This window comes from Aquarana catesbeiana, linkage group LG07 (genome assembly GCF_042186555.1).
Source record: "Aquarana catesbeiana isolate 2022-GZ linkage group LG07, ASM4218655v1, whole genome shotgun sequence".
Classification (NCBI taxonomy): Eukaryota; Metazoa; Chordata; class Amphibia; order Anura; family Ranidae; genus Aquarana; species Aquarana catesbeiana.
Window position 1 is genome coordinate 162,132,407 of NC_133330.1, and position 65,475 is coordinate 162,197,881.

Below are 65,475 nucleotides of genomic sequence, written 5' to 3' on the forward strand. Positions count from 1 at the left end.
GTATGGTAATGATGAAGAATATAGGATTTTTGACATAGCGTTAAAACCATTTCTCTGAGTTCATTGACAGACACAGCGCTTCCTTATTCAGAACCATAGGGTTATATTGCCCCCTACAGGAGTAGGACACTAGGCAGAAAAAAAGACTTGGCTATGGCCATGGGCAGTCCTAGGTGATATACACCCCTCTCTCTGCTATAGGCCTTCAGTTTGTAATAAGTTGTGTCAGAAGCATTAAAAACCCAATAGAGGGGTGGGTGCTCTGTCTGTCAATGAACTCAGAGAAATGGATTTTACGGTAAGTCAAAATGCTATTTTCTCATTCGTTCATTGACAGACACATTGCTTCCTTATTCAGAACCATAGGGATGTCCCGAAGCAGTGCCAAACATGAGAGGCGGGGCAGCCAACAAAAAAACAGGCCAACCAGACAATCTGGAGCTCAACCTGAACAGCAAAAATCCCCTTCATGAGGAAAAAACCTCTAGACCGCAGCCTGCAGAACCTTGTGGCCAAAAGAGGCATCCGCAGGCCAGCACATCCACTTTGTAAAATTTTGTGAAAGTGTGCACCGACGACCAGGTGGCCGCCTTGCACACTTGCGTCACTGACACTTGATGACGGAAGGCCCAGGAGGCACTCAGCGCTCAAGTAGAGTGCGCCTTCACGGCGCACTCTGACAGAATAGGCCTGAGTCACCGCCTGTCTGATCCATCTAGAAATGGTCACCGAGGAAGCAGACAGCCCCTTCTTTGGCCAGTCCGCGATCACAAACAAGGAGTCTGACCTCTGAAAGGACTCAGTGGCCGCCAAATACACCCTGATCGCCCGAATCACATCTAAGTTGTGTATGGCAAATTCCCTCGGATGTTGTGGCCTGGGATATAGGGAAGGCAACACAATGTCTTCATTTAAATGAAAATCAGAAAAAACTTTTGGAAGGATAAGGACAAAAAACCACCTTGTCCTTATGAATCACCAGGTAGGGCATGCGACAGGTTAGTACCGCCAATTCCGACACCCTGCGAGCAGAGGTGATAGCCACCAAGAAGACCACCTTCTGTGACAGAGTGAGCATTGGAATTTCTCGAATATTTTCAAACGGAGGCTTCTGTAGAACCGAAAGCACCAGATTCAAGTCCATGGTGGCAAGGGAGATTGCACCAGTGGAACCACGTCGCACCCCCTGAATGAATGTACGCACCAGGGAATGCGAAGCCAGGGGGTGTTAAAAGAAAACCCGCCGACACCTGGCCCTTGATGGTACTCAAGGACAAATTATTTTCAATGCCCCTCTGAAGAAAAGTCAAAATCCGAGCCACCGAAAAGGAACGTGGGTGAAACCCCGCTGACTCACACCATGAAATGTACGCTTTCCACGTCCGATGATATACCTTCCTGGAAGTAAACTTCCTAGCTTTGAGTAGTGTCGGAATCACAGACGCAGGTAAGCCTCTATCCTTCAACATCTGGCTTTCAACAGCCAGGCAGTTAAAGCCAGCGATGGTAAAGCAGGGTGGAAGATTGGCCCTTGGGATAGCAGATCCTCCCCGAGAGGCAGCCACCAGGGGGCGTCTGCGACCAGACGCACCAGGTCGGCGTACCAGGACCAACGAGGCCAGTCCAGGGCCACTAGAATGACCAGAATTCCTTTGGCCTCGGTCCTGCGTAAAAGCTGAGGCAGACGCTTGAGAGGAGGAAAGGCGTAGATCAGACGATACTGGCCCCAGTCCACCAGAGGGTCCCGAGACCTGGCGACAAACCTCTGCTCCTTCCCGTTGACCCGGGATGCCATCAGATCTACCTCTGGAGAGCCCCAATGCAGACATATGTATTTAAATACCTCCTGGTGAAGGGACCACTCCCCTTGGTCCAACACTTGTCGACTGAGGTAATCCACCTGCCAGTTTTCCACCCCCGGAATGTGGATGGCGGAGATGGCCAGGACAAAACGCTCTGCCCACCGGAGAATGCCTGCTACTTCCAGGCCTGCTAACACACTCCTTGTTCCTCCCTGGTGGTAGACATAGGCCACCGCCGTGGCATTGTCCGACGATCCGTATTGGGAGCCCCTGAAGTCAATCCGTCCAATGATCCAGAGTCGGATCACCCGGAGTTCCAAGATGTTGACAGGTAGCCTGGATTCCTCCAGCGACCCTGAGCCAAGCTCAGGCCCAGGACTCCACCCCACCCGGACAGACTGGCATCAGTGGTGACCACCGTCCTGTACAGAGGGAGAAAGGATTTTCCCTGCCGAAGAGCCGGGGAATGAAGCCACCAGATGAGGGACCCTTTGGTTTCTTGACTCAGCCGAATCTGACTGTCCAGAGACCCTGAACATTTGTCCCATTTTATGATCTGACGAGACAGATGAAGCAGGGGAAGGCGGGGGATGCTTCTTGCTAGTCTGCCGCCCAAGAGCCACCTCCACCCGGGACACAAAGGACTCCAGGGCCACCGTCAGTGTGTCAACAGATGGCTGGGACCTGCAGCCTCTGATAGGGGGTCAGGTGGGGAAACATGCTCCTGAGACTCCATAGGGGAAGAAGAGACCCCCCCACCAAGAGCGACCACTGCAAAGGGACAACCCTCACACCGGTAGTGATACCAGGACACCCCACAGCCTGCAGCAGAGAGAGGAAGGGACCCCACCAGACTCACCACCCCACCGGCGTAGCGCTTGCTGCCTCAGGTGTAGACCCGCACACACGTGGCGTCCGAGGAAGAGGATAACACAGGAGCCAGCACCGGGTTAAAAGGAGGAGCTTCCGCCTGCTAAAAACGCCATTTGGGCTACACAGTAATGGCCCCCGCCTGAGCACAAAAAACACCAAATCATGGCCGCCGAGCTACACAAACATGGCCGCCAGCAATAAAAAGTCAGCAGGCACTAGGGGGAAAAGACGCCGGCTACGGAAAAATGGTCACAAGATGCGCTACACGAGGCTGACACAGCCCCAGGAAAGCCCCTGAAAGAGAGGATCCGGGCACCGGACCCCCGGGAGCACCCAGTGCCTCCCCCTCCCCCCGGTAAGCACTGTACCTGGCGGCGCGCACCCCCTGTCCACCAGTACTCATCCTCATCCCCCAGGATCCATAATGGCACCACACTACTTAATATAGAGGAGGGAGGGGGAAAGGGGGCTACCAGGGAACCTCCAGGGACCATCCACCCCAGGAAGAGAGGGTGCAAGGGCGGAGGGAAACCGACCAACCCTGGGAGGGGCCCGTGTCCACCACAAACCTGCCAAAGGGGAGAGGGGGGGCATTTACTCACATACCAAGACCAGGCGGCCACTGCTCCAGACAGAACCTCCTCGCTACCGAAGTGGGGGGGCTGTCGGCCATGAGGGACGCTGCCACTCAAGCCGAGACCTGGTCTTATGCGACCTCACGAGACGTTTAACTCGCAGGGCCAGCCCCGTCCAGTGGGGCTATGTCGCGGCCAACCTAGGGAGATCATGCACTCGCTGGCCAGACTGGGGAGATCACTGGATCAAATGTCCAGCCCGTTGCCCAGTCTGGCAGTTGATTGCAGATCTCACCGGAAAAAATCCAGGAAAAAAAAAAACCAACAAACAAAAAAATAACATTTGCCAGGACTAGAGATCCCAGCAGGGAACTAGGTCCTTACTCCTGACTAGGCAGAAAAAACTGAAGGCCTATAGCAGGGGGGGGGGTGTATATCACCTAGGACTGTCTATGGGCGTAGCCAAGTCTTTTTTTCTGCCTAGTGTCCTACTCTTGTAGGGGGCGATATAACCCTATGGTTCTGAATAAGGAAGGGCTGTGTCTGTCAATGAAGGAATGAGAAAGGTCATTTAGCAGGATGGGAACTAGCTCCTTCATAGTGAACTGTCTAATTCCCATCCCTCTATATGACCTGTATGATAATAATGAAGAAAGGTAATTTAGCAGGATAGGAACTAGCTCCTTCATAGTGAACCGTCTAGTTCCCATCCCTCTATATGACCTGTATGGTAATAATGAAGAAAGGTCATTTACCGGGATGGGAACTAGCTCCTTCATAGTGAACTGTCTAGTTCCCATCCCTCTATGATACCTGTATGGTAATAATGAAGAAAGGTAATTTACCGGGATGGGAACTAGCTCCTTCATAGTGAACTGTCTAGTTCCCATCCTTCTACATGACCTGACCACTAGGGGCAAACAGGTTATTCTGTGGGATAGGAACTAGCCAGTTCACATTGAGCAAGCTAGATCCCATCCTCAAAATTGACTAGGTGAATCTGCGGGATGGGAACTAGCTCCTTCATAGTGAACTGTCTAGTTCCCATCCTTATACATGACCTGACCACTAGGGGGCAAAAAGGTTATTCTGTGGGATGGGAACTAGCCAGTTCACATTGAGCAAGCTAGATCCCATCCTCAGAATTGACTAGGTGAATCTGCGGGATGGGAACTAGTCGCAACCATTCCATGATACCAATTCATTCTAAGACATGACAAGCCGTCCAATCAGAACTCCCGCATCTTTCCCCAGCTTCCGGTCTCCGTCAGGCAGCGCGGACAGCCCGGCTTGGGTCCTATGAATGGGGTATGACGTGGCAGAGCGGAGAGACAAGTGGAAGTGTACGGAGAGATCTGTGAGAGGCCGGGGGGTGACCCGGAGAGAGCGGACATGGCGGGCTGGGCTGGATTTTCAGAGGCTGATCTCAGGAGACTCAGACAGCAGCGAGGTACATGAATGGTGTGTGTAGAATGTCTGCTCGCACTGATCCTCATGACATGGGTGTAGACTGTATGGAAGGTTTCCTGCTCTGTACATGGGGTGACCCGACCAGTGTGAGGGGGGGGGGGGGGTGACCGTGACACCCATCTATAAGGGGAGCCCTCTACATCTAACACTGAATGATTTCTGTCCTCTCTAGGTGTTTATCTGAATTCCAGGGATGACTGTATTGTAGATGGTTAGATTGGTGCAGTGTGGTCCAGTCCATATTCCATACCCGGCCACTATAGTGGTCCTCATTCTTCTGGGACTTGTGGTGAGCGGCCTCCTGGAGGACACCACAGGAGGGCGCCTGCTCAGCACGGGTAATCTTCAGGAAACACCTTCCATTATTCTCAATAAATACAAAGCACTCTCTGGAAGGTGGAGAGGCAGGATGGTAACCAAATGATTTCTTTACCTCGTCCAATCAGAGAATGCGTTGCATTTATTGAGAATAGTGCATAGGCAACACTGATGAGAAGGCACTAATTGGCAGCACTGATAATCGGTGCCCTGCTTATCAATGTAGATGTCCCTTTTAACCACTTGCCGACCAGCTCATGCCGATATACATCAGCAAGTGGCACAGGTGTACAAAATCACATACCCGTATGCCTCGGCGGCGCGCATGAGCGTGCCCGTGGACTCGATGACCGCTGGTGGCCCGCGATCGTGACACAGAGAGGCATTTCCCTGTTCTGCCTAGCAATATGACCAGGGATCTACTGCTCTCTGTCATCGGGAGCAGTGATCTCTGTCATGTTCTAGTGAGCCCATCCCCCCCTACAGTTAGAACACGCTGAGGGAACACACTTAACCCCTTGATTGCCCCCTGGTGTTTAACCCCTTCCCTGCCAGTGACATTTGCATAGTAATCAGTGCATTTTTTATAGCACTGATCGCTATATAAATGCCAATGGTCCCAAAATAGTGTCAAAAGTGTCCGATCTGCCCGTTGCAATGTTGCAGTCACGATAAAAATCGCAGATTGTCGCCATTACTAATAAAAAAATAATACAAATGCAATAAATCCCCTATTTTGTAGACGTGATAACTTTTGTGCAAACCAATCAATATACGCTTATTGCAAATTTTTTTTTTTATACCAAAAATATGTAGAGGAATACATATCGGCCTAAACTGAGGAAGAAATTTTTTTTTATATATATTTTGGGATATTCATTATAGTAAAAAATATTGCTTTTTTTTTTTTTTTTTTCAAAATGTTTGCTATTTTTTTTGTTTATAGCACAAAAAAATAAAAAACACAGAGGTGATCAAATACCACCAAAAGAAAGCTCTATTTGTGGTGAAAAAAAGGACGTCAATTTTGTTAGGATACAACACCGCACGAACACACAATTGTCAGTTAAAGCAACTGAGTGCCGTATCACAAAAAAGGGCTTGGTCAGGAAGGGGGTACATCCTTCCGGGGCTGAAGTGGTTAGCACAAGCCGGGTTATCTGCTCTTTTCCTATCCTCACTCTGTCAGCGTGTGGAAGAAAAGCTAATGACTGGCTTGCGTTTAACAGTGATACTGTAGTAATAGTGGTGCCTACTACATATTCTCTGTCTCCACAGGAATCTCACAGGTATGGCACATGCATAGTTACATTGGTCCAAGCTGGACCAATGTATCTATGCAAAAATAGCTGTACCTGGAATTCAGCTTTAACCACTTCAATACCAGGCACTTACGCCCCTTCCTGCCCAGGACAGCTTTCAGCGCTGTCGCACTTTGAATGACAATTACACAGTCATGCAACACTGTACACAAACTAAATTTTTATCATTTTTTTTCCCACAATGGAGCTTTCTTTTGGTGGTATTTGATCACCTCTGAGGTTTTTAATTTTTTTGCTAAACAAACTAAAAAGGACCAACATTTTTGAAAAAAAATGAGTTTTTTTTTATTTTTTTTTTTTAGTTTCTGTTATAAAATTTTGTTTTCCGCTTCACTGATGGGCACTGATGAGGTGGCACTGATGAGGTGGCACTGACAGGCGGTACTGATTGGCACTGACAGGTGGCAATGATGGGCAGCACTGATGATGAGGTACTGACAGGTGTTACTGCTGGGCAGTGATTGGCAATGTGGTGGGCAGTGATTGGCACTGGCAGAGTTTATTGTTTTTACATTGCTGGGCACTGGTTGGCAGGTGATTGGTACATTTGAGGGTGCTGTGCTGATAATCAACGTGCTGATTATCAGCACGTTGAACCGGCATTTCTCGGTTCACGCTGACAGGGAGAGCCACCGAACGGCTCTCCCTGTCAGCGCGAACCGAGAAATGCAGTTTACCGGCACTTCCTGGTTCACGCGATGATTAGCTGTGATTGGTCACAGCTGATCACGTGGTAAGAGGCTTCTTATCACGATCGGAGATGCGGGGTGTCAGACTGACACGCCGCACTCACGATCACCGCGCTGTGTTCTCCGGCATGTTATCCTGCTGGACGTCATATGACGCCCAGTCAGGATAACAGAACCACTTCCCGGCCGTCATTCTGCATACGGCGGGTGGGAAGTGGTTAACCACTATAGGTCTGCTCTAAAGCAGTTTTACAGCTCCAGGGCGGCACCTGTGTGCCGGATTGTGTGTGTTTATGATAAATAGAGCTATGTATCTCTATCTCTCTAAGTTTTTGGGGGTGCGCATGCACCTCACACAGTGTTATTAGTACAGTGACAGCACATATTTTTAGCATTAATCACTGTATTGGTATCACTTGTCCCCAAAAAGTGTCCGTGTCAGAATGTCCTCCGCAATATCTCAGTCCCGCTTAGAGTCGCTCAATACCGCCATTACTAGTAAAAAAATAAATAAAAATATCCCATAGTTTTGTAGACGCTATAACTTTTGCGCAAACCAATCAATATACACTTATTGTGATTTTTTTTTTTTTTTTTTAAACATATGTAGCAGATGACCTATTGGCTTAACCTCTTCAGATCCGCGCTATTGCCAAATGATGGCAACAGCGCGGATCTACATTTCCGGGACACGTCTATTGACGTCGTCCAGTGCACAAGCGGCCTGTGCTCCCGGTGATCAGCGAGTCTGAGACTCGCCTGATCAGAGTAAGGGGTCGGTCCCGACCCCTTACTACATGATCAGCTGTCAGCCAATGACAGCTGATCATGTGATGTAAACAGAGCCGGTAATCGGCTATTTTTCCTCCTCGCGCTGACAGCGTGAGGAGGAAAAAGAAACCCGATGACCGGCGGCCATGAGAGGGACATCAGTCCCGATCACGCCGATCATCTGCCGCCTACCAGCGCCCACAGTGCCACCCATCAGCGCCCACATCAGTGCAACAACCGTGCTGCACATCAGTGGTACCTATCAGTGCCCATCCATGCCGCCTTAACTGTGCCATTCTCTGTGCCCATCAGTGCAGCCTATCAGTGCCCACCAGTGCCGCCTCATCAGCGCATATCAATGAAGGAAAAAATTACCTGTTTGCTAAATTTTATAACAAACTATGAAACATGATTTTTTTTTTTTTTTTTTTTCAAAATTTTCCATCTTTTTTGTTTGTTTAGCAAAAAATAAAAATCCCAGCTGTGATTAAATACCACCAAAAGAAAACTCTTATTTGTGGAAAAAAAAATGATAAAAATTTCATTTGGGTACAGTGTTGTATGACCGCGCAATTGTCATTCAAAGTGCGACAGCGCTGAAAGCTAAAAATTGGTCTGGGCAAGAGGGGGGTTTAAGTGTCCAGTAAGCAAGTGGTTAACCAGTTGGCGACCGCCGCACGACGATGTACATCGGCAGAATGGCACGGGCAGGCAAAAGGACTTACAGGTAGGTCCTTGCCTGCCCGCGGGGGGGGGTCCGATCGGAAACCCCCCCCCCCCCGGTGCGTGCGGCGGTTGGCAAATCTCCCCCGCGATCGGAGGTGAGGGGGAGGCCATCCATTCGTGGCCCCCCCCTCGTGATCGCTCCCAGCCAATGAGATCATTTCCCTGCCTCTGTATTGTGCGTCATCTCTCCTCGGCTCGGCATTTTCCGTTCCGGCGCCGAGGAGAGAAGACTGGAATGTGAGTGCACAACACTACACACATACAGTAGAACATGCCAGGCACACATTACACCCCCGATTGCCCCCCCCCCCCCCCCCCCCACTGACACCAAGCAGTTTGGTTTTTTTTTCTGATTACTGCATGGTGTCAGTTTGTGACAGTGTGGTAGGGCAGTTAGGGTTAGCCCCCTTTAGGTCTAGTGTACCCCCCTAACCCCCCCCCAATAAAGTTTTAACCGCTTGATCACCCCCCGTCGCCAGTGTCGCTAAGCGATCATTTTTCTGATCGCTGTATTAGTGTCACTGGTGACGATAGTTAGGGAGGTAAATATTTAGGTTCGCTGTCAGCGTTTTATAGCGACAGAAACCCCCATATACTACCTAATGTTTTAACCCCTTGATTGCCCCCTAGTTAACCCTTTCACCACTGATCACCATATAACTGTTACGGGTGACGCTGGTTAGTTTGTTTATTTTTTATAGTGTCAGGGCACCCGCCGTTTATTACCTAATAAAGGTTTAGCCCCCTGATCGCCCGGCGGTGATATGCGTCGCCCCAGGCAGCGTCAGATTAGCGCCAGTACCGCTAACACCCACGCACGCAACATACACCTCCCTTAGTGGTATAGTTTCTGAACGGATCAATATCTGATCCGATCAGATCTATACTAGCATCCCCAGCAGTTTAGGGTTCCCAATGCAGTGTTAGCGGGATCAGCCCAGATACCTGCTAGCACCTACGTTTTGCCCCTCCGCCCGGCCCAGCCCAGCCCAGCCCAGCCCACCCAAGTGCAGTATCGATCGATCACTGTCACTTACAAAACACTAAATGCATAACTGCAGCGTTCGCAGAGTCAGGCCTGATCCCTGCGATCGCTAACAGTTTTTTTGGTAGCATTTTGGTGAACTGGCAAGCACCAGCCCCAGACAGCGTCAGGTTAGCGCCAGTACCGCTAACACCCACGCACGCACTGTACACCTCCCTTAGTGGTATGGTATCTGAACGGATCAATATCTGATCCAATCAGATCTATACTAGCGTCCCCAGCAGTTTAGGGTTCCCAAAAACGCAGTGTTAGCGGGATCAGCCCAGATACCTGCTAGCACCTGCATTTTGCCCCTCCGCCCGGCCCAGCCCACCCAAGTGCAGTATCGATCGATCGCTGTCACTTACAAAACACTAAACACATAACTGCAGCGTTCGTAGCTTCAGGCCTGATCCCTGCGATCGCTAACAGTTTTTTTGGTAGCGTTTTGGTGAACTGGCAAGCACCAGCGGCCTAGTACACCCCGGTCGTAGTCAAACCAGCACTGCAGTAACACTTGGTGACGTGGCGAGTCCCATAAGTGCAGTTCAAGCTGGTGAGGTGGCAAGCACAAGTAGTGTCCTGCTGCCACCAAGAAGACAAACACAGGCCCGTCGTGCCCATAATGCCCTTCCTGCTGCATTCGCCAATCCTAATTGGGATCCCACCACTTCTGCAGCACCCGTACTTCCCCCATTCACATCCCCAACCAAATGCAGTCAGCTGCATGAGAGGCATTTTCTTTATGTCCTCCCGAGTACCCCTACCCAACGAACCCCCCCAAAAAAGATGTCGTGTCTGCAGCAAATGCAGATATAGGCGTGACACCCGCTATTATTGTCCCTCCTGTCCTGACAATCCTGGTCTTTGCATTGGTGAATGTTTTGAACACTACCATTCACTAGTTGAGTATTATCGTAGGGTACAGCATTGCACAAACTAGGCACACTTTCACAGGGTCTCCCAAGATGCCATCGCATTTTGAGAGACCCAAACCTGGAACCGGTTACAGTTATAAAAGTTAGTTACAAAAAAAAGTGTAAAAAAAAAAAAAAATTATATATAAAAAAAAAAAAAATAGTTGTCGTTTTTATTGTTCTCTCTCTATTGTTCTGCTCTTTTTTACTGTTTTCTATTCTGCAATGTTTTATTGTTATTATGTTTTATCATGTTTGCTTTTCAGGTATGCAATTTTTTATACTTTACTGTTTACTGTGTTTTATTGTTAACCATTTTTTTTGTCTTCAGGTACGCCATTCACGACTTTGAGTGGTTATACCAGAATGATGCCTGCAGGTTTAGGTATCATCTTGGTATCATTCTTTTCAGCCAGCGGTCGGCTTTCATGTAAAAGCAATCCTAGCGGCTAATTAGCCTCTAGACTGCTTTTACAAGCGGAGGGAGGGAATGCCCCCCCCACCGTCTTCCGTGCTTTTCTCTGGCTCTCCTGTCTCAACAGGGAACCTGAGAATGCAGCCGGTGATTCAGCCAGCTGACCATAGAGCTGATCAGAGACCAGAGTGGCTCCAAACATCTCTATGGCCTAAGAAACCGGAAGCTACGAGCATTTCATGACTTAGATTTCGCCGGATGTAAACAGCGCCATTGGGAAATTGGGAAAGCATTTTATCACACTGATCTTGGTGTGGTCAGATGCTTTGAGGGCAGAGGAGAGATCTAAGGTCTAATAGACCCCAATTTTTTCAAAAAAGAGTACCTGTCACTAGAGGTCGACCGATATATCGGCCGATATTTGGCGTTTTTTACTTAATCGGCATCGGCCGATTGTGCTGATAAAAAAGGCCGATTGTAACTTCAGCAGTGACTTGCAAATGACTTCTGTAATAGAGTCAATGCAAGTTGCCTGAAAGTTTTCTTCTCTCCTCTGGGCAGCCTGCCAAGTCTGATAAGAAGATACATTTGTATCTCTTCAAGTTCTTTTATCAATAGACTGAACTCCCTGTAGGAATTCTCAGTTTAACCATTTAAAGACTAAATCTTTTCTGACACTTGTTGCTTACAGGTAAAAATCCTGTATTTTCTGCTAGAAAATCACTTAGAACCCCCAAACATTATATATATTTTTTTTTAGCAGAGACCCTAGGGAATAAAATAGCGGTTGTTGCAATATTTTATGTCACGCGGTATTTGCGCAGCGGTCTTTCAAATGCAATTTAAAAAAAAAAAAAAACTAAGCAGTAAAGTTAGCCCATTTTTTTTCGTCCAAAAGTTTTGATTACCTGTTTTTGTGTATTTAATATTTAAGATAGTTTTTTTTTTTTTTTTTTTTTTTTTAAATTCTACATACAAGTGAACTGATTGGAGGTTTGTTTTGTTTAATAAATGTTTAAATGTAAAAAATTTTCTGTATCACTTAAGGTTGCTTTCACACTGGAGCGGGCATGCGTTGATGGTAAAACGCTGCTAGTTTTAGCGGCGCTTTACCGTCATTTTAGAGGCACTATTCGGCTGCTAGCGGCCGAGGAAGGGGTTAAATGCGCCCCTGAAGCGCCGCTGCCAAAACGCTTTGCAGGCGCTTCGGCAGCGGTGCGCATTCATTTCAATGGGCAGGAGTGGTGGTATACACCGCTCCAAAGATGCCGTTTGCAGGACTTTTTTTACATCCTGCCAGCGCATCGCCTCAGTGTGAAAGCACTCAGGATATCACACTGAGACTGCAGGGGAGCCGTTTTACAGGCACTTTACAGGCGCTCTTTTTAGCCCAAAAGCGCCTGAAAAACGCCCCAGTGTGAAAGGGGTCTAACTGTTAGATTTTATGAGATGAAGGGAAAAAAAAAATAAATAAAAATCGGCCAAATATATCGGGCCAAAAAAAATCGGCATCACATATCGGAATCGGCCACCGCGATTTCTAAATATCGGCATCGGCCAGAGAAAAACCCATATCGGTCGACCTCTACCTGTCACTACCTATTGCTATCATAGGGGATATTTACATTCCCTGAGATAACAATAAAAATGATTAAAAAAAAAAATGAAAGGAACAGTTTAAAAATAAGATAAAAAAGCAAAAAAATAATTAAAAAAAAAAAAAAAAAAAAAGCACTCCTGTCCCCCCCTGCTCTCGCGCTATGGCGAACGCAAGCGTTGGTTTGGCGTCAAATGTAAACAGCAATTGCACCATGCATGTGAGGTATCACCGCGAAGGTCAGATCGAGGGCAGTAATTTTAGCAGTAGACCTCCTCTGTAAATCTAAAGTGGTAACCTGTAAAGGCTTTTAAAAATGTATTTATTTTGTTGCCACTGCACGTTTGTGCGCAATTTTAAAGCATGTCATGTTTGGTATCCATGTACTCGGCCTAAGATCATCTTTTTTATTTCATCAAACATTTGAGCAATATAGTGTGTTTTAGTGCATTAAAATTTAAAAAAGTGTGTTTTTTTCCCAAAAAAATGCGTTTGAAAAATCGCTGCGCAAATACTGTGTGAAAAAAAAAAAATGAAACACCAATCTGTAGGGCATTTGCTTTAAAAAAATATATGTTTGGTGGTTCAAAGTAATTTTCTTGCAAAAAAAAAATCATTTTTTTATGTAAACAAAAAGTGTCAGAAAGGGCTTAAAAGAATGGTGGTCAAGTGGTTAGAAGAATGGGTGATGTGTGACATAAGCTTCTAAATGTTGTGCATATAATGCCAGGACAGTTCAAACCCCCCCCCCCCCCCCCCCCCAATGACCCCATTTTGGAAAGTAGACACCCCAAGCTATTTGCTGAGAGGCATGTTGAGTCCATGGAATATTTTATATTGTGACACAAGTTGCGGGAAAGAGACAAATAATTTTTTTTTTTTTTTTTTTTTTTTTTGCACAAAGTTGTCACTAAATGATATATTGCTCAAACATGCCATGGGAATATGTGAAATTACACCCCAAAATACATTCTGTTGCTTCTCCTGAGTACGGGGATACCACATGTGTGAGACTTTGGGAGCCTAGCCACGTACGGGACCCCGAAAACCAAGCACCGCCTTCAGACTTTCTAAGGGCGTAAATTTTTGATTTCACTCTTCACTGCCTATCACAGTTTCGGAGGCCATGGAATGCCCAGGTGGCAAAAAACCCCCCTAAATGACCCTATTTTGGAAAGTAGACACCCCAAGCTATTTGCTGAGAGGTATAGTGAGTATTTTCCAAACCTCACTTTTTGTCACAAAGTTTTGAAAATTGAAAAAAGAAAAAAAAAATGTTTTTTTCTTGTCTTTCTTCATTAAAAACAAATGAGAGCTGCAAAATACTCACCATGCCTCTCAGCAAATAGCTTGGGGTGTCTACTTTCCAAAATGGGGTCATTTGGGGGGGGGTTTGTGCCATCTGGGCATTTTATGGCCTTCAAAACTGTGATAGGTAGTAAGGAGTGAAATCAAAAATTTACGCCCTTAGAAATCCTGAAGGCGGTGATTGTTTTTCGGGGCCCCGTACGCGGCTAGGCTCCCAAAAAGTCCCACACATGTGGTATCCCCATACTCAGGAGAAGCAGCTAAATGTATTTTGGGGTGCAATTCCACATATGCCCATGGCCTGTGTGAGCAATATATCATTTAGTGACAACTTTTTGTAATTTTTTTTTTTTTTGTCATTATTCAATCACTTGGGGCAAAAAAAATAATTAATATTCAATGGGCTCAACATGCCTCTCAGCAATTTCCTTGGGGTGTCTACTTTCCAAAATGGGGTCATTTGGGGGGGGGTTTGTACTGCCCTGCCATTTTAGCACCTCAAGAAATGACATAGGCAGTCATAAACTAAAAGCTGTGTAAATTCCAGAAAATGTACCCTAGCTTGTAGACGCTATAACTTTTGCGCAAACCAATAAATATACACTTATTGACTTTTTTTTTTACCAAAGACATGTGGCCAAATACATTTTGGCCTAAATGTATGACTAAAATTGAGTTTATTTGATTTTTTTTTTTTTTTTATAACAAAAAGTAGAAAATATCTTTTTTTTTTTTTTTTTTTTTTCAAAATTTTTGGTCTTTTTCCGTTTATAGTGCAAAAAATAAAAACGGCAGAGGTGATCAAATACCATCAAAAGAAAGCTCTATTTGTGGGAAGAAAAGGACGCAAATTTCGTTTGGGTACAGCATTGCATGACCGCGCAATTAGCAGTTAAAACGACGCAGTGCCAAATTGTAAAATGTGCTCTGGTCAGGAAGGGGGTAAATCCTTCTGGGGCTGAAGTGGTTAAACGTATGAAGAAATTACTTTTTTTGTTTAATTTTTTTATTTTTTATTTTATTGGATAAGTTTTATAGCAAAAAGTAAAAAAAATATAGTTTTTTTTATTTTTTTTTCAAAATTGTTGCTTTTTTTTATTTATAGTGCAAAAAAAAAGGGAACCGCAGAGTTGATCAAATGCCACCAAAAGAAAGCTCTATTTGTGGGAAAAAAATGACTGATTTACATTTTATTTGGGTACAGGGTTGCATGACCACGCAATTGTCATTTAAAGGAACGCAGTGCTGTATCACAAAAAATGTCCTGGCCATGAAAGGAGGGGGTAAATCTTCCGCAAGTCAAGTGATTAAAGTAGAATTCCAGACTAAACCTAACTAGTCTTAAAATTCCCCATCCCCCCCTCCTAACACCTTCTGTATGCTAACTAGGGCTGCAACTAACGATTATTTTCATAGTCGATTAGTTGGCCGATTATTGTTTCGATTAATCGGTTATTAACCTTAAAAAAAAAAAAAAGTGTGGTGTATAATTTAGTTAAATATGTAAAGTTTAAAAAAAAAGGCAATTTATTTTTAAATATCTCTATGCAGTGGTAAATATAAATAACCAACTATATGGTTAGGGAGCAAAATCTCTAATCCACTCTGAGAATAACAGATAGAAGAGATATACTGTATATACTATTAGAGGAGATATATACTGTATATACTATTAGAGGAGATATATACTGTATATACTATTAGAGGAGAGATATACTGTATATACTATTAGAGGAGAGATATACTGTATATACTATTAGAGGAGAGATATACTGTATATACTATTAGAGGAGAGATATACTGTATATACTATTAAAGAGTGAATCTGGTAAATATCATCAGACTCGGAGATCAAATTTTTTTTTTTTATTAAAAAAACAAACAATATCTTCCTTCAAACATAAAGGCATTTTAAGAATGTTCGTTCGATTTTCTAATCGTTAGTGGGCTTAAATTGATGTTCATTTTCAACCACAGTGATGGGAAAATTTGGAAATAGAAAACTTCCTGGTGAAAGGAATTTTCAGACAGTGGATGTGATTTTCGTTCAGAAATTACATTCATTTTAAAAACGGAATGTTAAAAACAAGTGAAAATTTCAAACAACATTCTTTTATTCAGCGAATGTACAAAGATTTTTCTTCTGAATATTCTTGTCTGAAATTTTATGCATGTGGCCAGCATAAAGCTCGGTGCACACCTATGCAGTTTGCTTTTGATCTGTTTCTGCAGTGCTTTTTGCGCATGTGATTTTGCTGCAATTTGCTTTTTTTGCATTTTTTTGGGCCAATTTGTTGTTGGGCAGATTTAAAAACACAAATTGCTGCAAAAACACATTACATGCTTTTCTGCAGCTTCTCCATTGAAGTATATTGAACCAAAAAAGCACCGTTTTGTGTTTAAAAAAAAAAAAAAAGTCCCTGACCCTTTCCAAATACGCAGCGGCTGAAAAAAGCATGGATGTGAACGTGTCCCATAGGAAACCATGTAAATGAACTGTAGTGCGTTTCTGCAAAAAACACATAGACGTGAACCAGGTCTAAGACGTTTAGTAACATAATGGGGTTAAAAAAAATAAAATTACCCCTTTATAGTACAAAAAAAGCAGATTGCTACTGTAAGGGGTTAATTTTTTACTGTAGAACTGTGAAAGTAATATTTACAGTAGCCATTTGTTGCTCTTTTTGTACTATAAAGTGCTCATTTTAGTTTCTTTTTAACCCCATTATGTTACTGGACGATTAATCGATTATGAAAATAGTAATCGATTAATTTCATAATCGATTAGTTGTCGATTAATTGGTTAGTTGTTTCAGCCCTAATGCTAACTAACCTGTAAAATAAAGGTTAGCATATATACTTGCCTATTTTCAGGCTGCTTTTGTATGGTGATATAATTTAGCTCCCCTGTGTCAGCCAGCAGCAGCTGCAGGGCAGAGGAGAAACTGCTGACAACGGACGGGTCATGGGAGCCAATGGGTGATATCACTGCTCCCAGGCATTACCAGCCACTGGTGAGCGCTCTCTCTCCTCTCCAGCCGGCACTTGCTAACACAAGGGATTAAAGTGTTTATTAACCCATATATAAAAAACACTGCCAGACCCTCTATTAAAGCCTGGCATAGCACACTGTATTAGTCTTTTGTAAAAACGAGCATTGTAAATGCCTATTTAGAATGATCTTCAGGCCTGTCACATGACTCACAGCTGCTGTATAAACCCAATATATGGCTTCTGCAGGAGGGGCCTGAGATCTTCTTCCTCTGGGGGTCTGGCCCTTGACTTATTGCTCTTGCTCTGTCCTTCATGTCAATACCTCACGTGTGGTGATCGTCGTTTACATATGCATGTTGAACCTTCGTGTGCATTCGCATTGTGTATAAACACAGGGAGACTGGGGCACTTATTAAATAAAATACATATTATTATTTTTTTTATTTTTTTTTAATTTTCTTTATTACATTTTCCACAATACTTGGGAAATAGAAAAGTCGGCATGTTCATAAAGGAGTTGCATAGGAACATGTAGCAAAGCCATAGAAAATACCATGCAGGACCCAAACATAGCAAACAAAATCTTATCAAAGATTATATAGTGTACAGTACAGGTAGTCCCTGAGTTAGTGTATATCATTTCTTTTTTACACTGTAACTTTATTTTCTTTTGGATCAACTTTAGTGCTAGTGAACAACATCCCTTGGGATAGCATGGGCCATGACAAGTCCTTTTTTATGTAGCGTTCTCGGGTCTGTTAGACCCAATATCTCTCACCTCCAAAGCATTTGATCAAACTGAGATTGGTTTGATCAGATGTTGAACAAGACTGTAATGGCTTGCCAACAAACCAGAATCAGAAGTGATGAAATCCTCCCTTCTTCCAGTTTGTGACGTCAGGGAAGGGGGGGAGGGAACTTCAGTTTCTTCCATTCTTCTCAGTCTATGAGATCACATCTGTCCCCAGCTTCCTGGTGGAATGGGAGAGCCCGGGAAAAGATAGTGAAGACTCCAGCAGGAGCCCCTCAAGTGTGCTTTCCCGTTTAGAGCTACAATCTCCCCTTTTTAGAACTCAAATCTCATTTAGCAAAAAAAAAAAAAAGTGTCTTTTACTATCACTTTTAAGCTGGACAACACTATTCAAATTTCTGTTCCCTGATGAAGAAAACGTCCTGTATTGTTAGCATTACCCTGTCCTGGCTAGTTGCTAGGACGCAGCAGACATTGCCCCCAGCATCACAGAGCGCATTCCCTCATTCAAAAGCCGTGCATGTCACAGAAACACTGGGTTCAGCGTCCGCTGTGTCCTAGCAACTGGCGTGTATAAAGAAATGCTAACCACAAAATATAGTAATATTTTGTGGGAAAAAAAGGCATATTAACACATTATATTTAATGCATATATATGCTAAACGTAGTGAATTTCGTGTGAATCCAACCTCAGGCTGGATTCATCTCACTTCTGTTGTAGTTGGCATGCATTGACATGCACTATTGAGTGCGGGCTGTTTGTTGCCCTGACCTGTCACATCAATTGTAACGCAAACTTGTTTTACTAACATAAAACATTTTTGAATAAACATTTATACAAAAACATTGGATAACTTGATAAATGTTCAAAAGTACTTCAAAATCTTATTTGCTTTTAACATTCAATTTTGGAACATTTGGACTTTTTCCTGCACAAAAATCACACTCGCTGTAAATTCACATTCACTGAAAAATTCTTCATCCTGCGTCTTAAAAATAGGATTTTTATAACAGCTTACCCGTAAAATCTTTTTCTTGGAGTACATCACGGGACACAGAGCACCATAGTAATCACTATGTGGGTATATAGGCACCTTCAGGTGATGGACACTGGTATACCCAATACAGGAAGTTCACTCCCTAAATAACCCCCTCCTCCTACCCGAAGTACATCAGTTTTTGTAGCAAAGCAATATATCTAAACCCCAGAAAGAGGGACGGGACCTCTGTGTCCCGTGATGTACTCCAAGAAAAGGATTTTACAGGTAAGCTGTTATAAAAATCCTATTTTCTTTATTGTACATCATGGGACACAGCACCATAGTAATTACTATGTGGGGCATCCCATAGCAATGCTATTTGAGGGGAGGGAGACACAACCGTAGGGCACCCCCAAACTTGAGCACCTATACTGCTGCCTGCAGCACACTGCGCCCAAAGGCGATATCCTTATGCCTTCTTACATCCACCTGATAAAACTTGGTGAATGTATGTACTGAAGACCAAGTTGTGGCCTTACAGATCAGAGCCATGGAGGCCTGGTGACTCACTGCCCAAGAAGCACTAACCACCCTGGTAGAGTGTGCTTTGACTTGAAAAGGTGGAATCTTACATCTTAAATCATAAGTCTGAATTATAACTTGCTGAATCCACTTAGTGACAGTAGATTTCGACGCTGCCTGTCCTTTTCATAGGACCCTCTGGCAGTACAAACAAGACATCAGTCTTCCGGATCTGAGCAGTCGTCTTTAAATAGACCTTGACTGCTCTCACCACATCAAGACAATGTAGTGACTTCTCTTCCCTGGAACATGGTTTTGTAAAAAACTATGGCAGGACAATATCTTGGTTCAGGTGAAAACCTGAGACCACTTTTGGCAGAAAACCTGGACGATGGCGCAACACCACTCTGTCCTCGTGAATAATCAAGTATGGCTCTTTACAAGAAAGAGCAGTTAATTCCAAAACCCTCCTTGCTGAGGATATAGCAACCAAAAACTCGAACTTCCTTGTCAGAAAGACTAAGGTAATATGTTGTATCGGTTCAAATGGCTGTTTTTGTAACACTGACAAAACTAAGTTCAAGTCCCAAGGGTTCAAAGGTGAACTAACTGGTGGATTAAGTCGCATCACCCCTTGCATAAAACTCTGGACTAAAGAATGTGACGCAAGCTGTCTTTGAAATAAGACCAATAAAGCTGAGATTTGGCCCTAATAGTACTCAAGGCCAACTTCATCTCTACCCCTAATTGTAGAAAGGCAAGATTTCTGCCTATGATATACCTCCGAGGGTGCCAACCCTTGGACTCACACCAGGAAACATAAGCCCATGGATCCTCCACCGCCATCTTTACGATTTTTGCATACCAGGACCTTCTGGGCCATGCTGGGGCTACCAGAATTACTGCCTTCTTTCCAGCTTAATCCTGCAAAGAAGTTGTGGCAGCAACTGAATAGGGGGGAATGCATAAATCAGTGAGAACTGATCCCACGGGGTCACCAACACATCTGTTCCGTATGCGAGTGGATCCCTTGTTCTGGACACAAAGTTGACCAACTTCATATTGAATCTGGACGCTAGAAGATCTACGTCCGGAGTCCCCCATCTTTGGCAAACAGCCCGAAAAATGTTGGGGTGAAGGGACCATTCCCCTGGGAATAACTGCTGGCGATTCAAGTATTCCGCCTGCCAATTCTCTACTCACGGACTGAAGACTTCCGATAGTCACAGAACATTCCTTTCTGCCCAAGTTAGAATATGGTTCACCTTTCTATGTGCTGCGAGACTCTTGGTGCCCCCTTGGTCATTGATATAGGCCACAGCTGTGGCATTGTCGGATTGGATCCTGACAGGACAATCCCGTAATCTGATGGGCAAGGCTCTTTCGGTTCTTGACTACTGTCCCTGGACAGTTGTCTTTTCTAGCACTGCTCCCCAGCCTGAAAGGCTGGCGTCTGTCATTTACTACCTTCCAGATAACCGGTCTGAATGATTTCCCTTTCAGCAGATTCTGGGTTAGTAACCACCAACTGAGGCTTTGGGACACCCTTGGGGACAGCCGCATTGGCAAGTCTAAAGCATGAATCGTTTTGTTCCATGCAGACGCAATACTGTTTTGCAACAGTCTCGAATGGAACTGGGCATAGGGAACTGCTTCGAATGAAGCCACCATCTTTCCTAACAACCTCATGCAAAGGCGAATGGAGGGATCTCCTTTTGACCTCTCCATCTGCACCTGCACTCTTATGGAATTGATCTTTGCCTGAGGCAAACACAGTTTTCTGGGCTGTGTCTATGATCAGACCCAAGTACTCCAGCCTTTTTAGCGGTTTTAAGGAAGACTTCTCTAGGTTGAAAATCCAACCTACTTTCCAGGTAACTAGTTGTAATGCGTACGCTTTGCTCCAAACGAGCCACCGACTGGTCTATTAGCAATAGATCGTCTAGGTACGCCAAGACTGTTATACCCTGTGCCCTTAACCTGGCTAGAGGTGGGGCCAGGACTTTTGTAAACACCCGGGGTGCTGTAGCTAGCCTGAAGGGCAAGGCTACAAACTGTAAATGCTGCTCTTCTACCTCGAACCGCAGGAAACCTTTGGTGAGCGGGAAATATAGGGATATGCATCCCTGATGTCGATAGATGCCAGAAATTCTCCTCCTTGTAGGATAGAAACCACTGACCTGATTGACTCCATGCGAAAGGAACTGATTTAGATTTTTTTAGATCTAGAATGGGTCTGACATCTCCATTTGGTTTTGGTACCATAAAGAGGTTTGAATAAGACCCCTATACTGGCTCAATACCCAGCTGCAGCCATTCTTTTGGCTGGAGACTTTAATATGCCACCGGACCCCAGTATGGATAGGCTTGGTGATGATGGGGCCTCTGACTCCCCACTGAAGAGATGGGCGGAGGAATATGGCCTTAGTGATGTGTGGAGATGGCGTCACCCCAGGGATAGGCAATATACTTGTCATTCTGCCACGTATGCCTCCTTTTCAAGAATTGATTTGTTCTATGCCGGTGGCCCCATTCTCTCCCGTGTCCAGGAGGTTAAGATTCTGCCATGTGGCATTTCTGACCACGCCCCCCTCCTTTTACAACTAAACACGGACTCGCCAACGGGCTCCGGCTTATGGCGAGTCTCGGGTTTCTGGATAACGGATGAGCATGTCGCCCCTGAGGTAGAAGGAGAGATGAATACATATTGGTTACAAAATAAAGCAACGGCCTCCCCAGCAATGGTGTGGGATGCCTTTAAGGCATATACACGAGGTCAGTACCGCATGGTTATAAATAAAGTTAGGAAACTTAATAGGCTGGCATTGGAGGAGGCTGAGGGACGGGCCCAGAGTTTAGAATCCAGCTATGTGACCACCAAAGATGCGGGAACTTACACCACACTTCAAGCTCTTCACCGTGAGATAGCGTTGTTGCGAGCAACTGCGACCCGCAAGCTACTGCTCTCAGTCGCAGAGGATATTCGAACAAGGTGAGAGATCAGGGAGGCTGCTGGCATGGCTGGCCAAAGAGCGCTCCACCATAGCACACATTGCCAACATTAAAGATGACATGGGGAACCTTTTAGCGGACCCTGCTATGATCAATGCCAGATTTGCACAATTTTATGAACTCTTATACACATCAAAAACTGACTACACCCTAGATACCTTGCAACACTTCCTAAGCCAAATAGAGTTCCCAGTCCTCTCGGAGGAAAATAAAACCAAATTAGATGCACCCATTACCCTTAAAGAAGTGCAGACGGCAATCTTTTCACTGCAATCTGCAAAGTCCCCAGGCCCAGACGGTTTACCGCCCGAGTTTTATAAAACTAATAGTGAGTCTTTGGCCCCTCAGTTTCATGAACTTCTACTGTCTATGCTGGAGGGTCAAAGCCTTCCCCCATCAATGTCAGAGGCGGTGATTGTTGTAATACCTAAACCCCGTAAGGACCCCGAGCTATGTGAGTCATACCGGCCTATTTCGCTATTAAACGTCGACGCTAAGATCATCACAAAAATTCTAGCGAATTGGCTTAACACTGTTATCCTTTCTCTGGTCCATGGAGACCAGACGGGTTTCATGCCAGGTAAGGGAACAGACATCAATTTGCGACGATTGTATACAAATATAACCCATGCGCTTGCCAGGGGTACCCCCGGAGTGGTGGCCTCCCTAGACGCCGAAAAAGCGTTCGACTCGGTCGAATGGGAATATCTTTGGCATGTCTTGGAAAAATTTAATATTGGGCCTAAGTTTATTTCTTGGATAAAACGGATGTATGCCAACCCCACTGCCAGAGTCAGAACCAATGGGTCCCTTTCGCCCCCCTTCAGATTACACAGGGGTACTAGACAGGGATGTCCTTTATCCCCAGGTTTGTTCGCCCTAGCTGTTGAACCTCTTGCTATCCTTATTAGGTCCTCCGCGGCTGCAGGGGGTATGGAGGTGGGCCCTCTACGGGAACAGATCTCCCTATACGCGGATGACGCTCTTCTCTATCTCCCAGATGCTTCCCACTCCCTCGAGGAGACCTTGAGGATCATAGACTTATTTGGCTCCTTTTCAGGTATACGCATAAACTGGAACAAATCCATACTTTTCCCGATCTCCCACCCGCCCCTACTCCCTCCCCACCATATACCCCTGCAAACGGTCACTAAATTTAGGTATCTGGGCATTGACATACAAAAAGATCTCTCTTGTTACTTGACAGATAATGTATACCCCATTCTACAGCAACTAATAAGACGCTGCTTAACATGGAAGTCACTTCCCCTGACACCGGTGGGTAGGACAAACCTCCTCAAAATGATATTCCTCCCCAAATTTTTGTATGTATTTAGAAACACTCCAGTACCTATCCCTGAACCATTTTTTAAGCAATTAGATCGGGTGAGTAATAACTTCATTTGGGCGGGACAGATCCCCAGGGTTGCTAAAACCAGTCTGCAACTTCCCCTATCTGCGGGCGGGCTGGCATTGCCGTGCTTCAGGAAGTATTATTGGGCAACGGTGCTGGTGACGGTACGTTGGTGGTTTGTCCAGTCACGACATAACTCAGCGGTTAATTTAGAAGCAGCCATATTGGGGTCGTATTCAGGGGTCCAAAAGCACAAGATAATATGACTATCCCCATGCGCACAACCGTCAAGATATGGGAAAAGTTGACAGCTAAGCTTAACCCACCACAAACTTATTCACCCTATACACCACTCTGGGGTAGCCCTAAACTATCACATCTGTTATTGATCCCAGACCCAGCAGTCTGGGCTAAATATGAAATTAAAATCTTACAGCACATCATGCCAGAGGGTAAAATCCTTACATTTGACGAATTGCGTAATACCTTTCAACTCCCTACCAAAATGTTTTTCCGCTATTTGCAGCTGAGACACGCAATTCAGGCTCAATTCCCTTCAGAAATTCAACTACAATCACATATGGTGGAGCGCTTCCTTATTTCCAAACATGTAGACCGTATCCTTTCCTCATTGTATCTCCGGGTGTCCCTGGGAACTGATAACCAAGGGGCCGGGCTATTTAACAAATGGAAGCTGGAGGTGCCCTCCCTGACAGATGACGACTGGGAAGAGGGAGAGGGAGTCCAACAATATATTCCTTTGATGATATCCGCCAGGGATAGGTACATCCAGTTAAAGTTCCTTCACCAGGCATACTATACACCCTAACGGCTTGCTAAAATTTATCCCTGTCACTCTGATAGATGCCCAAAATGCAATACGGATATAGGCACTTTCTTACATGTGGTGTGGTCATGCCCCCTTCTCCAACGGTTCTGGGGGGAGGTGGTGCAGTACATCAGTTTGATTGGGAACCTGACACTTACACTGGATCCCCGAGTCCTTCTCCTGGGGATATGTGATACCCTTACCACAAACACCCATAAGAGGCTATTTGTTTTCTACGCTCTATTCTACGCAAGGAAAGCCACTCTATTTAAATGGAAGCAGACAGATCCCCCAACAGTGGGACAGTGGAAAACACTTATTGATAAGACCCTCCCTCTTTATAAGCTCACGTATATGAGCCGGAAATGTCCCAAAAAATTTGAAAAAATTTGGGGTGCATGGGCTTCTAGATGAATGGCTACTGATCCAGATGCCCCCCCCCCGGGAGAACCTGCTGAACTTATTCTGGAAACTGTTTTTCTTTGCCCCTTTTTTATGTAATCCTCTCCTATTGTCCTTTTTTCCCTTTTATATTTCTGGTGAATAGAATCTTTAATGGCACTTATGGCAAAACATAATGCTCTTGGCAGCTTGGCCAAATCCTGGGCTTGCTGTGCAGGAAGCTCTTTAAGGGCCTGTCGAAATTTGGTCCTTTAGAGATTGACAGATGCCTATTGCAGCAACTGCAGGCTGAGTAACGGCACCTGCCAAAGAAAAAGAGGATTTTAGTAGGAATTCCAATCTTTTATCTGTTGAATCCTTAAGCATTTGTGCATTGTCTACTGGACAAGTTAGACTTTTATTCACACTGGAAGTCGCAGCGTCAACTGCGGGGTACATTCCATTTTTTGCTGAATTTCTCCTCCATGGGATAGAGAACAGAGAATCTCTTTGGAGGGAGAAAATGCTTATTCGGGTGATCCCATTCAGCATAAATAAGCTTTTCTAGTAATGCATGGACAGGAAACGCATGCAAAGGCTGTGACGGTTTTAAGGAACACAAGGAAAAAAATGAACTTTCAGCAGACTCTGTTAGGCGTAGCATGAAAGTGGTACGAACCATCTCTGTAAGAGATTGTACCAGCAATTTCTCAGATTGCGAGGCTGAAAAGGGTTCATCTACTGTTGTTGTTTCCTCCGCAGAGGAGTAACCGGTTTGTTTTTTCTCCTGATCAACTGAGGGTAACGCCTCCCATCCTGTACCCATTGTTCCCCTTGCAAAGGGTCTAAGGTGGGGGAGGGGGATCCAACACGCTTCCTATCCATTTGGATGGAGGATGCGATTAAAGCCGCTAATCTTCCCTCTAGGCCCTGCAGGGCGGAGGAAAAGGCATCTTCAGTCGCGTATACAGGGGCTGAGATGTGAGAAGCACCTGCCCCACCAATTTGTTCCAATGTCTCACCCTGGCTTGCCCCAACTGGTATTTCAGGCAAGGATGACAGTGTGGAGGCACGGCTGGAGTTCCCAGCGCCTGGAGGTGGAATCTTTGGTACCTTTTTGTGAGGTTTTTGTGGTGTCCTTTTTGACAGACATAGTCCCAAGCACAAAAAGCAGAGGCACTAATACAATGCACTAATCGCTGAACAATAGTCTGACAGATAATGCCGCTATACAAGTTCAGTCTAGCGCTGGGAGAAATGTCCTTTCCATATTAGGAATCGCTTTGCAGCCCTTATGTGCCCACCACTCCTGTGTCCCGAGTGTAGCCAGCTTGCTTCTCATCGCTATCAGCCGAGGAGAGAGTGCTCCAGTTGATTTCTTAAGCCTGCGCCTAGGCCCCGCCCCCTTTCGTCAAGCCAACAACCCCCCCCCCTCGTTTGAAACTCAAATGTTCCCGCGAGCGGGCGGCCTTTGGGTCTGCAGTACCCAACAAGGGGGGGGTGGAGGCAAAGCCTAATGACACAAGGAAAGAAAAAAACATGTGGAGCCGAAAATCGGGACCTCCGCACCCCAAGGGGGGTACAACAATGCTGATTCCCTAACCCTCCTAGTCCCTTCAGGGGGGAGAAAAACATTGCAAATCTCTTACCTCAAAAGGAATCCCCCTGTGCAAGCTGCTGCGGCCACACACAGACTGACACTGAGCTTGAAGTGAAGACAATAGTTTAAGGTATGTGCACATACTCTAGTGGAGAATTAAGGCATGACAACATTTTTCCCTAAAGAAGAAAACCATAGGTGGACTTTTATAGTTCCTAGGCTTCTTCCCTTACCTTATCCCCGCCGCAGGGTTCTGCTGAATTAACAGACATATCCAACCTTCACCCATCACGGCGGGCTATGTTAGCAAACCTTCAAGGACCGGGTCCCTTTTTATCGGGGTTCCACTCCCTTGGACCTGTAATAGCACCCCCCCGCCAGGAAAAACTTTAGGTAATGTAGGCATGACCAAAGCCCTGGGTCCCGGGGTCCAGCCCTGCAAAGAGAGGCGTTACAGGCAAAACCTTGTGCTACGTATACGAGGCCCGGGTACCATCGACCTTGGCCTCAGTGGCACTTTGGATGGATCCGGTCTGAGGATCCCTCCTGGAGCTCCTCAGAGCACATCTTCACTCATGACAACACCTTAGACACTGGCAAAAAAACTGAGGTACTCCTGGTAGAAGGAGGGGTTATATAGGGAGTGAACTTCCTGTATTGGGTATACCAGTGTCCATCACCTAAAGGTGCCTATATACCCACATAGTGATTACTATGGTGCTCTGTGTCCCGTGATGTAAGGCAAAGAAAAATTTCTTGTCACGATTGTAGAAAACGAATACCTACAGTATTTGACCCCACCAACTATTATAGAATCGAAGAAACGCTCTTAAAAAGAAACGTTTGTAACAAATTCTACTAGTATTTTGGCCAGCTTAAGAATTTAGGGGCACAATATCAGCAGGTACTTCAGTCTACAGATATTATTGCTGAAACATGATTGCTTGGAATCATGAGTTGCACGTTTTTTCTCAGATCTTGGATGTTTGTGTGCAAATATTCAGGCAAATCAAAAAATTGTGTTCAGACTATTCTGATTCTGTGTTCATTACTGAGGTTTACTGCAATTTCAAAGGTATTTGATTACTACTTTATAAATAATTAAAATTTATTGTAATTTTATATATAAAAATAATAAACCTGTTATTCTTACCTGCTCTGTGCAGTGGATTTGCACAGAGCAGCCTGGATCCTCCTCTTCTCTGATCCCTTTTTGGTGCCCCTGGCCCCTCCCTCCTGTCGAGTGCCCCCACAGGAAGCAGCTTGTTATGGGGGCACTGGAGCCCAGTCACCGCTCCCTGTGTCCATTCAGACACAGAGCCTTGTTTAGGCACCACCCCCTCTTTCTCCTGATTGGCTAACTGACTGTGACAGCAGCGGGAGCCAACGGCGCCACTGCTTTGTCTCAGCCAATCAGCAGGGTGAGTCCTGGACGGTTGAGGCACTCGCGGACATCACTGGATAGATAGTGGGCTCAATGGGTATTAGGAGGGCTTCTGCACACAGAAGGCTTTTTATCTTCGTTCATAGAATGCATGAAGATAAAAAACCTTCTGCCTTTACAACCACTTTAAGGTGACTGTAAAGTTCTGTTTTCATTTTTGTTTTTTTATAAAATGAATGTTATACTTACTTACTTGCTCTGTGCAATAGTTTTCAGAGAGGCCCTGATCCTCCTCTTCTGGGTTTCCTCATCTGCACTCTTCGCTCCTCTTCAGAGTATGCCACCATAGCCAGTGCTGGCTTGCTCCCGAGCTGACTGTGTGTCCAAAAAACACACACGGTGCGGTTTGGCTCCACCCCCTGCTCTGCTCATTGGCTTTGCCTGACAGCAGGAAGAGCCATTCTGCTGTCTCTGAGCCTATGAGGAGAGAGAGCAGCACTGCTGCTGGATTGAGATTGAGCTCAGGTAAGTATTTAGGGAGGGCAGTCTGCACATCAAAGATATTTTTTTTTTTTAAACCTAATGCAGAGAATGCAAATATTTCTTAACCTTTTACAACCACTTTAACAAAACACTTCACTTTCTGTTAACAGATTCATCACACAATCTGAAACAAGCATGTCCCCCTGAAGCATTTTTAAGCCCCCCTCAACCTCCTAGCAAGAGAAGTGCCCAGGAGCCAACTCCAGGAAAGAAAAGTCTTCAGGCACCAAATCAGAAAAGGGCTCTGAAGGATCCAGGCAAAGCACCATGTGCAGAGTCCAAACCAAAGATGGCTCAAAGTGTGGCTCCAATGCCCAGCTCACCCAAATTGCAAAACCCCCCAGAAGCATCGATAATAAAGGACAAAGACAACAAATCCGAGCCACAGCAGAAGAATGTCAAAGAACCAGATGAACAGCTATTTAAAATGGAGATGGAACTGTTAGTAAGTCTTTTCTTTAAAAAAAAAAAAAAAAAAAAATCACACTTCACATGTGTTAGTAGGTCATACACTATATTACCAAAAGTATTGGGACACCTGTCTTTACACACACATGAACTTTAATGCCGTCTTAGTCTGTAGGGTTCAGAATTGAGTTGACCCACCCTATAACAGCTTCAACTGTTCTGTCTGTCTACAAGGTTTAGGAGTGTGTCTATGGGAATGTTTGACCATTCTTCCAGAAACATATTGGAGAGGTCAGGCACTGATGTGGATGAGAAGGTCTGGCTTGCAGTCTCCGCTCTAATTCATCCCAAAGGTATTCTTTCAGGTTGAGGTCAGGACTCTGTGCAGGCTGGTCAAGTTCCTCCACCCCAAACTCGCTCATCCATGTCTTTATGGACTTTTGGTAAAATATTGTATGTACATGTTACCAAATGATATTATTTGGTTGTTTTCAATTACCGTTGAAGTTTGATTAAATCCTTATGGCAACATAATTTTTACAATGTATTTCCTTTGTTTAGTTCATATGTAAAGTATGATTCTGATGTCAGTTGAAAAATTTTTTAGAATTAAAAAAATATATAAATAATAATTAAAAAAAAATCATATCTCTATCTATCCCAGATCCCTTGTGACAGCAATAAAAGTACTAAAAAAAAAAAAAAGTAAAGTCACCCCCCCATGTGAGGTATCGCTGCAAATGTCAGATCGTGGGCAGTAATTCTAGCACTAGACCTCCTCTGTACATCTAAAGTGATACCCTTTTAAAGGCTTTTAACTGCTTGCCGACCGCCGCATGTACATATAGGTCGGCAGAATGGCATGGCTGTGCAAATGGGCATACCTGTACGTCCCTTTGAATTTGCCGCCATGGAGTTGCATGCACGCCACCTGCGAGACCCTGCCGTGAGCTCCGTGAGTGTGAACGTGGGGATACTCGATGTCCGTGGGCATACCCGCGATCGTCTCACGAAGCTGAAGAACGGAGCAATGCTAATGTAAAAAAGCATTTCCCCGTTCTGCCTAGTGACACTGTCACTGATCACAACTCCCTGTAATCGGGAGCGGTGATCGGTGTAGTGTCACACGTAGCCCCTCCCCCCCACAGTTAGAACACATCCCTAGGACACACTTAACCCCTGCAGCGCCCCCTCCTGGTTAACCCCTTCACTGCCAGTCACATATACACAGTAATCGCTGTATAAATGTGAATGGTCCCAAAATAGCGCCAAAAGTGTCCGATCTGTCCACCATAATGTCGCAGTCACGATAAAAGTTGCCCTGTTAGTCGCCGCCATTACTAGTAAAAAAAAAAATTATTAATAAAAATGCCATAAAACTATGCCCTATTTTGTAGACGCTATAACTTTTGCGCAAACCAATCAAACGCTTATTGTGAATATTTTTTTTTTTTTACCAAAAATATGTAGAATACGTATTGGCCTAAACTGAGGGGAAAAAAAGTTTTTTTTTTTTATGTATTTTTTGGGGTTATTTATTATAGCAAAAAGTAAAAAATATTGCTTTTTTTTTTTTTTTTCAAAATTGTCGCTATTTTTTGTTTGTAGCGCAAAAAATAAACCGCAGATGTGATCAAATACCACCAAAAGAAAGCTCTATTTGTGGGGGGAAAAAGGATGTCCGTTTTGTTTGGGAGCCACGTCGCACGACCGCGCAATTGTCAGTTAAAGCGACGCAGTGCCGAATCGCAAAAAGTGCTCCGGTCTTTGGCCAGCCAAATGGTCCGGGGGTTAAGTGGTTAAAGTGTTGCCTATGGATAGTAAAATTTACTTCATTTGTCACCATGGTGTGGGCGAGCGCAATTTTAAAGCATGACCTGTGTCTATTTGCTCGGCGTCACATCATCTTTTATATTTTACAAATAAAAATGGGTAAAGTATTGTTTTTTTGCATTAAAATTTTAAAAAAGTGTATTTTTTTTTTTAATTCCCCAAATACTGCGTTTTGAAAAACCACTGCGCAAATACCATGTGACACAAAAACTGCAAAACCCACCAATTTATTCTCTGGGGCCTCTGCTTTAAAAAAAAAAAAAAAATGTTAGGGGGTTCTAACTAATTTTAAGTCTAGCAAAAAAATGATTTTCACATGGAAACAAAGTGCCAGAAAATGCCTGGTCTTCAACTGGTTAACTTTTTGATATTCTAATTTTTTGAGATGCATCTGTATGTAAAACAATTATATGTTGCCATTAAACTGAACCTGGGGGAAATGGTGAATGTTCAGTTTAATATTTTTAAGCAGTAAATTAGCTTTCAATCAAATCTTTACCAGCCATTACACGCTGCTGCTGCCTCTATTACAAGCATGGCAATAAATGTGGGCTATTTCTGGTGGGGACTCTCTTCCTCTTGTATTCCCCATTGTTGGCTCCAAGGGCAAGAAAGTTCACCTCAAAGAGATAGCGAACGCATTTGGGGATTTGTATTCTGTTATACAATCTCCAATTATATGCTTCATCAGGGTCATGCCAGGCCCTAATTGAGCAACTGAAGGCATACCTTATTTCCTTCCACCTACCGTAATTGGAGCCTTTCCTACATTCGAAGCTGGACTTGCCTATTACAATGGATAAGATTCAAAGAGCAATCCAGTCCATTAAACTTGATGAATCACCAGGGGCTGGGTGGCTTCACATTACACTACTACAAACGACTCCTTGCATCTTACTGCACACATTTACGAAGGCTCTAACTGTATTGACCCAAAACCCCACAGAACATTAACCACTTGCTTACTAGGCACTTAAACCCCCCTCCTATCCAGACCAATTTTCAGCTTTCAGTGCTCTCACAATTTGAATGACAAATACTCAGTCATGCAACACTGTACCCAAATGATTTTTTGTCCTTTTTTTTCATACAAATAGAGCTTTATTTTGGTGGTATTTGATCACCTCTGGGTTTTTTATTTTTTGCGCTATAAATGAAAAAAGACCGAAAATTTTGAAAAAAAACACATTTTTCCTAATTTCTGTGCTAAAATTTTGCAAATTTATAATTTTTCTTCATAAATTTTGGCCACAATTTATACTGCTACATATCTTTGGTAAAAATAACCAAAAAATTGTGGAAATTATTTGGTCTGTGTGAAAGTTTTAGAGTCTACAAGCTATGGTGCAAAACATATTTAAAATTATCACATCTGATGTACTGAGGCCTCATTTCCTGAGACCCTAACAAGCCAGGAAAGTACAAATGCCCCCCAAATAACCCCTTTTTGGAAAGTAGACATTTCAATGTATTTAGTTAGAGGCATGGTGAGTTATTTGAAGTTGTATTTTTTTCCCACAATTCTTTGCAAAATTGAAATTTTTTTTTTCCCCCCACAAAATTGTCATTGTAATAGCTTATTTCTCTCATATGGCATGTGTATACCACAAATGACACCCCAAAATACATTCTGATACTCCTGAGTATTACGATACCACATGTGTGGGACTTTTTCACTGCCTGGCCACATACAGAGGCCCAACATGCATGAAGCACCATCAGGTGTTCTAGGAGCATAAATTACACATCACATTTCTCAACCACCTATTACAATTTTGAAGGCCCTGGAGCACCGGGACAATGGAAACACCCACAAAATAACCCCATTTTGGAAAGCTAACACCCCAACGTATAATCTATGAGGCATAATGAGTCTTTTGAACGGTTCATTTTTTTTCCAGAAGTTTTTGAAAAATGTGGAAAAAAAATGAAAACGCATTTTTTTTACACAAAGTTGTCCGTTTATAAGATATTTCCAACACATAGCATTTGGATAGCAAAAATGACACCCCAAAATACATTCTGCTACTCCTCCTGAGTATGGCGATACCACATGTGTGAGACTTCTACACAGCCTGGCCACATACAGAGATCCAACATGCAAGGAACACCGTCAGGTGTTCCAGGGACACATAGCATGCATATACCAAGAATTACACCCCAAAATACATTATGCTGAGCAAAGCGTAAACAAAAAAGATTACCTGTGGTTGTAGTAGTGCAGTTGTACACAGGAGGATAGCACTGGTCCAGGCAGCAGGCAGGGACTTGGTCAGCAGCGGCGAACACAATTGTCCAGGCAGCAGGCAGGGTTACTGTCCATATAAAGTCCAGGGTCAGTGCAGGCAGAGATATTGTCCGCAGTGCCAAAAATATTGGTCCTGGTAGTAGGCAGGTCCATGTGGTGTGGTCAGTGCAACAGGCAGAGGCATGACGGCAGTAAGTCCTACAGGCAGAAGTAGGGCCTCCTTCAGGACAGAATGGGGACAGGGGTAGAGGCTTCTCCCACCCAAATCTCTTTGAAGCCTCCGAGTCTCCAGACCCTAATCTAGGATTGAGAAAACAAAAAAAAATTTGTTTTCTTCATCCAGACAAACAAATCTGGAGCCTCTCACATATGTGAGACCCTTGTGTTGAATCCCACTAGTCCAGTATCAGGGTACAAGATCAGTCCAAGAGGCAGGCAAATATCATGGTCAAACAGTCCAAGGTCAGTTCCAGATCAGGCAGAGGTATGTACAGAATCGTTAGGCAGAAGCGTGGTCAAATAACAAGCCAGGGTCAGTTACAGAGGAGGCAGTGGCATAAGGGGTGTGAGGGTAAAATGCAGGAACGGAGGCTTACGTTTACCATACTTCACTAATAATTTAGTGAAGTATGGTAACGACGAAAACATTCACCTACGCAGAGGCCTGGTTCAGAAGGACATTGTGCACAATAATAAGATGTGTCTCTTCTGAATCCAGCTCTGGTACACACCTTACATTTTTTTTTGCCGTCGTTGGCCTGTTGGTTTGGGAGGGATCTTATCTGGAAAGTGGCGTTCGGAGAGTCGACTTAGAACATCTGATCGGATATTTTCTGGGGGGCCGTTCGGGAATGTAAGGGCAGTGAAAACTTCCTCCTGGTAGCCAAGGAAGCGTTTAGGGTTTTGGGTGGAGTTACGATAAATGACATAAGAATTGTAGATGGCCAAATGAAAAAAATAAATTGCGACTTTCTTATACCAATGGTATGTCCGTCTTGTAGCAAGGTACGGTTCCAGCATCTGGTCATTCAAGTCGACTCCCCCCATAAACAAACTATAATCAAAGATGCATTTAGGTTTCTGTATGGGGCCATTTCTTCTGGGGATGTCCATGAAGGTATCATCGTGGATTGAAGACAACATGTACACATCTCTTTTGTCTCTCCACTTCACTGCCAAAATCTCGTTGTTTCGTAGACTCGCCTTTTCTCAATTTTTTATTGACCAGACTTTGAGGAAAGCCCTTCCGGTTCTTTTTAATGGTACCACATGCAGGCGTCTTCTTCCGATGCAGGTTGTGGAACAGGGGCAGAGATGTGTAGAAGTTATCTACATACAGGTGGTAGCCTTTGTCCAGTAGGGGGTATGTGAGGTCCCAAACAATTTTCCCGCTTGATCTCAAGTAGTCTGGGCAATTAGGGGGTTGCAGCTGGGTGTCCTTCCCTTCGTACACTTTGAAGGCATACAAGTAACCTGTGACTCGGTCACATAATTTGTATACCTTCACCCCATAGCGGGCCCTTTTACTGGGAATATATTGCTTTATTTTAAGCCTGCCACTAAACTTAACAAGGGACTCATCCACACATATGTTTTTGTCCGGGGTAAACAGCAGGGGGAATAGTGCAGAAAAATAATTTAAAAGTGGCCGAATTTTGAAAAGTCTATCATAGTTTGGGTCATTTCGGGGAGGGCACTGGGTATTGTCGTTGAAATGAAGAAACCTCAATATCATGAGGTATCTGTTTCTGGGCATTACCTTGGAGTATACTGGCATGTGTTGGAGGGGGTGGGTTGACCAATAGGACAGCAAAGTGTTTTTTTTTTTTGTGAGTCCCATGTTAAATGTGAGCCCTAAAAAAACCTTCAACTCCTCCACCGTTAGGTCTCTCCATTCGTAGGGACGGGCATAGTAGGACGTTGGATTATTCGCAATGAATTGCTGTGCATAAAGGTTGCACTGGGCCACAATACTTGACAGCATGTCCTCGGTAAAAAATAAAGAAAAAAAATCTATTGGGGAAAAATTCTCCGTGTTCACCTGGACTCCTGGCTGGGCAGTGAAAGAGGGAATGTTTGCTTCTCCTGAATTAGGAGGAAGCCACAAGGGGTTCTGCAGGGCATAGGGAAGGCTGGCATGGGTCCTTGGCCTTTCTTGCCGAGGCACTGCGGTGCTGGTGGATGGCACTGCGGTGCTGGTGGATGGCACTGCGGTGCTGGTAGATGCCAATGCCTCCCCACCAGAACGCCTTCGTTTGGCGGGCCGAATCTCTTCCTCCTGAGTCACTCAGTGTTCCACTACTGAGGACTGGCTCATAATTTATGTCCGACTCAGAATCGGAGTCGGAAAGGGAATCCGAAAAAGAGAGCTCCCCGTTGCTCTCATCGGCCTGGGACAGTATTTGGTACGCCTCCTCGGCGGAAAAGCTTCTTTTGGCCATGGTTGCTAAGCCTGCACTGATGAGGCGGCACTGATGAGCACAGAGGGGCACTGATGAGGTGGAACAGATGTGCACTAATGAGGTGGAACAGATGTGCACTGATGAGGTGGCACAGGTGGGCACTGATAAGGTGGAACAGATGGGCACTCATGAGGCGGCACAGATGTGCACTGATTGCACAGATGTGCACTGAGGCAGAACAGGTGGGCACTGATGAGGTGGCACAGGTGGGCACTGATGAGGTGGCACAGGTGGTCACTGTGCGGATGTGCAGCTGGACACTGATCACCGCTGGGCAGACAGGTGGGCACCGATTGGCACTGTACTGATGGTGCACTGTACTGATGGGCACTGTGGGCACAGTAAATCACACAGGTACACAGAATTTCCTCGTTGCCCGCTCGTGAGCACGCACGGGGAGCGAGGAATGGGGAGGCCGTCATATGACGGCCTCCCGGGAATTGACATCCGCGCTGAAGCCGTCATTCGGCTACGGCCGGATGTCAGGTGGTTAAACTCCCTCCAGGCCTATATAATCATACTCCCAAAAGATGGAAAAGATCTGATGTGTGCTAGCTTCCGCCCCATCTCCTTTCAGAACCTAGACCTCAAATTGTTCACAAAAGTACTGGCCCACTGCCTCCTTTTATTGCTCACCAAACTAGTGCATCTTGATCAAGCAGGCGTTATCCCTACTTGTGAGGCTCGTGAAAATACTATCATAGTAATTAACCTGATCCATACAATCACCTCTTCTTAGAACTGTTTGTCTTCTGGTGGCAACTGCCACTAAGACATTTAACATTTGATAAAGTTAATTGGTTCTTTATCACGTCTTTCCTGCAACATATTGGGATCGGTGGGAACATGTTAAAATGGGGCAACACTGCTACCATTCGGGCATGGTAAAAGTCAACAGGGTCCTCTCGAAGCCTTTCACTATATCCAACAGGACACGGGTGGCAGTCCACGCTTCCCTAGCCTCTGTGCTCACTATAGAACCCATTCTTTGCAAAATCCAGCTTAATCTCAATATCTCCAGGCCTCTGAATAAGTGACACAATATAAGGTCTCTGCATATGTGGATGATTTAGTTTCCCTCCCCAACCCTTAAATATCGCTCTCCAACCTTCTTAGAAAATGTGAGATTTACAGAGAACTCTTCCACTTGAAATTCCATTTTCAGAAGCTCAAAGCTATGGGGATAGCGATACTGGCTCACCAACCAACTGGCTCGCAACGGGTTTGTTGTAAAAGCGCTTTAGGCTTAAATGGGCCTCCAGAGCCATTAAATATTTAGGGACTCCTTATTTCTTTTAACAGGAGTTTTAATTTAAACTTCACACCTTACTTTTTGGGCAGCAATCAAATGTTCTCATGGTCTGACTGCTGCAATATTAAATGGCAATGCTGCCTAAGTTCTATAAAGTATCTCTGCTAAGCTCTACTGGTCCCCTGTGAGCTTCATGAAGCAGGTGAAGCAGGTCAAGGCACGTTTAACAAAAATGTTCTCTCCCGGAGGACCCAATCCTTTTTCTTTTGCATAGATTTCTTTTGATCATTAGTCCTTCACCACCTTTTTAAGCTAAAAGCCTAAAGCCTACATATCCCTGAAGTGTAGGGGTCAGTCACCTCCCTCCACACTGCTGTAGCTAAGCAGGGAAAAAAAAAAAAAAAATCAACAAGATAGAGAAGTTAACCCTAAGTGAGGTTAAAGCGCTGTTGGGTACCGTTTCTTGACACCAGGTTCATCACCTGACTGTTGTAGGTTTCGGGGGAGACTCTTCCCTCTCTCTTCCTATACATCCCCATACCCACTACTTTCCCAAGCCCGCTCCTTGCCTTTTTCCTGAATTCCTGCTTTCTCATGCATGTAGAAAGGATGCGGCTTGAAAAAGGCTGCAGTAGCTTAGCAGCACCAAGGTGAAACAAAAGATGAGAAAAGGTAAAAAAGTTTTATTAATCGCTTGCCGACCACCTCACGCAGATATACTGCGGCAGAAGGGCTCGTACAGGCAAGGCCACGTACCTGTACGTTGCCCTTTAAGAGGCGGGCGTGCGCCGCCGGCGACGAGCTCCGTGAGTCGGGTCGCGGGTACCGCGGACTCGATCGCCGCGGGGATACGCCTCACAGGGAGGAAGAACAGGGAGATGCTGATAAAAAACAGCATCTCCCCGTTCTGCCTAGTGACAGTGTCACTCGATCTCTGCTCCCTGTCATTGGAGCAGAGATGTGTAACATGTAGCCACCCCCCCCACAGTTAGAAACACGCCCCTAGGACACACTTAACCCCTACACTGCCACCTAGTGATTAACCCCTTCACTGCCAGTGTCATTTAAACAGGAATCAGTGCATTTTTATAGCACTGATTGCTGTATAAATGACAATGGTCCCAAAAATGTGTCAAAAATGTCCGATGTGTCCGCCATAATGTCGCAGTCACAATAAAAATCGCTGATCGCCGCCATTTAAAAAAAAAAATAATAAAAATGCCATAAACTATCCCCTATTTTGTAAACGCTATAATATAATATTTTTTTTTTTACCAAAAATATGTAGAATACGTATCGGCCTAAACTGAGGGAAAAAATTGTGTTTTTTTTGTTTTTTTTTATGTTTTTGGGGGATATTTATTATAGCAAAAAGTAAAAAAATAATGCGTTTTTTTTAAAAAATTGTCACTCTATTTTTGTTTATAGCGCAAAAAATAAAAACCACAGAGGCGATCAAATACCACCAAAAGAAAGCTCTATTTGTGGGAAAAAAGGATGTCAATTTTGTTTGGGAGCCATGTCGCACGACCGCGCAATTGTCAGTTAAAGCGAGGCAGTTCCGAATCGCAGTGCTCTGGTCAGGAGGGGGGTAAATTCTTCCGGGGCTGAAGTGGTTAAATGTATAAAAAAAGAAAACAAAATGAAATGCCATTGTTGGTTTACATCCACTTTACCAAACCTATAACGAATTATACCACATGTTTTGCTTGATATCTGACTTAAAATAATATTTTGGAAATTAAACAGGAAAGAGAAATCTCGTTTGGATCATCTTCAGCTGGAGCAGCGATTAATGGAAGAGAAGAATAAGCGCAAGAAAGCTCTGCTTGCAAAAGCCATATCTGAAAAGTGAGTGAAACTTTGTGATACAACATCCTGTTTAGAAATATACACTTAGACAGAGTTGGTACATAGTACTGATAAGCATAGAATTAAAGTGGAACTATAGATTTAAAGTAGCTGTTTGCTGCTGCCCTCCAAATCCTCTTCAGTGAATAAAAGTTCATCAGTAATTTGCAGTTCTGCATGACAAGTGTTTCTACTGATTGTGCCTGATGCAAGCTTTATTGAAGTTTTGATTTTAACCTGACTGATTTAATAGATATAATACACTATGGCTGCTGCTGTGAGCTGCAATTTACTCCTGGTTTCATTATCAAACCAAATGGGACTTTGGAAGGCGTTTTTGTAATGCTATTGCAGACCAGTTCGAAGGAACAGACAGCAAGGAAGACTCACACTGTGGGTGTAGAGGCTTGTCTTGAACCACAAAGTATATATGAGCTCAACACCATTTGGTGAATCTGCTTTATGGGAGTGATTGTAGAAGAATATGGGGATAGGTGTATAGGAGTAATAGTGCATAGTAAGGAACTTGTACACTGTAACACGGTAAACTATAGGGCAATGGTGGTCAACATGTAAATTACAGAAAGCCTCAGGTGTGCAAATACCCCCCCCCTCCCCCCCCCCTTTTAAACACTTCCGGAGGGGATGCTTTTCTTACAGTGTCTCATTCGGCAACCTATTGTGTCCCTGCTACATTTTCAGTGTATTTTAATGCAAAGTGAAGAAGTTGGAGTACGGTAATCCTTGGCATTTTTGTCAGTGCACACAATAAGCCTCAACTTTGGTGTCAGTAGACACAAAAACCCTCAACCTTTGTGTTGGTGGACAACTGTAGCCCCCAACGTTGGTATCAGCGGGCACAATAGTAAGTTATAACCCCCAAATTGGTGTCAGTTACTGCAATAATTACGCCCAGCATTGGTGCCAGTTACTGGGTGGATGGAGAGAACTCTGCCCCCAGTTTAGCCTTCCTTTCAGGGAAGGAGGCTGGAACACACAGAGCAGTCGATCGCCCAGCACCCCGCTGCCTAACTGGTGCCCAACAGTATGTGGGCCGCATGTAGAGGGCCAGCAGGTTGCGTGTTGGGCTCAGGGCTATAAGGTCATATTTTATGTGATAACTACAGTTAATTGCACCAGGAAGATACACATGTAGTGAATGTTGGATGAATATTACTATAAATCTACCATATGTTTTTTTTATATGGTTTTATTTCAGAAAGGCTACTGCATATTACATTCTGGTTGCATATTTAATTACTTTTTATGTAGATCGAAAAAAACTCAGGCAGAAGCTTTGAAACTCAAGAGAATTCAAAAGCAGCTTCAAGCCCTGGATGATTTGGTGTCTACAGACATTGGCATACTACGCACTAGAATTGAACAAGCATGTTTAGAATTTTCCCAAGCCAGGTAAGTAGTCTAGATGTTTATATTTTACAGAATGCAAAACATGTTAAGTTTTTCTTTTCTTCCTTTTTTTTATTGAACACAGAGAAGCAAATTGGCACTTACTGTTTTTTTGTTTTGTTTCCCCCCCCCCCCCTCCCCATTTCCTTAAAGGAGAAATACAGTAGATCATAGGAGTGCAGGTCGTTCTGCACGCCTGTGTCCCGTTTTCAGCAGCATGTAGTGCCGGTTCAGGCTGGAGAAAGATGGCAACAATGTGGTCGGGATCTGCCCGCAACCCTGGATCGGCACCTGGCTCAGCCTCTCAGCGAGCCGCTGACAGTCACCAGCTCTCTGCTCATGGAGCTTCGAGAACCGAGCAATCAGCTCTGTTTGATCGCTTGGTTCTCAGTCTCATGCTCGATTCACATCAATGAATGTTGCTTTAGAGCAGTGGTTCTCAACTCCTGTCCTCAGGACCCACTAACAGGCCAGGTTTGCAAGATAACTGAAATACATAACAGGTGATATCCTTTGCTGCTCAGTGATTGCAGTATTCTAGTCTGCATCTAGACAAGGTAATACTTAAAATCTGGCCTGTTAGTGGGTCCTGAGGACAGGAGTTGAGAACCATTGCTTTAGAGCGTCTTTGCTGTGCTTTTTTACTGCGATTTTGTATCATTTTTGCCGAGATTTGCCTTTTATATGGGAGTGTTTTTTTTTTTTGTTTTTTTTTACAAATTTGTTGTTGGGCAGATTTAAAAACTGCAAATCGCAGTAAAAACACACTACATGCTTTTCTGCAGCTTCTCCTTTTAACCACTTAAGGACCGCCTAACGCCGATTTACGTCGGCAAGGCGGCACGGGCAGGCAAAATCACGTACATGTACGTGATTTGCCTCTCGCGGGTGGGGGGTCCGATCGGACCCCCCCCCGGTGCCCGAAGCGGTCCCGTTCTGTTCCCCGGCGATCCGAGATGAGGGGGAGGCCATCCGTTCGTGGCCCCCCCCTCGCGATCGCCGCCGGCCAATGGGAACACTCCTTTGCTGCTGTATGCTAAACAGCAGCAAAGGAAATGATGTCATCTCCCCTCGGCTCGGTAGTTTCCGTTCCAGCGCCGAGGGGAGAAGACATCAATGTGAGTGCACAACACACTACACACACAGTAGAACATGCCAGGCATACAAAACACCCCGATCCCCCCCCCGATCGCCCCCCGATCCCCCCCCAATCACCCCCCCCCTGTCACAAACTGACACCAGCAGGTTTTTTTTTTTTTTTTTTTTTTTTTTTTCTGATTACTGCATAGTGTCAGTTTGTGACAGTTACAGTGTTGGGACAGTGAGTATTACCCCCCTTTAGGTCTAGGGTACCCCCCTAACCCCCCCTAATAAAGTTTTAACCCCTTGATCACCCCCTGTCACCAGTGTTGCTAAGCGATCATTTTTCTGATCGCTGTATTAGTGTCGCTGGTGACGCTAGTTAGTGAGGTAAATATTTAGGTTCGCCGTCAGCGTTTTATAGTGACAGGGACCCCCATATACTACCTAATAAATGTTTTAACCCCTTGATTGCCCCCTAGTTAACCCTTTCACCACTGATCACCGTATAACCGTTACGGGTGACGCAGGTTAGTTCGTTTTATTTTTTATAGTGTCAGGGCACCCGCCGTTTATTACCTAATAAAGGTTTAGCCCCCTGATCGCCCGGCGGTGATATGCGTCGCCCCAGGCAGCGTCAGATTAGCGCCAGTACCGCTAACACCCACGCACGCAGCATGCGCCTCCCTTAGTGGTATAGTATCTGATCGGATCAATATCTGATCTGATCAGATCTATACTAGCGTCCCCAGCAGTTTAGGGTTCCCAAAAACACAGTGTTAGCGGGATCAGCCCAGATACCCGCTAGCACCTGCGTTTTGCCCCTCCGCCCAGCCCACCCAAGTGCAGTATCGATCGATCACTGTCACTTACAAAACACTAAACGCATAACTGCAGCGTTCGCAGAGTCAGGCCTGATCCCTGCGATCGCTAACAGTTTTTTTGGTAGCATTTTGGTGAACTGGCAAGCAAGCACCAGGCAGCGTCAGGTTAGCGCCAGTACCGCTAACGCCCACGCACGCACCGTACACCTCCCTTAGTGGTATAGTATCTGATCGGATCAATATCTGATCCGATCAGATCTATACTAGCGTCCCCAGCAGTTTAGGGTTCCCAAAAACGCAGTGTTAGCGGGATCAGCCCAGATACCTGCTAGCACCTGCGTTGTGCCCCTCCGCCCGGCCCAGCCCAGCCCACCCAAGTGCAGTATCGATCGATCACTGACACTTACAAGGCACTAAACGCATAACTTCAGCGTTCGCAGAGTCAGGCCTGATCCCTGCGATCGCTAACAGTTTTTTTGGTAGCATTTTGGTGAACTAGCAAGCACCGGCCCCAGGCAGCGTCAGGTTAGCGCCAGTACCACTAACACCCACGCACGCAGCATACGCCTCCTTTAGTGGTATAGTATCTGAACGGATCAATATCTGATCCGATCAGATCTATACTAGCGTCCCCAGCAGTTTAGGGTTCCCAAAAACGCAGTGTTAGCGGGATCAACCCAGATACCTGCTAGCACCTGCGTTTTGCCCCTCCGCCCGGCCCAGTCCAGCCCACCCAAGTGCAGTATCGATCGATCACTGTCACTTACAAAACACTAAACGCATAACTGCAGCGTTCGCAGAGTCAGGCCTGATCCCTGCGATCGCTAACAGTTTTTTTGGAAGCTTTTTATTGAACTGGCAAGCACCAGCGGCCTAGTACACCCCGGTCGTAGTCAAACCAGCACTGCAGTAACACTTGGTGACGTGGCGAGTCCCATAAGTGCAGTTCAAGCTGGTGAGGTGACAAGCACAAGTAGTGTCCCGCTGCCACCAAGAAGACAAACACAGGCCCGTCGTGCCCATAGTGCCCTTCCTGCTGCATTCGCCAATCCTAATTGGGAACCCACCACTTCTGCAGCGCCCGTACTTCCCCCATTCACATCCCCAACCAAATGCAGTCGGCTGCATGAGAGGCATTTTTATGTGCTCCCGAGTACCCCTACCCAACGAACCCCCCCCAAAAAGATGTTGTGTCTGCAGCAAACGCGGATATAGGCGTGACACCCGCTATTATTGTCCCTCCTGTCCTGACAATCCTGGTCTTTGCATTGGTGAATGTTTTGAACGCTACCATACACTAGTTGAGTATTAGCGTAGGGTACAGCATTGCACAGACTAGGCACACTTTCACAGGGTCTCCCAAGATGCCATCGCATTTTGAGAGACCCGAACCTGGAACCGGTTACAGTTATAAAAGTTAGTTACAAAAAAAGTGTAAAAAAAAAAAAAATATATATAAAATAAAAAAAAATAGTTGTCGTTTTATTGTTCTCTCTCTCTATTCTCTCTCTCTATTGTTCTGCTCTTTTTTTACTGTATTCTATTCTGCAGTGTTTTATTGTTATTGTTATTGTTATTATGTTTTATCATGTTTGTTTTTCAGGTATGTAATTATTTATACTTTATTGTTTACTGTGCTTTATTGTTAACCATTTTTTTGTCTTCAGGTACGCCATTCACAACTTTGAGTGGTTATACCAGAATGATGCCTGCAGGTTTAGGTATCATCTTGGTATCATTCTTTTCAGCCAGCGGTCGGCTTTCATGTAAAAGCAATCCTAGCGGCTAATTAGCCTCTAGACTGCCTTTACAAGCCGTGGGAGGGAATGCCCCCCCCCCCCCCACCGTCTTCCGTGTTTTTCTCTGGCTCTCCTGTCTCAACAGGGAACCTGAGAATGCAGCCGGTGATTCAGCCAGCTGACCATAGAGCTGATCAGAGACAAGAGTGGCTCCAAACATCTCTATGGCCTAAGAAACCGGAAGCTACGAGCATTTTATGACTTAGATTTCGCCGGATGTAAATAGCGCCATTGGGAAATTGGGGAAGCATTTTATCACACCGATCTTGGTGTGGTCAGATGCTTTGAGGGCAGAGGAGAGATCTAGGGTCTAATAGACCCCAATTTTTTCAAAAAAGAGTACCTGTCACTACCTATTGCTATCATAGGGGATATTTACATTCCCCGAGATAACAATAAAAATGATTTAAAAAAAAAAAAAAATGAAAGGAACAGTTTAAAAATAAGATAAAAAAGCAAAAAAATAATAAAGAAAAAAAAAAAAAAAAAAAAAAGCACCCCTGTCGCCCCCTGCTCTTGCGCTAAGGCGAACGCAAGCGGCGGTCTGTCGTCAAACGTAAACAGCAATTGCACCATGCATGTGAGGTATCGCCGCGAAGGTCAGATCGAGGGCAGTAATTTTTGCAGTAGACCTCCTCTGTAGATCTAAAGTGGTAACCTGTAAAGGCTTTTAAAGGCTTTTAAAAATGTATTTATTTTGTTGCCACTGCACGTTTGTGCGCAATTATAAAGCATGTCATGTTTGGTATCCATGTACTCGGTCTAAGATCATCTTTTTTATTTCATCAAACATTTGGGCAATATAGTGTGTTTTAGTGCATTAAAATTTAAAAAAGTGTGTTTTTTCCCCAAAAAATGCGTTTGAAAAATCGCTGCGCAAATACTGTGTGAAAAAAAAAAATGAAACACCCACCATTTTAATCTGTAGGGCATTTGCTTTAAAAAAATATATAATGTTTGGGGGTTCAAAGTAATTTTCTTGCAAAAAAAAAAAAACTATTTCATGTAAAAAATAAGTGTCAGAAAGGGCTTTGTCTTCAAGTGGTTAGAAGAGTGGGTGATGTGTGACATAAGCTTCTAAATGTTGTGCATAAAATGCCAGGACAGTTCAAAACCCCCCCAAATGACCCCATTTTGGAAAGTAGACACCCCAAGCTATTTGCTGAGAGGCATGTCGAGTCCATGGAATATTTTATATTGCGACACAAGTTGCGGGAAAGAGACAAATTTTTTTTTTTTTTTTTTTTTTTTTTGCACAAAGTTGTCACTAAATGATATATTGCTCAAACATGCCATGGGAATATGTGAAATTACACCCCAAAATACATTCTGCTGCTTCTCCTGAGTACGGGGATACCATATGTGTGAGACTTTTTGGGAGCCTAGCCGTGTACGGGACCCCGAAAACCAAGCACCGCCTTCAGGCTTTCTAAGGGGCGTGAATTTTTGATTTCACTCTTCACTGCCTATCACAGTTTCGGAGGCCATGGAATGCCCAGGTGGCACAAAACCCCCCCAAATGACCCCATTTTGGAAAGTAGACACCCCAAGCTATTTGCTGAGAGGTATAGTGAGTATTTTGCAGACCTCACTTTTTGTCACAAAGTTTTGAAATTTGAAAAAAGAAAAAAAAAAAAAGTTTTTTCTTGTCTTTCTTCATTTTCAAAAACAAATGAGAGCTGCAAAATACTCACCATGCCTCTCAGCAAATAGCTTGGGGTGTCTACTTTCCAAAATGGGGTCATTTGGGGGGGTTTTGTGCCACCTGGGCATTCCATGGCCTCCGAAACGGTGTTAGGCAGTGAAGAGTAAAATCAAAAATTCACGCCCTTAAAAACGCTGAAGGCGGTGATTGGTTTTCGGGGCCCCGTACGCGGCTAGGCTCCCAAAAAGTCCCACACATGTGGTATCCCTATACTCAGGAGAAGCAGCTAAATGTATTTTGGGGTGCAATTCCACATAGGCCCATGGCCTGTGTGAGCAATATATCATTTAGTGACAACTTTGTGCAAAAAAAAAAAAAAAAAAAAAAAAAGTGTCACTTTCCCGCAACTTGTGTCAAAATATAAAATATTCCATGGACTCAATATGCCTCTCAGCAAATAGCTTGGGGTGTCTACTTTCCAAAATGGGGTCATTTGGGGGGGGGTTGTGCCACCTGGGCATTCCATGGCCTCCGAAACTGTGATAGGCAGTGAAGAGTGAAATCAAAAAGTTACACCCTTAGAAATCCTGAAGGCGGTGATTGGTTTTCGGGGTCCCATACGCGGCTAGGCTCCCAAAAAGTCCCACACATGTGGTATCCCCGTACTCAGGAGAAGTAGCTGAATATATTTTGGGGTGCAATTCCACATAGGCCCATGGCCTGTGTGAGCAATATATCATTTAGTGACAACTTTTTGTAAATATTTTTTTTTTTTTTTTTTTTTGTCATTATTCAATCACTTGGGACAAAAAAAATAAATATTCAATGGGTTCAACATGCCTATCAGCAATTTCCTTGGGGTGTCTACTTTCCAAAATGGGGTCATTTGGGGGGGTTTTGTACTGCCCTGCCATTTTAGCACCTCAAGAAATGACATAGGCAGTCATAAACTAAAAGCTGTGTAAATTCCAGAAAATGTACCCTAGTTTGTAGACGCTATAACTTTTGCGCAAACCAATAAATATACGCTTATTGACATTTTTTTTACCAAAGACATGTGGCCGAATACATTTTGGCCTAAATGTATGACTAAAATTGAGTTTATTGGATTTTTTTTATAACAAAAAGTAGAAAATATCATTTTTTTTCAAAATTTTCGGTCTTTTTCCGTTTATAGCGCAAAAAATAAAAACTGCAGAAGTGATCAAATACCATCAAAAGAAAGCTCTATTTGTGGGAAGAAAAGGACGCAAATTTCGTTTGGGTACAGCATTGCATAACCGCGCAATTAGCAGTTAAAGCGACGCAGTGCCAAATTGGAAAAAGACCTCTGGTCCTTAGGCAGCATAATGGTCCGGGGCTCAAGTGGTTAAAGTCCATTGAACCAAGAAAAGCATCATTTTGCATTTAAAGTCCCTGACCCTTTCCAAAAATGCAGAGGCACAAAAATGTTTTGATGTGATCATGTGAACATGTTACATAGGAACCCAGGTTAAATTGTTTTTCTGCAAAAAGCATGAAAAAACGCATTGTGTGAATGGAGCCTTAGAGCTGGCGGTGGACAAATGCAGCATCGGACCAATGCTGCGTCCACCTAGGTAAGTATGATTCTTGTTGAAAAAAACAAAAACAAATCCTAAACTTCTTTTAACCTCTTGCCGAATGGGCCATGGCCGAATGACGACAGCCCAGCAGGATAATTCTGGGAGGGCGTACTATGACGTCATCCCAGAATCGTGCACCCAGGAATGTCCGCTACTGTCAGGGCTCCCAGACTTGCGTGTCATGGATTGGGGTAAAATGCCAATGACAGCAGTGACGTGATCACTCCGTCCAATGATGGAGTGATCGCTTGTTAACAAACCGGAGCATGTCTGGTTCGGTTCCTTCCCTCTCCTAACACCGATCAGTACAGCGTGTGAGAAGATGAGGGAGCCGGTGCAGCAGCACTTGGGCTGGATATGAAGTTCCAACAGCGCTGATCTGTGCCCATCCCTGGCTCATCCATCCACATTGATACTCATTCATGCTCCATCCCTGGCTCATACATCCTCATTCATTCTCCATCCCTGGCTCATCCATCCACATTCATGCACATCCATGCTCCATCCCTGGCTCATACATCCACATCCATGCTCCATCCCTGGCTTATACATCCACATCCATGCTCCATCCCTGGCTTATACATCCATGCTCCATCCCTGGGTCATCTATCCACATTCATGCTCCATCCCTGGCTCATCTATTCACATGCTCATTCATGCTCCATCCCTGGCTCATCCATCCCCATTCATGCTCCATCCCTGGCTCATCCATTCCCATTCATGCTCACAAAAGTGTAATAGGTAGTCAAATTAGATTTGAAATGTATGTCCCTAGAACACCTGACGGTGCCCCCTGCATGTTAGGCCTCTGTATGTGGCCAGGCTGTGTAAAAGTCTCACACGTGGTATCGCCACACTCAGCAGTAGCAGAATATATATTGGGGCGTAATATTTGTTATGTACATTCTATGTATTTGAAGTATCTTATGAATGGACAACTTTGTGTTTATAAAAAATTCAATTTTCTTTACACATTTTTAAAAAACTTGTGAAAAAAAAAATGACATGTTCAAAAGACTCATTATGGCTCATAGAATATGCATTGCGGTGTTTACTTTACAAATTGGGGTAATTTTTTGGGTGTTTCATTTGTCCTGGTGCTCCAGGACCTTCAAAAGTGTAAGGTAGTCTACAAAAGATATGTGTAATTTATGCCCCTAGAACGCTTGATGGTGCTCCTTGCATGTTGGGTCTCTCTGTGTGGCCAGACTGTGTAAAAGTCTCACACATGTAGTATCACCATACTCAGGAGGAGTAGCAGAATGTATTTTGGGGTGTAATTGCAAGTATACATATGCTGTGTGTGAGAAATACCTGTTAATATGACAAATTTGTAAAAAAAAAAATCTTCGAAGTGCAAAGAATTGTGGAAAAGAATTACAACTTCAAAATACTCACATTGCCTCTTACTAAATACCTTGGACTGTCTACTTTTTAAAAAAAGTAGTCATTTGGGGGGTATTTGTACTGTCCTTGCTTGTTGCGATCTCAAGAAATAGGTCGTTGGTACATCAGGTGTGATCAATTTTCACAATTTTCAGTGATTGGCACAAAGACCAAATAATATGCACTCATAGATATGTAGCAGTATACATTTTGGCCAAAATGTATGAAGAAAAATTACTAATTTTGCAAACTTTTATAACAGAAACAAAGAAAAATCTTTCCTTTTTTTTTTTTTTTTTTTTTTTTACAATAAATTTGTATAGTATACTTTCATTTATAGCGCAAAAAAATAAACCCAGCGGTGATTAAATACCACCAACAAAAAGCTCTATTTTGTGTGAAAAATACTACAATTTCATATGGGTACAGTGTTGCATGACCAATTGTCATTCAAAATGTGAGCGCTGAAAATTGGTCTGGTTAGGAAGGGGGTTCAAGTGCCCAGTGGGCAAGTAGTTAAACATGTGCAAAAGACTTTTTTTAAAAGGCTGACTCTGCAAAAACTTGTGTATAATTATATAAAGTGCTTGCAGGTACATAGACATTAGGTCTATACAAGTTTCTTTCCTTGTAAACAGAATGTTTTTGTTTTGTTTTTAGATCGTACATGTTACTTTTGTGTTCTCACTCTCGGATATCCTGTCCGTCCCAGGTTGCAGCTGTCTAGTAAATAGCTGTGGCTCCTATAACCTCCTGTTATATTAAACCTGCTTCTGATATTGCTAAATATCACTTGATGCAGCTTCAAGTTCTGTTCACACCAGTAAACCAATCTAGCTAGCTATACATGGATTGCCCAAGATCCACAAGGGCCTTGCACCTTTTAAAATACTACCCAATTATCTCAGGTTCTAATGGTATCACTCAACTGCTGGCCATATTCCTTTATAGTCATTTACAACCTCTGGTGGTCACCTTTCTCATTTTGAAGGACTGAAATTATTTTTATTAAATGTATTGGTAAATTAGATTTAGAGCAGAAATGTTTTCTTGCTAGCATGAATATCAGCAGTGTATACCAATCAAGCAAGCATACAAGCTGTGAAACCATTTTTGATGACTTATGTTTACAGTTTTCTTCCTGAACTTATTTTTCAGTGCTTAGAAGTGATACTGGAAAAGAATTTCTTCCATTCGAAAAATCCATCTAGTGGTACAGCCATGGGCAATTCAATTGCCCCTGCCTTTGCTAATCTGTTTGTAGGTTTCTTCACAGAGAAGTGCGTTTAACCCTCAGATTGTTTCAGAGCTGTGTATACACATGGCTCTGAAAAACGGATGAAGTTTTTGTCATTTTGGAGGGGTGGGTATAGAAAATTTGAAGAGTTTTTTTTTTTTTGTCCAGTATCTAAACTCTCCCTTTTCCTCCATTGTGTTTTAACCCTTCTCAGTCACATAACATTTCTTGATGTGTTTAATCACTGTTCAGGAGGAAGGTAAATTGAAAACCTACCTGTATTCTAAACCCACAAATAGCAACCCTCTATTGCAATTTATAAGTGCCTATCCCAGACATATGATCACAAATCTTCCAGTTTCACAGTTTATGAAAGGTTTTTTTTTTTTTTGTATTTGCAGTGAAACTAATGATCTGGTATTCAGATTTGTAGAACAAGGATACCCTAGGGATATAATAGAAATTAGAGAGGCTTAAAATTTCTTTATTGGTGGGTTTAAGTGCTCGGGTATAACTTTTTTGTTATTACACTTTTTAGTTTAAAAAAAAAACAAAAACACAAAACAAAAAGACCCTATGTGATACTTTTTTGTGACACATTATCTTTAATGAAACATTGATCATTGGAAGTCAATGGAGTACAGTTCAAGCTCCAAGCTTCCCTAGCCACAGTGACCAGGAAGTAACGTTTTACACATTGCTTCTGAGTTCTTACTAGGGAAGATCAGCAAACTGATGTGAACAGCCTTGCATTGGTTGTGAGGATGCTGAGGAAAAGTCCACCGCTGGAGCATGGGGGAGTGGAGGATTTGGTGAGTAAAATTTTGCTTTTCACATACTCTAGACAGAAAACCAACTTTAAAGCGGTAGCAAAACCTCCCCTACAAAAAATAAATAAATTGGGCTCCCTGCAGTGTTATGCCATAATGTACTAGCATGCACAGCATACTAGTACATTGTGACAGCGTATACAGGAGATGGTCAGAGACTGCAGACGTGGTACAGGAGATGGTCAGAGACTGCAGACGTGGTACAGGAGATGGTCAGAGACTGCAGACGTGGTACAGGAGATGGTCAGAGACTGCAGACGTGGTACAGGAGATCAAAGCAGCCTGCCAGTGACCATCATGCAGCTTGCCTTAGTATGTCAGACAGGATCAGGACAGGGCAGTGTTAGCAAGGCAAAGCCAAGAACAGTGCTCTATCTATGGAAGAAAGCTGTCAGCACACCGCGTTAAGGAGCAGCTTTTCGGTATGATCAGCGGGAGGAGCATTATCAGTGTGCAGCACTGTTAAGAGTGCAGAACTTGTTGTTTGACATGAAGTAACAGTGAGCCCGCTCACAAAGCTGCTCCTTAACAGCTGACAGCTTTCCTCCATAGAGCACTGTTTTGCTTTCAGCCACCTCGTCGGGGAGGGAGGAGAGGACTGGACTGGGCCTGGACGGGGAGGCCCCAGAATGACCCCCCCCCCACACTGGGCGGCACCAGGGGTGGGGGCCCCGCCTAATTTTCGGCGCCGTTATTGGTGTGATTTCTCTTTCGGCAAATTGCCGAAAAGGCCATTTTCGGCCGAAATTTCGGTGCATCCCTAGTTTTGACACTATTTTGGGATCATTCACATTTATACAGCAAACAGTGCTATAAAAATGTACTGATTACTGTATAAATGTCACTGGCAGGGAAGGGGTTAATGCTAGGGGGAGATCAAGGGGTTAAATGTGTTACCTAGGGAGTGATTCTAACTGTGGGGAGAGGGAACTGACTGGGGAGGTGACTGATCGGTGTTCCTCTGTACACACACAGATTCACGTCCCTTCTCTGTGACCAGCAATCGCGGGCGCCTGGCGCACATCGCGGCCCTCAGGCTCACGCATTGGCTCCCCAGTGATGAGGCGGCGCGCGCCCCCCCCCCCCCCCCCAGCGGCCGGAAAGCCGAATTTGTAATATGACGGCTGCCCGGGATGAGAGAGCCTCCTTGCAGCCGTCATTTGATTATACGCGGGATGGGAAGAGGTTAAACTTGTGTAATGTGGGGGGCAGCTACACCTTTCGGGAGGATTTTTACTTCTCCTGGAGTTGGGCTTTAAGTTGATCTTCTTCTGTTAGTGAATATATAATATAAACAGTATGTTGCACCAACAAATTGCTGATAACATTTACAGCTGACAACTATTTCCTGTTTCCTATTGTAGTACCATTCCGTTTGAAATAAGCCCATTGTTTTCTTGAAAAGATATAATTGGGGAAATGATCACATATGCCATCCTAAATAAAATGTATTCTGTTTATCTACAGGAAACGATATGATCGTGCAGAATCTGAATTTGTTGCAGCCAAACTGGACTTGCACAAGAAAACCCAGATCAAGGAGCAACTAACAGAGCACCTATGTACCATCATACAACAAAACGAGCTACGTAAAGCTAAGCATCTTGAAGAGCTTATGCAGCAGCTAGAAATGGAGGCTGATGACGAAGGACTGGAACTAGAGATTGAAGTAGACCACATGCTGCAGCATCAAGAGGCTGAAGCAAGAAAGCAGTCTTTGGGATCTGCAGCTGAAAAATATCAGAATGCCTTAAATATACAAGAAATATGTACGGTAGAAAAGGACCAGAAGCCTTCAGAAATGCAGGAAACGAGTATAGATGAAAAAGCCAAAACGAGTATACACAAGACACAAATAAAAGAATCGGATCAGCCCTCTACAGATACAGAAAAAACAGCAGCCACCATAGAAGACTTGACACATTCGCCACATGAACTTGAAATGACGTAATAGGCTATATGGGTAGAGATCAGTGTTTACAAATGTTTTTTATGTGTGTACCATCATCCCTAAAGTAGTAAACCAAAAAATATGTAGGAAATGGGATTTTAAAGGTACCCCTGATATAGGAAAAGACATTATCTACTAAAAATATATCAAATATTTATTAAAGCAGTTTTAAAAAAAAAAAAAAATGTACGATAAAATGTGAGAACAGTTTTACATTCACAGTCAAAGGTATACATCCTCAACCTAATATTGACAATGAAAAAAACTCTGGTCACCAAGAGTTCAAAGCATAATCACGTCCACATAATTTCAACATGTTTCGCCCAGAAGGCTTCATCAGGAAAATGGACGAGGCTTTTCAATTATTCAACAACAATATTCACAATAAAAGCAACCTCTGTTATAGAGTTCTGGGGAAGTCGCAGGATGCGAGGCGTCAGCTGAGAGAAGAGGGGAGGAGGGGTGCCCCTAGAAATGACTCCCCCCTGTGTAGTCCAGATGGATGCCTGATCACCCGTAGGGAGGGATGTATATTTTCATGGATGAAGATCATCACAAGCAAAAGGATGAAGAAGCTCATGCTAAACATGGACGCCGGCACCAGGAAGTAATTATCTTTTGTGGCCCACCACTTTAGGGTGCCCTTTCAGCAGCGCCAATAGAAATGTGACGTAGCTTCTTACATAACGATGTGATATCTTTTCAAGAAACTGTGGAGCAGCTTTGTCTTCACCTGCACAGGTGCTTTTTTACAATTGATATTGTGCCATTCAGTCCTCATGAGCTCCCAATACAAATACTCTTCTACTCTTCGGGGGGTTGATACCGTAATCATCCTTTTTGCTTGTGATGATCTTCATCCATGAAAATATACATCCCTCCCTACGGGTGATCAGGCATCCATCTGGACTACACAGGGGGGAGTCATTTCTAGGGGCTCCCCTCCTCTCTCAGCTGATGCCTCGAATCCTGCGACTTCCCCAGAACTCTATAACAGAGGTTGTTTTTATTGTGAATATTGTTGTTGAATAATTGAAAAGCCTCGTCCATTTTCCTGATGAAGGCTTCTGGGCGAAACATGTTGAAATTATGTGGACGTGGTTATGCTTTGAACTCTTGGTGACCACAGTTTTTTTCATTGTCAATATTAGGTTGAGGATGTATACCTTTGACTGTGAATGTAAAACTGTTCTCACATTTTATCGTACATTTTTTTTTTTTTTTTTTTGTAAAACTGCTTTAATAAATATTTGAGATATTTTTAGTAGATAATGTCTTTTCCTATATCAGGGGTACCTTTTAAAATCCCATTTTCTACATATTTTTTGGTTTGAAAGCTGACGTGTCCAGAGCAGTTTCAGTAAATGGGAAGGCTTCTACACTAGAGGTCAACCGATATGGGTTTTTCTCTGGCCGATGCAAATATTTAGAAATTGCGGCAGCCGATGGCCAATATATGATGCCGATTTTGCCCCCCCCCCCCCTCATAAAATCTAACAGTTAGACCCCTTTCACAATGGGGCGTTTTTCAGGTGCTTTTGGGCTAAAAATAGCACTTGTAAAGTGCCTGAAAAACAGCTCCTCTGCAGTCTGTGTGAAAGCCCGAGTACTTTCACACTGAGACGATGCGCTGGCAGGATTAAAAAAAAAAAAAAAAAGTCCTGCAAGCAACATCATTGGAACGGTGTATATCGCTCCTCCACCACCCCTGCCCACTGAAATGAATGAGCACCGCTGCCGAAGCGCCTGCAAAGGCAACGGTGCTTAACAGGCGCATTTAACTCTTTCTTCGGCCGCTAGCAGCCGAATAGCGCCACTAAAATGACAGTAAAGTGCCGCTAAAACTAGCAGCATTTTTACCGTCAATGCCTGCCCGCTCCAGTGTGAAAGCAGCCTTAAGTGATACAGAAAATTTCTTACATTTAAACATTTATTAAACAAAACAAACCTCCAATCAGTTCACTTGTATGTATAATTTAGATAAAAAAACTATCTTGAATATTAAATACACAAAAACAGGTAATTAAAACTTTTGGATGAAAAAAAAAAATGGGCTAACTTTACTGTTTTTTTTTTTTTTTTTTTTAATTAGTGTATTTTTTCCAAAAAAAATGCGTTTGAAAGACCGCTGCGCAAATACTGTGTGACATTAAATATTGCAACAACTGCTATTTTATTCCCTAGGGTCTCTGCTTAAAAAAAAATAAATATATATAATTTGTGGGGGTTCTAAGTGATTTTCTAGCAGAAAATACAGGATTTTTACTTGTAAGCAACAAGTGTCAGAAAAGATTTAGTCTTTAAATGGTTAAACTGAGAACTCCTACACACAGAGTTCAGTCCATTGATGAGTATAAACATTGTATCTCTTTAGCTTCTTTTCTCAGACTTGGCAGGCTGCCCAGAGAGGGGAAACAAGTCCCTCCATGGAAGACTTCAGGTAACTTGCATTGACTTCTATTACAGAAGTCATTTGCAAAACGTGCTGAAGTTATAATCGGCCGATGCCGATTGATTAAAAAAACGCCAAAGATTGACCGCTGTATTGGTCGACCTCTATTCTACACTGACTGTATCATAGTTTCATAAATGCTCTAATCATTTTTCTGTATATATAATCTTATTTCCAGGAGGCTTTGTGTAACGGGAACACTAAACTTATTCACTTTAAATTTCTCTACTGTATAATAATTTGATGTTGTATCCAACACTAGTTACGTATAACATTTTAGTTTGTCACAAATTAGACTGCAACATGCCCTATTCTTAAAATTGAATTCTTTCATACGTTACTCCACTAGAAACCATAGAGCAACAATAAATGGGGCATGTATTTGGCTACTACCATCATGTAATCTCATGATAATCTGTGATTATCTGCATCAATTGTATTATGCAGAGTGCAAAACCCTTTGGAAATGTTATTCTCAGGTGTTAGAAATTTCCAAAGTGCAGTAAATATGTGGATTAAACTTTTCTTCTGTAAAATCAATTGAAGCATCATTCTCCTTTAAGAGTTTTCTACTGGGTGATTTGACCAACATTGCTAAATGGTTTTTAGTAGTGATTTGCTAGAATTGGTTCAAAAGTCAGTTAAATATATTACGTTCCATGTGATGGGCAATCTTGGTTTGAACTAAACTGTCTTTTTAAAGCTTCAATCAAGCAAGATTCCATTTGCACGTTCTGTTGCTGATTGTCTGTTGGTGAATGTAATACATTTTGTTTGTTTTTTTGTTTTTTTCTTTTCTGTAGATTGGAAAGATGCCTCATGAAAAGATAGCAGCTTAAATAAAAGTTTAAACCACAGATTTTTTTATTTTTTTTTGTTAAGACCTCTTGCATGTACTCAGTTATCTGCTGGGATTTATAAATAATAATTTTTATCAAGTGTTCTCCTGAGGGCTGCTCTGGATTTACAGTGCCTTGAAAAAGTATTCATACCCCATTAAAATTTTCCACATTTTGTCATGTTGCAACCAATGTATTTTATTGGGATTTTATGTGATAGACCAACACAAAGTGGCACATAATTGTTAGGTGGAAAGAAAATGATGACTGGTTTCAAAATGTTTTACAAATATCTGAAAAGTGTGGTGTGCATTTGTGTTCAGCCCCCCTGAGGCAATACTTTTTAGAAACCACTAGGGGTGCAACGGATCAAAAAACTCACGGTTCGGATCGTTCCTCGGATCAGAGTCACGGATCGGATCATTTTCGGATCAACAAAAAAAAAAATATATCCACATCTCCCCCACTGTAATATATCCACATCTCCCCCACTGTAATACATCCACATGTCCCCCCACTGTAATACATCCACATGTCCCCCCACTGTAATACATCCACATGTCCCCCCACTGTAATACATCCACACGTCCCCCCACTGTAATACATCCACACGTCCCCCCCACTGTAATACATCCACATGTCCCCCCCCCCCACTGTAATACATCCACATGTCCCCCCCCCCACTGTAATACATCCACATGTCCCCCCCCACTGTAATACATCCACACGTCCCCCCACTGTAATACATCCACACGTCCCCCCACTGTAATACATCCACACGTCCCCCCACTGTAATACATCCACATGTCCCCCCCCCACTGTAATACATCCACATGTCCCCCCCCCCACTGTAATACATCCACATGTCCCCCCCCCCACTGTAATACATCCACATGTCCCCCCCCCCCACTGTAATACATCCACATGTCCCCCCCCACTGTAATACATCCACATGTCCCCCCCCCCCCACTGTAATACATCCACATGTCCCCCCCCCCTGTAATACATCCACATGTCCCCCCCCACTGTAATACATCCACATGTCCCCCCCCACTGTAATACATCCACATGTCCCCCCCCCAGTAATACATCCACATGTCCCCCCCCACTGTAATACATCCACATGTCCCCCCCACTGTAATACATCCACATGTCCCCCCCACTGTAATACATCCACATGTCCCCCCCACTGTAATACATCCACATGTCCCCCCCCCACTGTAATACATCCACATGTCCCCCCCCCACTGTAATACATCCACATGTCCCCCCCCCACTGTAATACATCCACATGTCCCCCCCCCCACTGTAATACATCCACATGTCCCCCCCCCACTGTAATACATCCACATGTCCCCCCCCCACTGTAATACATCCACATGTCCCCCCCCCACTGTAATACATCCACATGTCCCCCCCCCCACTGTAATACATCCACATGTCCCCCCCCACTGTAATACATCCACATGTCCCCCCCCCCACTGTAATACATCCACATGTCCCCCCCCCCACTGTAATACATCCACATGTCCCCCCCCACTGTAATACATCCACACGTCCCCCCCCACTGTAATACATCCACACGTCCCCCCCCCACTGTAATACATCCACACGTCCCCCCTCCACTGTAATACAGCCACACAGCCCCCCCTGTAATACAGCCACACGCCCCCCCCTCCACTGTAATACAGCCACATGTCCCCCCGCACTGTATACATTACAGTGCTGTTAATCTGGCAGTGTTAAGAGAAGCCGGCGCCGCCAAGCCAGCCGCCGGACCCACGAGTTGAGGGCGGGGTGATGACGTCAGCACGCAGCTGAGCGCCGCCGGGTGTACCAAGATGGCCGCGGCTCCGGAGCTAGGCCGAAGCCGCGGCCTTTCCTAAAACCCCAGGCCGCGGAGCGCTCCGCGGATCGCGGGTGTGCCGATCCGAACAGCCTGGCCCGTTTGGATCACGGATCGGTGACGATCCGTTGCACCCCTAGAAACCACCTTTCACTGCAGTTACAGCTGCAAGTCTTTTTGAGTATGTCTCTACCAGCTTTGCCCATTTAGAGTGACATTTTTTGCCCATTCTTCTTCTTTGCAAAATAGCTCAAGCTCTGTCAGTTTGGGTGGAGAGCCTCTGTGAACAGCAGTTTTCAGGCCTTGCCACAGATTCTCAATTGGATTTAGGTCTGGACTTTGACTGGGCCATTCTAACACATGAATATGCTGTGATCTAAACCATTCTATGGCTGTGTGTTTGGGGTTGTTGTCCTGCTGGAAGGTGAACCTCCTCCCCAAACTCAAGCCTTTTGCAGACTCAGGTTTTCTTGTAAGATTGCCCTGTATTTGGCTCCATCCATCTTGCCATCATTTCTGACCAGCTTCCCTGTCCCTGCTGAAGAAAAGCATTCCCACAACTTAATGCTGCCACCACCATGTTTCACGGTGGGGATGTGTTCAAGGTGACGTGTAGTGTTGGGTTTTTCGCCACACATAGCGTTTTTGCTTTTAGGCCAACAAGTTAAATTTTTTTTGTCTCATCTGACCAGGTCACCTTCTTCCACATGTTTGCTGTCCCCCCCCCCCCCCCACATGGCTTCTTGTAAACTGCAAACTGGACTTTTTATGGCTTTCTTGCCACTCTTCCATAAAGGCCAGATTTGTGGAGTGCATGACTAATAGTTGTCCTGTGGACAGATTCTCCCACCTGAGCTGTGGATCTCTGCAGTTCCTTCAGAGTTACCATGGGCCTCTTGGCTGCTTCCCTGATTGATGCTCTCCATGCCCGGCCTGTCAGTTTAGGTGGACGCCCATGTCTTGGTAGGTCTGCAGTTGTGCCATTCTCTTTCCATTTTCGGATAATGGATTGAACAGTCCTCCGTGAGATGTTCAAAGCTTGGGATATTATTTTACAACCTAACCCTGCTTTAAACTTCTCCACAACTTTATCCCAGGCCTGTCTGATGTGTTTCTTGTCCTTCATGATGCAGTATGTTCACTATGGTTCTCTAACAAACCTCTGAGGGCTTCACAGAACAACTGTATTTTATACTGAGATTAAATTACACACAGGTGGACTCTATTTACTAATTAGGTGACTTCTGAAGACAATTGGTTCCACTAGATTTTAGTTAGGGGTATCAGAGTAAAGGGGGCTGAACACAAATGCATGCAACACTTTTCAGATATTTATTTGTAAAAAAATTTGAAAATCATTTTCCTTTCACTTCACAATTATGTGCCACTTTGTGTTGATCTATCACATAAGATACATTTTATGTTTTTGGCTGTAACCTGACAAAATGTTAAGGGGTATGAATGCTTTTTAAGGCAATGTATCTCTGTTAGGATTCCAAAAGCAGTGACTCTGTAATCCTCAAATTAAGGTCTCTGTTCCAGATCTGCACTGACTGGAGAAAGAGGAGGCACAGACATACTATAATGCTGTGCCCACTATCCTTATTCCCATAGGTAGAAACATAATCTTTGGGTACAATATATAGGTCCTAAACGGAGAACAGGACTACTCTCTCCCCTCTCATGAGGAGTTATCCCCTCGATTCCTTAAAGCCTATGCATTGTCAAAAAAGAGTTTTAGTAAAATCAGCACAAGGGACACATTACATTAACTTTAAGACGTTTCCCTTGCTGCTGGCTAAAGATTTAGTTGAAATCTTCCATCCTTTGATTTAGCACCCACTCACCTCCCAGTGCCACTAAGCTTAACAGCTAAGGGACCTGTCATATGCACTTATCAAGAAGCTGTAATAACGTTTTTATGACTGGAGAATGAATGGTCCACCACCTCCATTCCATAGATAATTTTTCATTCAAAGAAGCTTTAGTACAGCTTCTATGTTTTCTTTCAAATACATTTCTCTCATGAATCATTTCATGTGCATCAAACTGAGTGTCAGGAGTGTCACAAACTGGTCATTTGGTTAACTTCCAATTGGTTTTATGTTAAAGGACCTTTAAAGCAGACCTTCAGTCATTTTTTCAACTTTCCATCTATTAAATCTTCTGCCCTTGTTTTAACTTTGGATAGTAAAATATTTTTTCTGCCAGTAAATACCTTATACAGCCCACTTCCTGTTTCTTTTCTGGTAAAAAGCCTAGGCTTATGATATCATGCACAGCTCTCTCTCTCACTTTCGTGAGAGTTTGCCAGGAAGGGAGGGTGGATGAGTCATAAGAGGGCCAATGAAAGCTGCAGGACTGGAGGTGTATGTCTGTGTAAATCCAGGAAATGAACAGGCTTCAGCTGCCCACAATTAAAATAGTTGCAGCCAAACTCATTGGAGGGAGATTTCTGCAGCATATTTGGCAAGTACAGAATCACAGTATATATAAAATAATATGCAAAGTGGTTGCAGGGAAGTTTCAGAATGGCAAAGATGTTTTTATTACAAATTATGTGAACACACTGCAGTTCCTCTTTAAAGACAAAAGTAGCCGTCTGAACCTTTTCTCGTTCTAAAGGTTGTGTTTCTGGATTTGAAAGCCTGCAAACTTATTTTTGGGTTTAGCAATTACATGTTTTAAAGTATGTTAAAGCATTGCATACTGCCATCAATGTATGTTGACTTTGGGAAGTTTTACAAACATTCCCGGCTGCTGGGAGTGTGGAAATCTGACAAATTGATGGATTGCCTTACACCCAGGTAACTGCTGGACCCTCCCCCGCCATGTTTCCCGGACTGTGCGTGGACCCTGGGACTGGCATGGTGAGTGCCACCAGGTACAGGGAGGGATGAAGTCCATTCGTTGATCTCCCCTTCCTGCTAGTCATCCATGTCACTTCTGGTGTCACTTTTCCTAAACCAGTATAGCAGGAGAAGGAACTAATGGATTATCTGCACGCCATTCATTTCCTTGGAGGGCAGGTGAGACATGATGTCTCATTAAAGAGAACCTGTGACTGGGGGGCGTGAGCAAGGCAACAAGTGTTTCTCTGGAGCTCCGCAACTATCCTGGATTTAATTCGATTTTTGGTGCTTTTTATGCCCTTTATCCTGTTTCTACACTACCGGACTAAGATTGGAACATCCAGGTCATGAGAAAGACCGGGTGCAAGCGCGGGCAGACTCCACAGCACTCACGGCGATTGACACGCTCTGCACGAGGCCCGGAACAGGGATCACCCTCCGCCATCTTGCCTCCCAGACAGACCTCTAAGAGCGCAACGAAGAAAGACAGGCAGATGGAGAAATCGGTAGCAGCGGCGGGACGTGGCCACGATAACCCCCTACCAGCGTCCCCAGTGCAGGGGGATGCATCGGATGCTATCACCAGACCCATCCTGGAGGCCATAGACGCCAGCAAGGCAGCGGTAATGGTACGGATCGACCATCTTGCCACAGAAGGCATGACCTGGATAAATATAAAAAACCGGTGACCAGTGTCACGCACAATAAACCTGATGAACCACTACTGCGCTATGGTATTAATTACACTGTGATACCTGTAGCTGCCAACTGAAATATATAATGTGAAAACGTATTCTAAATAAATAAAATAGTGGCGCTATAAACACCATAAAAATCTTCCCGGCATGGAGGGGGTCCAATCAGGTTAGGGACTTGTCTCAAAGAGAAACTAAGTGGATCTTCCTTTTAAAAAGCCTTTACCTGACAGGGTTAAATATAGAGTTGGATCTTAACTGTTTTATCAGCAATTTTTAATTTTTTAATTTTAGGAATATTTGCACTACCATTCCTTCATTTCGTCTCTTACATTTACTCAGAATTCATCACTGCAGGGTGGGATACAATTTTTTAAGAAAAAGCTTTATTTGGACATGATATGTATATATCTAAGTTATTTAAATTTAGTTAACCTAATAGGGCTCTCATGCTTTTTGATCTAGTGTATTATTATAATTTTACTCTTTTTATTTAGATAGATCATCATTTATAAGTGCACCTTTATGTAGGAAGGTCTGTTTACATTTTTATATTTTTGTTTTGCGAGATTTTGACTATTTACTATATGTAACTTGGTTCAATTTCAATTTTTATGGGTTGTGTTTATTTTTGAGCCACCTTGGGGGGCATTTCCCATGTTTTATTTGTGCTGCCATGTTGCTGTCACATGTGTTATGTATGCTGTTAGATCGGTGTATTGGATCTACGGGGACACGGGATGCGCGCAGCCGCTTTAGGATTATCACCATTAGCAGACCGTGAGGTTAACTACACTCGTCGGTCAAATATGCGGGAATGCGCGCAGGCGCTTTAGGATTTTATCTATGGTGACACGGATTGCGCGCAGGTGCTTTAGGGCTGTTTCCATCAGTTGTCTATGTGAGGGCAACTGCTTTTGCTAGTTGTCTATGCGGGATTACGCGCAGGCACTTTAGATGTATGTTCATCAGCAGCCTGTGTGATGATCATGACTTCCGCCAGCTGTTTATGCAAGGAATATAAGGGAGGGGTTGCCGTGTCGTACAGCCAATCCTATGAAGAAGTCAATGTGACGAAACATGTTGGAGGCGTGGCTGTACGGCAACCCAGCATCTGCTCGTAATGTGTGGTGCTCTGCACTGGCCAGCTACTATCACCTCGGATTGTTGTAGAGCTAACGAGGGGAGGGGTGAGATTCATATGCTGCATCCCGGGTCCGCGTGACCACCAGTACATTGCTATTAGCAGTCACAAGGAGTTTCTGTTTATGTGCCTTTTTAACTTTTTTAGAAATGTGAGTACAATTATAGAAGATCTTTTTATGTAATTCAATAAATGTTCTTAAACGGTATTACACTATTGGAAGTATTATTTCTTTTCATGGAGACATACCTTTATGCCTGGTGAGGAGTGCTGATAACTAGAGAACTCCATCTGCTGTGGATGCAGCTCCATCCAGTCTGAATAGCCGTTTTGGGTACTTTATCACTGCATATATGCCGAGCATGAGAGTGCAAGGCATTATATTCTGGTGAGTGCGGCTCCATGTGAGTGGATCACAATCACAGCCGGTGTGGTGAAGGAGTTGTCTTTGACACAGGAAGATTTATGTTTGAGAGTCACTATTTGATACCCACCTTTGAGCACTAACTTTATCTTAGTATTTCATCTTTAACATTGCATGAACTATCTGCAGTTGTTTTGACCTTTTATGTATATTTTTTCATATATATATATATATATATATATATATATATATATATATATATATATATATATATATATATATATATATATATATATATATATATATATATATATATATATATATATATAATAATATTGTATTTTTTTTTATTTAAGGATTATAATCATACAATATTGAGTTGTTTTGGTAGAGATATAGCACTTACCACGGTCACTTAGTATATGGCTGTTTGGTACAGCTATATTACTCTCAATTATCATTGTTTTTTGCATCACTGTTTATAATTTATAAGTACTTTATTCACCATTATTTGATTTTTATGGTGTTTATTTTATTTATTTAGAATACGTTTTCACATGACCTGGATAAAATCCGAGGCAGGCTCACCACAGTAGAAGGTAGAATTTCTGATGTGGAGGATGCTTCACACTCACAGGGAACACAATTGACTGAGCTGCAAGAATTGGTAAGATCCCTACAACACAGAGCCGATGACGCAGAGGACAGGCAAAGGAGGAATAATGTCAGGGTGGTGGGACTACCTGAAGGGGCGGAGGGGGCCAAAACCGCCATGTTTGCAGAGCAATTTTTTAAGCAAATCCTACAACTGGCTGACCTACCCCCAACATATGTAGTAGAACGTGCACACAGGGTGCCCACAGGTGTCCGCCCCCTGGTGCATTCCTGCGACCATTTTTGGTGAGATTCCTAAATGATCGCGACCGGGACATGATCCTGACTGAATCAAGGAAACCTGAGGAACTCCGCTTCGAGAGCACAAAAGTAATGCTGTTCCCCCAACTTCTCAGCCGAAACCCAGAGGAAAAGGAGATCCTTTAATGAGGTCTTCAAGAGGATGAGAAAAAGGGAGATCCAGTACAGCATGCTGTACCCTAGTAGGCTACGGGTGCAATATAAAGGCTCCATTAAATTCTTAGATAACCCATTGGAGGCCAGTGAATGGCTTGAGAGAAACCCCTAAGTCTGTGAGCCACTGAAGCATACTGATCTCAGGATTTACTGAGCCCTGGACGGTCGAATCAGCATGGTGCGTTACGCTTGCCGAGCTCCTGTTGTGCTATTTTCATTCACATTTACCAAAGCCCTTTTTCCCCTTCTTTGTTTTTGTTTGTTTTTTTTATCAAACAAGGTTTTATTGAATAATTGGTGCATACATAAAATGTTTACGTTATCATGTTAACACTGTAACAGTACTACAATTGTTATCGTTTGAATTAAAATATAACATTAAGTACAAACATATCTGACGTGTAATAACATTCAGGGTATAGATATTTAGTTTTTATAGACTGTCCATCCATACTTATAACTATTTTGTCACTCTTTGATCATGTGATTATATTAGACACAGGTAGAATATTCCTGGAGCCATCTACCCCATATCTTGTTGTACTTTGTTGGGCAACCTCTATTAATATATATACATTTCTTGTATGGTAATGTATTATTTATCTCCACCTTCCATTCCACTACTTTAGGAGATTCCTGCCTCATCCATTTTTTGGCTATAACCTTTCTTGCTGCGAAGAGTGTTTCGTGAAAAAAAGTTTTAGTATATTTGTCTGCTGTGTCTGGAACTATACCCAAGAGGCACTGTTTAGGGTCTAGGGCTAGAGGTGAACCCACTGTGTCATGTAAGAATGCCACAATTTGTTCCCAAAAGCCTTTTATCTTATGGCATGTCCATATTAGATGGAAAAAAGTGCCTGTTTCTCTCCCACACATCTGACATGTGGTGGTTTGTGTATGTTTGTATCTTGCCACTCTGAGGGGTGTGAGATATGCCCTGTGGAGTATGTAGAGTTGCGTCAATCGATCTGAGAGTTTAGGAGATACCGTTTTGCTGGCCTCCAATGCTTCCCCCCATTCTTCGTCCTCCACCGGTCCCACCTCCCTCTCCCATCTTGGTTTAAGGCCATATGCTATTTTAGTAGCTACAGGGGTTAAAAGCAAGTTATAAAAAGCTGAGATCAGTTTATGAGAGTCTGTGCTCTTAATTATAGCAATAAGTACATTGGGTGCAGGATTAGGATAAGAGTCAGGGAATTGTGATTGTAGTGCATGTCGGATTTGTAAGAATCTGAAGAACATCTGTTATGCCATAACAGCGTGTAATCGTTAAATTTTGAAATGTCAAGTCTAGAAGCCACTAAATTCCATATTTTCCTGTAGTGGTATAGCAGGGTGTGTCTGCTGTCTCCTAGTTCCATCCCTCCCATATCTGCCTCTATTGCATATATTGGGTCTTTGGTGTATTGCGCTCACTTCGGACATAGGAGCGTGAGAAATCTCTCGCTGTCAGTTTTGTCTAGATGTAAAAGCTGTGATAGCTGTGCTGTGATGTATTATTGGTTTAAAGTCAGGTAGGGCAGTGCCACCTAGATCAGTTGGATTTTTGAGGGCTTGCCATGCTAATTTGTGACTATTGTTACCCCACACAAATGTCTTTAAGAGGGACTCTAGAGATTTAAAATGTTTCAAGGGTAAGTAAAATGGGGTGTGCCATAAAACATAGAGTATTTTGGGTAGTAAAATCATTTTGATTAAATTTATACAGCCCCAGATTCCTAATGGTAATTTGGACCAAACCCGTATTTTATTTTTAACTAAGGAAATAAGAGGAGCTATATTTAGGGATATATAGTCCGTAGGGGATCTGGTTATGTGAATCCCCAGATATTTAATAACATCTACTCTCTCAAGTGGGAGCCTGGTTTGTGATTCTGGGGGTGGGAAACTGTCAATTGGTAGAATTTGGGATTTGTCCCAGTTAATTTTCAGACCTGAAAATATTCCAAATTGTTCTATCGTGCGGAGTGCATTGCATAATGATGGGCCCAAGTCTGCCAGGTACAATAGCGTGTCATCTGCATACATGCTAATTTTTTCAGTCAGGGAGCCCATACTAAGTCCCTTAATTTCTGGGTTTGCTCGAATGGATATTGCCAGGGGTTCTGCCACCAGGGCATATAGTAATAGGGATAGGGGGCAACCCTGTCTCGTGCCTCTACTGAGGTCGAATAACTGAGATGACCATCCATTAGCCACCACTTTGGCCCTGGGTTCCTGGTATAGGAGTTGGAC

At 43.8% G+C, this 65,475-nt stretch overlaps 1 protein-coding gene across 2 annotated transcripts; it reads left to right on the forward strand.

The window, feature by feature from the left end:
- Positions 1–4,403: 4,403 nt before the first annotated feature.
- Positions 4,404–52,870, forward strand: GORAB (golgin, RAB6 interacting). 2 transcript variants are annotated; one of them, XM_073592823.1, is made up of 5 exons: positions 4,404–4,711; positions 28,268–28,598; positions 38,110–38,211; positions 39,484–39,624; positions 51,494–52,870. In XM_073592823.1, the coding sequence occupies exons 1-5, from the start codon at positions 4,705–4,707 to the stop codon at positions 51,975–51,977; spliced, it is 1,065 nt and encodes a 354-aa protein (XP_073448924.1). In that variant the 5' UTR covers positions 4,404–4,704; the 3' UTR covers positions 51,978–52,870. The 2 variants fall into 2 exon arrangements, with proteins under 2 accessions (XP_073448924.1, XP_073448923.1); XM_073592822.1 differs by having other exon boundaries at positions 4,404–4,700.
- Positions 52,871–65,475: the final 12,605 nt, after the last annotated feature.

Bases quoted from the DNA above. Each gene is read 5' to 3' on its own strand.
- GORAB (XM_073592822.1), top strand. From the start codon at position 4,643: ATGGCGGGCTGGGCTGGATTTTCAGAGGCTGATCTCAGGAGACTCAGA. The intron at 4,701-28,267 runs GTACATGAATGG...TTCTGTTAACAG, and splicing joins GAGACTCAGACAGCAGCGAG to ATTCATCACACAATCTGAAA. The intron at 39,625-51,493 runs GTAAGTAGTCTA...GTTTATCTACAG, and splicing joins TTAGAATTTTCCCAAGCCAG to GAAACGATATGATCGTGCAG.